Source organism: Falco peregrinus, chromosome 11 (genome assembly GCF_023634155.1).
Source record: "Falco peregrinus isolate bFalPer1 chromosome 11, bFalPer1.pri, whole genome shotgun sequence".
Classification (NCBI taxonomy): domain Eukaryota; kingdom Metazoa; phylum Chordata; class Aves; order Falconiformes; family Falconidae; genus Falco; species Falco peregrinus.
In genome coordinates this window covers 950,301-1,021,458 of record NC_073731.1, presented here as the reverse complement: position 1 = coordinate 1,021,458, position 71,158 = coordinate 950,301, and the positions used below count along the sequence as shown (strand labels likewise).

The 71,158-nt window shown below is 51.0% G+C and overlaps 1 protein-coding gene across 1 annotated transcript; it reads right to left on the bottom strand.

Annotated features, from left to right (window-relative positions):
- Positions 1–39,395: 39,395 nt before the first annotated feature.
- On the bottom strand, positions 39,396–46,992 carry PAX1 (paired box 1). The gene is given in 8 exon segments (XM_055816450.1): positions 39,396–40,050; positions 42,556–42,724; positions 42,726–42,783; positions 43,067–43,202; positions 44,237–44,360; positions 44,363–44,521; positions 44,523–44,917; positions 46,989–46,992. Coding segments are annotated over 8 exon segments (1,137 nt in total). The 3' UTR covers positions 39,396–39,958.
- Between the last annotated feature and the right edge of the window lie 24,166 nt (positions 46,993–71,158).

The window sequence follows — 71,158 nt, the reverse complement described above, 5'->3', positions numbered from 1 at the left end:
CCATAGCAGAGGAGCTGGAACTAGATGACCTTTATGGTCCCTTCCAACCCAAACCATGCTATGATGACGTGTACTCTACAAGCGAGCTCAGCGCAATTTGCTTGGCTCAGGAATTCATTTGCTCACTTGGATGTCATCGATACAATCAGCTCCACCTGCCAGCTCTGCTGGTTTTATGCCGTATTGCCGTCGGTGGGGGGTTATCGTGACGGCTGGTGGGGTGCAGTCACGGAGGTGAGACGGGGAAACGTTGCAACCCCCGAAGGACAGGTTGACAATGTTTATTTCACTTGAGTCAGGATGGCCTTTCTCTGTTTTTAAGGCAATAACAACAGGAGCGAAAGGGCCTACCAGGTCATGGTATGTTCATGAAAGCTCAATTTCCTGGAAGCGTGGGGCCTTGTGAGACACTTGGTTTTCATTTTTAAAAACATCGTGTTGCTAGCCTGTGTGACTGCCGAGAAAAACTTGACAATATCATCTCTGTGGGTTGGTGAGGCTTGAAAGGCATTGGAGAGTGGAAAGAGGAGCTTTTCAAGTGCCTTCACTCTGCAGCTGATTCCGCGGATGTTTGGGTCCTGACTCACCATTTTGACCGTGTTTAGACTTGGCAGTGCGTGTCTAGTAAAGGTTTTGTGGGATCCAGTTCTTTCGGAGACGGTTTAGATTTTGCTGGTGTTTTGCTTGGGTTTGGGATTTTGTCGGTTGAATTTCTTTCCTTTTTTTTTCTTTTTTAATTTAAATGATCCTTGAAGACTTCATGCTGCTGTCAGCTGAACGGTGTCTTGGTTACCGACATGCACTAGCAGAATAGCTAAGGGAATATCAAAACCGATGGGCGCCTTTTGCAAGCTAGAGTGAGTAGTAGTAACCTGTTGTTGACAGTTGAAGAGTTTATTGCAAATGGTTCATTTGTCTTGCCTCTTTCACACTGAATGCTATGCGGGAAAAGAATTTAATTAGCGTATAACTACTTGCATTTAACAGAAGACGTACCTGAAAAACAATGTGCCATTTAAAGGTACAGTTCCCCTTACCTTCTCTGCCTTGACCCATCCTGGGATGGGAGAAGAGAGGTGTTAATTAATCCTGTGCTATTAATAGCACTGATTCTGTGTCCCCTTCGCTATCCCACATGTCTGTGTCAGGGAGAGAGATGGGGCAGGACACAGCCAAGCGGTTCTCCGAGCAGCGTGTGGAGTCCAGTTTCATCCATCATGTTCTGGGCAGTGCTAAGTGGAAGCACATTGTAGGACCTCGAGGCTCCCCGCCTGTGCCAGGGTGCTGCAGCCGCACAAACTCAGAGCTGCTTGCTATACAGGGAATTGTTTAAACAAACAAACAAACAAAAAAAAGATCCACACAACTTCCCGGCCTTTTTGTCACAGTCTCGCCAATTCTGGTACGATCCGAATGGTAACTTAGTTTTGCTGTATGCTAGTTATTTGGAACAGTTCTCTTTTTTAATAATTAGCTTTTTTGAATGTGAGGGGTTTAGCTTTTCTTTAACTTTTCCATTAACTTGAAGAGAAATTGTGAACTACCAATTCTGTAAATATTTTTAAATTTACACCCATGTGTCATATATGGTCTATGCAGTCTTTAAAATTTGTACCTTATCCCAGCTCTTAAAATCAATTTTAGTTTAGTTTCCAGAAGGAAACAAATGCAACCATGCTAACACTGTATCAATCCATAATATAAACTATTGCACACCAATTACATGCGTGTGATGTAGCGTGCATACATGTACATGTGTGACTGTTTAGATTCTATCTCAGGAGTACAATATGGTGTAGGAACAGCCCGCGCGAGCAGCACGGCCCCTTGCCCAGTGCAGCAGAGCCGAGCAGCAGCAGCGTGTAGCCTGCAGCATCACCAGCAGCGAGGTGGGAGAGTCACAGCCCAGGGGCTTTCCCTACCTCGGCAGATGTCTCAGTCATCGTCCTTCTCTGCTCCTCTGACAGAACAAAGTTGATGTGTCAACCACCGCATCTGCCAGAGCTGCCGCTGCTGCAGGCAGCACCCGCTTCTGCCTGGGTCTCCTCATCTGTGGCTAAACCTTGCAATCCCTGCCTGCGTGGATGCCAGCCCTTCTTGCTCAGCCAGGGGATTAATCCTCCCACCCAGGCTATCCCCATCATACATTCCAGCAATGTATCTGGTCTCTGATGATACCAGCTTCTCTGCCTGCATCCCTTTCCCAGCCCCATCACTCTGCTGTCTCACTCACATCCAAGATCCTGGGGGTGATGAGGTACTCTTCCTGCCCTTTCCCTACCCGCCGCCTCAGCTCCTGTTCAGAGCCGGGTCAATGCATGCACCATCACTTCCCAGGCACCTTTTGTGCTTCCTCCTCACCCTCGGAGGGGTTCCTCCTTCTAAACGTGCACTAGGCCACCCTGCTGTGACCTTTTGAGACCCTGCTTAAAACACACCGTGATACCTGCTGGAGACTTAGCCTGTAGCTTTTTAAAATGCAATTAGAGGTGCTCTCAGATGCTCCTTTATTGCTTTTTATGTTATTTAAGGAGAGAGGAAAAAAAAAGGGGGAAACAAAGACCTAGCTGTGTAGATTCTTATTTCACTTACAGTGCAGCTTTCGAGCTGGGGATTTGGTCTGCTGAGTCCAAAAGGTTAAATACCACACAGAAATAGTTTATACCCATGTCAATGTATCTAATATTTAATTATGGAGTAGTTATGTTTGCTAAAAGCTCAAACCATGCATCAGACAAGACCGCAGAGGCTGAGAAACGGAAAGGTGTGCTGTCTGGTGATAAATCCACTGAAGAGGCAGCGTCTGCATGCCCATCTGTGGTGGGAACCGCCATGGGAAGAGGTTGCCAGTGCCATGGCCCCCATCACTGGCCGGGGAGGACAGATGCTGCTCCAGTTCAGCACCACAACCACTGTTTGCAGAGATTTGGAAGTGGATTAGCTCGACAGCTCCAGGCTGCCATAAGACCTCTGCGGGTTACGCCTTCACCAACAAGATCTGCATGGAGTGACCAGAAGGAGCTATGGTGGGGGACCTTGGGGGCAGCAGCTCAGTTAGCCATAGATTAGCTTTGGGAAAACCACCACAGCCCCTGTGAAATCAGCCAACCTAACTTTGCCCTTGTAGGGACACCCCATCTCCAGCAAGCACTCCCCAAATATACGAAATGTCACTCTATGCAAGGAATTTACGCCCCGTTTGCCCCTTGTAGCAGAGGTACCAGCTGCGAGTGTTCGCAGTGCTCCTTACCCAGAGTCCTCCCTCAAACCAAACACACTTGGTCCAGCGGGAAGCGCTTGCCTCTTCTGTGCATGCCTGCTGACCGGTACTGCTGCCAGCCCCTGTTACTGGAAAGGCCCGTACCTCTCCAGAAGCAGCTAATTTAGCTCAAATGTCTCATCTCAGAGCTAGCTGTAAAGGAGCAGAGGGGTTTTAGTATGGCTATTCCCCATGAACACTGCAGCTTCTTTTTCTGTAGCCTCCCAAGCCTCCGTGAATCAGCATCTTCACAATGCAAAAGGCAAATAATTGTGAAGGAAGCGCATTGCTTCTATACACACATCGCAGCACATGCTGAGCTGAGTTTTTAAGGCGAGCAGTGTAGGTGCGGCTGTCTCGTTAACAATGAGTAGCTTGATTCTGCCAGAGTTAGAAGAAATACCCAGATTTTCTGCATTCCGCTCCTTCAACTTGATTTCAGCCTGTCTGGTTGCCTAGTCATGGATGTGTTTCAAACTTTTGATTGAAATATGGACAGTATGCGATTTAATCGGTACTTGTTTTATCTGCAATGCTCCGTTTGAACTCTTTGTAGCATGCTGTATCTTGGCATGTTCAGACACGCTTCAAATTTGCCATCTGGTTTTGGAACCAAGTACCTGTTTCTTTTACGGCTGCACTCCATATCCCTCGGGGGAGGTGTCTGTTTGTTTGCTTTACTGTTTTTTGATTTGCGATTCCGCTAAGGACAGAGCCCTCCTCTATCGCACCCAGGGAAGCAGCACAAGGGCAGCAAAGAGCTGCATGCAGTCTGACGGGCAAACCTCAAAACCTTTTTGAAGCATGGTTCGGATCTGTGTCCAGAAGTTGGGATGCTTTTCTGAAACTCATCCAAACATATCTGAGACTCTTTGGGTTAGAAATTGGGTTAAAACCCAGGAGAATAGTCACTTTTTATTTTTTAATCCCCTCTCCAGTGTTTTTGTACTTACTGGTTCTTGCAAAGCCCGGACTCCAGTGAAAAATCATAATTCACGGGGAGCTCAATAATTCTCTTTCTCCTTTTGAAAGAAGTTAAGATGACCAGATGTGTGCAGTCATTGTGGGTGGAAAAACAGGATGAAGTTAGCCCAACAGTTTCCCACTGCCGAGTGGGCTGTAGTTGGGACCTAACCCACAGCTGTAGGATGCAGGGATGTCCCCAACATAAGCTGTCATCTCCTCTTTCTCTGCAAGCTGTGTGCTTCCTTTGGGTGTTTTACCACCAATCAATCACTCTCCTCTAGTTACTTCATCTACACACATGTGCATGGCCCCTAGATCTGCCCTGGCACCTGCAGAGCATCCAGCCTGGTGATGTGGGGGTCCTTCACCCCCGGGCTTTCTCCACCAGACCTTGTTGGAGGAACACATTTATTGGACACAAAGCGGTGTGATGCTACGTGGAGGAAACTCACTGGCCTTCCCCAAGGTTCCCAGTGCCACCAGTGGCCTCAGAGCTCAGCAGGGCCTGCACCATCTGATGTGCAAACCTCAAAACCTTTGCCTGCCCTGGCTAAAAACAATAAATCTTGGAGCTGAACCATGGAGTCAAACCCAGAAATTAAACCAGGTAGAAAAAAACGCCATCATTTTCTCTAAGACCATGGCCCAAAGAGCATCTGTGCGATGCTAAAATTCTGTACTAAATCCTATGGCACTGATATATTAGCCTACGGGACTGAAACATTAGCTTCAGGCAGTGTAAATCAGAGCTGCGCTGCCGAAGCTCGCAAAGCCCCGCTGATTTACCCCGTTACTGCCCGATGCACTGACCTGCCCAAGGGTTTTAATCAGGTCTGAAGCAACTGCAGTATATAGCCAATAAATTACTGTGTGCTCTTGATAGCACAGCAAAGGTTTCCTGGTTGAAGAGGTAGAATATCTGAAATCAAACCATCAAAATACGGCCTCACCAGTATTTTACCCCTTCAGCCTCAGTTCATCAAAAAGCCAGTAAACGCTTCTGCGGATACCGCCTGGCTGCTACTTATTCTCCTCCTAATGAATGTGGAAATATCCATGGCAAGTGGAATTTATGGATGAAGGAATTCCAGTTACCATCATTTCATCTCCGCTGTAATAAGGCGGGCTGTGGCTGACAGCCTTGTAAAATACTGCCAGCTCACCAAAAAAACCCTGAAAAAGGGTCGTCGGAGCCTGTCCAGCCTGCATCCACAGGGGGAAAACCACCCTGAAACCCCCAGAAGATGTTTATAACATAGTGCAGCTCCTGTTCCTTCACAGGCCTCTTCTCAAAGCCAAATGAAGGTGAACCAAATACTTTATTGAGTGGGCTCTGATGACCTTCACTTATTTATTTTTTTTTTTAAATGAGCAGATCTGTTTTAGGAAAAAAAAGAAAAAAAAGTATATGAAAAACACAAACTAACTTCAGATGGTGAGTTTAACCTCCAGTGGTCTCGTAGATTAAAAAACATTAAATCTTTTTATCTAAATTCTAATAAAAATCATGTCTCCCATGGTTTTAGTGACTGCTTCCAACTACACTTAAAAGCTTATTATTTTCACGTCAGGTAGTGTGTGCTGCAAAACTTTTTGTATTTTTATATATATAAATACATATATATAATTTTAAAAAAAAACCATTAAATTAAGGTTTGCTGTTAATATGAGAAAATACTTTCTCAAATACTCTCGTCTGCCATGATTTCACCCAGGAAAAGTTCCATGCTTAAAATGAAGCAACTTCAAGTTTTAACTAATAAAGGAGAGAAATTTAATGGCAAACCAAATCCATTGCGTATTTACTTACCGTCTTTTGTACAGAGTTATAAATATACCATATTGTAATGCATTAGCTGAGAAATATATATAGAGATATATATTTTAAATCTTTTAAAATTAATAAAGTATGGGAAGGGTCGAGGCAGCTTGACTTCATCCTCAGGTAGAAGCATCCCCAGGGGTGATGCTGAGTTGTTGATTTCACTGGCTGGAAAAGCAAAAGCCTCTGGAGCCGAAGGAAAAAAACACACATTCTGCAATAAAGGGAAATTCTGAAGGTTTTAGGGTAATTAACTGCAGATCCTGGCAAAGCTGAGATGGGCACAACTTACTGAGTAGACCATTTGTTGAAAAAACGGAAAGTTTCGGGTGACCACAGCTATTCGTTAATTTGGCCTTGATTCAGCACAGCCTGTTGGCAAGGGGTTAAAATGAGGAAGGCAGATTCAAATTGTCAGCTTGGGGTGGGGTTTTTTGCAATTTATTTTTTTATATATATTTTGAAATACATGTTGGTATCTTTAATTGTAATTCCAAAGTGATGTTTTGAGTGAAAATGTAGTTAAAATGAATGTTTTTGTTTGCTCACTTGTTTGCTTTTAGCATGCAAAATGGGGAAAACCAACCCCCAAGACAAAATGAGCTTGTTTCATTTGGGGTGAAATAAGGCATTTAATTCAATCCAAACTTGGGCATTGCTTTTCTCCCCTCCCCCCCCCCCCCCTTTTTTTTTATTGGCAAAAGAAACTCACTGCTTTTTTTTTTCCTTTCACTTCTGGTTGATCCAAAATAATTTGGGATATGCCTGGGGTTTCGTTTGTTATTGTTCTCCTGGTTTACCCACTCAACTGAAAATGAGATTATTCCTGTGGCTTTGCTCGCTGTGGGCAGGAGGGAGCAGAGATGAGCAAGGAGGGAGCAGCATCCCTCGGAAGCCTGCCAGGGGGGAGTTTGCTGGGGGAAAAAGACCCCAATACTGCTGGATGGGGGAGAAAATCAGTCCAGCTCTCTGTGCCAGCAAAACCCACGAACACACCCACCCCAGGCAGGGTCTCTGATGGTGCTGCTCACCCTGTTCACTTTGTCCTTTCCTCCCCTCGGCTCGAAGCAGTGCTCTGGCTCTAGGTGGAAGTCATCATGAGCTGGAGTGGCTCTTCAGCCAGCTCCTTTCAAACCATTGCACCCCAGTTAGCCTACTGGTTGTGCAGCGCTTCAGAGGGGCAGCTCCCGTTCAGCATCCCACTCTGCAATGGAAAGCCTTCCATCGCTGTCACCTGCTCTGACAGTATTTTCTGGCTATTGCCAAAAGGCAAAAAGAAATGTCTCTTCTCAGCCTCTCCCGGTTCTGTGCTATTATTGCCCTTTTGCAACTGAATAGGCTAGCTTAGTTGCTAGAATCAGGCTCATTCCTCACCTACTGAAAAAATGCTTTTTTAATGGCCTTAGCCCTGCCAGACAGGGCATTTTCCTTGTGTCCTTCTGCTTTCCAGGTTGATCTTGTACGGTTTGATTTTTGTGAGGTCTGAGGTAGCTGATGTACCTTGCTTTACACATATGGCTTCTCTTGGGTTTTTTGGTGGTCGCTAAAATCAGAATGCAATGAGGGGCAGCAGCAGTGCGATGCACCACCCTGTCTTTGACTTCCACCCAATACAATCGTGTTGGTCCCGATGTGGTTTATATGGAAAGTAGGGTATCAGATCTGTAATACTAGTGAATATCATACATTCAGTTGGTAAATCTGATGATATCTTAATATCCTCAGTGGCATTAAAGTAAAAATATTGATTTATGCCAATAGAAGAGCAGCCAACTGGCACCGCAGCAGGTTACAGTGACATCTCCCTCCCTTCACAGCAGGATGTCCCCACATCTTTTGAAATATTCTGCTCTGCAGCAAATCCGTAAGACAAGAGCTAAATCGGGCTGTTTGCAGTCTCCTTTTACTCAAAAGGAAGCAAAAGTTAGTAGGAATAATGAAAATCTTTAAATAATGGGGTAAAGCAACCAGGTGGTGTCTGGACCCCCTCCTCAGTGCAACTGCTGACCATTTCAGAAACGAGTATTTCCCTCTTTAAACATCACTATTCCAACAACTAAACAACCCTTGCGCTTGACGGAGGCATTCTGCTGCCAGAAATATTGGGGGAAAAAACCTGACTTTCCATTCATGAGAGCCTTTAAGCGACACTTTACATCAAAGCCCTTTCGTTCCCCGGCCAGAGGAGTTATAAATGGGGCTCGGTGCAATCGGTACGGCTCCTGCCTCGGGACCGAGCACTTCAAATGCCTCATGCTTTCAAATGCCACAACATTAATATCCACCATCCTGGAAGTTAAAAGAATATTTATACACGTACACATCACATTAATAATGCATCGATTGACTGCTCTTATATTTAGAAACTAATATATTAAAACAAATTACCAAGTGACAAAACTTTCTTGACAGGGGATGAAATATGCTGGTCTGCTTTATTGTATGTTAGATATATTATTAGAAATCAAGTAAATTCTTCCCATACTGTGACTTTTTAAAATAAAGTCTTCATGTCTGATTCTCATTTACGCTCCGAGCTCCATATACTCCCCTGCTTGTGTGAAGTGGCAACAGGGCAGATAAGAATGAAGTCTTTCAAAACTGAAGACTTTAAATCTCCTTATTTAGGATGTACTTGATGGGAGAAAATAACCTTCTCCCTGCCCGTATACGGTGGATATCAAACGCTAAGATTTCAGGACCCCAATACTAAAATTTTGAAAGGTCTTTAGCGTAATCCTTTAATCTGTTTACTGTTAGATACAAGAGAAAATGCTTATTTACAAGAGTAAACATCTACTTCCATTTCAAATAGGAGTTTAATCTGTTTAGAGAAAGGCTTGGGAGGAAATAATTCAAACTACTTTAAAGATTAAGGTTATCAACTTTTTTTTTTTTTCCTTCAAAGGAGATAGCAGGCAACCTTCAGAGGAAGCCGTATTCATTACAATTACCCTGAAACTGTTTAAAATACTCAATTATTTGACCTTGTTGCAGTAAACCTAGATAGGAGCCGGGCCAACTGTTGCCGGTACAGGCACGGCAGTGGCGGAGGCTGGACGGACGGCCCTGCGGCGGGCGGCTTTGCCATCCCGCAAACATGTGTGTGGTTCCAGATGCTCAGTTACGCTTCCTGGGTAGCTCTAACGCAGCCTAATTTTCAGGGGACAGCACAATTATGATATTACATTCCATTTTTCCTCCTGTACTTCAGTCATTAGTACGTTCTGAGGCAAACATTAACAACACTTTTGAAAGGGCTTAGTGCTTAAATGCTTGGTTTTCTTTTTGAGCCTTTATTTAAATATACTTTTGATTGAAACCATCCGTCCTACTGGACAGCCCTTCCTTGCACCGTCCATCAATTTCCCTGCAACACCTTCTCCTGAGGACAGGATAAATCAACTCCTGTTTACTGTAAATCTGCTTATCCTGGTGAAAACTGGGTAAAACCTATTTTTAGAAGTGAAGGGTGGGCACTGACCTCCTGGCACCTTGGCAGGGGACCGGGACAGAGCTGCAGTGCTGGCTGGGTGGGAAGGATTGGGGCTTGATGTAGCAGCTTTGCTGCCCAGCTTCCTTCAAGGAGGCAGAGGGAATGAGTCGCCAGCTCCAGAAATGTACCTCCAGCACTCCGGTGGGGCTGGATCTCACCAGATGTGCCAGCACCTCCTGCCCTCGAGCTGCTGGAGCCCTCGAGCAGGTGTTTGATGCTTGACTTTGGTGGGTCTGCTCACGTGCCGGCAGCCAGGCGCCGGCCATCACCACCTCTGCAAGACCAAACCCTTGCAGAGCCAAACTCAGGCATCCAGGTGGGTGCTTTCCCATTTCCATCCCCACCAAAGTGGGTTTTAACTTTTACTGAAAGGTCCTGCAGATATGATCCTTCCAGGGCACCCTCCCTTAGACAGCAGGGCTCATGCTGGGTGGTGAGGGCCGCCTTCTGCCTATGAAGTGGTTTTTCACTGCCCAGGATGGTCTCTGAAGTTTTGCAGTGAGAAGGCTTAGTAGCTCAGCGGGGCTGAAATATAAACCCTGCTCCTCTTCCCCACAATGCCACCTCAGCAACATGAAACATCAATGGTGGGAATGTCACCCCCTTCCACAAGAAAGCAATATAGCATCAAGTGGCAAGGATCGTGACCTATGACAAAGAGTTTAGAGGCTGGTAGGAGTCATCTCCTGTATTGACCTGTGTCATGTACATGTGCTTTAACCCTACATACTCCAGGGGACGCAGAAGCTGCGGATGAGTGCCTGCCCACTGAGGTTCCCCAAGCTTTTATTCCCGACCCTTTTCTCCTGCAGTTCAGACATCCCCAAAATTTTTAACCCTGTTCAGTCAACAGACATCTCAACAGAGCCGAGTTCTTAACAGGATCTCAGCAGAAGTAACCACATTATGAGCTTATGGGCTTCCTTTCGGTGGAAGCCGCCGTGTCCCTTTATGTTATGGCTGAATTTATCCCTCAGGCTGTACTCCTGGAAGCACAAGTAGTGCTCTCCAGTCTCTTGGGCAGCTCCCTGCTCTCCTCGCTCCAGCAAAGTGCCTTGTTCCACAACAGATCTCAGAGAGCTTTAAAGAGGAAATAACTTTTTCCCCCCCACCTCCTTTAGGTCAAAATATTGGTAGATATAAAAACAAACAGGGAGCAATGATGCCAACACGTCCCAGATATATCTGATATCTCTCACCTTGCTCCCCTTAGTAAATCTGAAGGTCAGGGCAGTGTTGCCCAAGAGCCCCAGGAGGAGGACGTCAGCAGCTACGCAGCTGTGCTGCTCATTGTCTGTTCAGAGACTCACCCTGCACCTTGGTTTTCAGGGTTCTGGGGTGGGTGAATACCTGTGTTTTTCTGAGGCAGTTGTAAAGCAAAAAGAACCAAGCCTGATTTCATCTCCATCCTTAAAAAAAATGATTTCCTTTTCTTTTTTATTCAGGGGGGGTAAGATAGGCACAGGGGTGCACCGGGAAATAGACTTAATAAAACATTCAATACAGAATGTTTTGATTTGTTCGATCGAGTCTTTATAGGCATGGGAAGTATCAGCTTTGTTTTATTAGGAGTGTGAAATGCCTTTTGATTTCTGCTCTGAACAGCCTGCCCTCCTTCCCCCACAGCAGAGGCTGTCACGCTGCCAAGGGTTGACGGCAGCCGGGATGGGACCACCAGGCGGGCTCCCCTCCGCCCAGGTAAGCATCACTCTCTTCTCCATGCCCACGTTTCCAGATGTATATGCTGCACCTAAGGATGGCTCGAGGGGTGTTTACTTTCCCATGAACCTTGGATGTGGTGATCCTGTGGTTTTCGTTATTTTAGTCCTCTTGTAGTTACAGTAAGCTCATAAAAAGAGTCAGCACCATGCAGAAACGGGAAACCCCAAGGAAAGGTGGTAAATTCTTGGTAGGGGTCGGACAGTTTTATCTATTCCCACCCTGAAAGCAGCCAACAAAAATAACTGGAGGTAGCAACATCGAACATAAAAAACTAATCAAACTCTGAAAAAGCCTGAGATTGGTTCTACAAGTATGAGATTCAACATATTGCTGTCAATAACACTGGAATGATAAAATCATTGTGAAATGCTTTCCCCCTGGGCTGCGTGGGTGGTGCAGAGGTGTGCAAGGCATGGCAGCCCTGCATCCCCTCAGCCCGGTCCCTGCCCCAGCCCCTCTGCGCCCCGAGCGCTGAGCCTTACAAATGAGGCGAGGAAACACGGTATTTTCAAGCAAGACATTTTCACTTAATTAAGTTGGAACAACAGGTGACCAATGGAGCAACATCTGAAAAATCTGGCTGGAATGTACCGGGGGAGATTTTTCACCACACAAAACTCGGGAAATTCAAACACGGAACAAACTTGCAAGGATTTGATGGCAGCATTTTGCAAAAAGCCTGCAATTTCAGCTTTTCCTTTTTGATGGAAATTTCAATAATTCATGCCCATCGCAAACGAGTACAGTCCTCGCTTTCCAACTGTGGAGAATTCTCCCACTGAAGTGTGATCCAGCTCTTCCAGAATAAGTGATGGAGTCAGCAAGGTGAAAGTTAATTTCTTTGTAACGAGGGTTTAATTTAAAATAATTATTGCTATGTTAAAGAAGCAGTGTCCTCCATTATTTATTTACAACATGCACATTAAAATGTTTAACTAGAGCTCAACACTATTAAACCAATCTGCAACATCAGCATATTATTTAGTAAGTTTTGCAGCCTTCTCAGAGAGGCTGAAATGATCCTGCTTACACTTTTTTAAATGCAGACCCCAAAGTCACACTGATGGCAGTAAGGGGCTTCTCACAAGGCAGTGAGCAAAGCTGTTGTTCACACTTTTATCTGGACCTAAAATCAGAGAAGAGCAGCAACGCACTTTTAAAATGCACAAATAAGGAATATTCACATGTAAGCAAGCACGGTTAGGAGCATGTGCCAGGTTTCATTTTGGTTTTGGAGTCAAATAAGAGCAATTACAGGGTGTGTGGTATTGTGGAACCCGTCCAGCTTTTTTTAAGAGGGACTGTGGATGCTTTTTTAAGACACGATCCTGCCCCATGAAATGCGTACCTTTCCTCAGCACCCCCCAGTAAAGCAAAAGGCTTCGTCTCCAGGTGGTGCCAGCGGCAGAGCAAGGGGGGTCTGGTCTCAGCTCCCTTTATCAGAAGAAATGAAACACCGGTCTTTGTAAGACTTTAAGGTTTGGTGATGGTCTGAACAAAGATTAGATGTTTTAGATGATAAGTTCATGTTGAAGAGCATCCTTGGTTTTATGTAGGAAGGTAAAGCACCCTGGAATAGTCTCAAACCACGGGATCCTGGAAGAGTGTTCAGCATGCTATTTTTGGCTGATTTTTCCTTTCTCCCCATTACAAACCACAGTCCTGAGTATCCATCCTTCCCAGCCTCATGGCAAAAACTGATGAGAGCGTGAAACTCATCCTGTGCCCATCCTTAAGTGAGTTCACGTGGCTCAGGATGGGACAAGCTCCTCTCCATGGGAATCGCTGCAGAAAGCATGCCAGGTTTTGTCTTGGAGCTTGCCTTTAACCTCATCGCTCCAAACACAGGGATTATCTAGGCACTGATTTCCCAGCGTCACAGTGAACACTGCAGGCAAAGCAGGCAGGCACCTTCCTGATCTGCCCGGGGCACGGAGGTGCAGGTTTCTGTCAGCCTTACCCTCCTCTTGCGGTACCTTAATTAACATGCAAGGCAAACCCCTGTTCCTCTGGTCTGCAGAAATGACTTTTCAGTGAGTGTGGCTGGTGACAGCTGCAAGGGACCGGCAGCGCCGCAGCAGCGAGAAGGGGCACCGGCTGGTTTGGGTGTGATGGCGTATGGGCTTAGCGGTATCCCCAACATATGGAATAGTCCATATGGAGCGAGGTCCAGCACTCCTTATTGCAGCTTCTCTGGCAGCTGGGCAGTAGCAGGTAGGAGGTGCTGATGCCCAGCTGAGAAGCCCGATGGCACCCATCCTGCCTCTGGGGACCGGGCTGCCTGGCAGGGGCAGGAATATGTTTTCCATGCTGGACAGAAAGAGGAGAAACCGTCTTAAATTACAGTGAGAACAGTTCCTACTGGAAATAGGTAGCAGCTTGCCAAGAGCAGTGGAGAGGAGTACGTAAGGAAGCAGTGGCAGTTCCAGCTAAACGTGCAGCTAGTCCTTAAGGGCTATTAAGCCCTAATGGGAATAATGAAGGGTAGAGCTGGGGATGCTGAGCGATGAAGCCCCTGATTTCTGGAAGCCAAACCACCCCTCAGCAGGGGCTGCTGCCTCTCAGCATTTCACCGCGGCAGGGAGCGCAGAGCCGTCACTGTCCTCCTGCAGCTCCTTCTTAGGATGCTCCATGATGCCACATAATATAAAGACTCCATAAAATGTCAGATTCTGCAGAGTGCCCACCTGTCCTCATGGAAGCAAAGCGTACTGTAAAATAGCAAAACTTGTTATTTTACTTACTTTACTTGGCTGTCACCCCCGCCAAGGAGTTAATTTTCTTTAGACCTTTGTTCCTCCTGGCCAGGCTCTCCGCCTGCTCACAGAGAGCTGACGCGGAATTTCAGACCTCGCTATCGCAAAAGCGTTTCTTCAGCAGTGGCTGGAGCACAGGAAAGCTGTGCTTGGCCCGCCTGGGCTTTTCCCCAGTGTTTGACAAAGTGCATTTGTGGCCTTGCATTAGTGGCAGAATTAATCACGGCTGACAGCCCAAGTGCAGCCCCGCGCACAAGGGCAGAGCTCCAGCGAGGCCAGCGGCTCCTGCCAGCTCTGCCCCAGCCTTGTCCATCTGAAGCGGCTCTTTGCAAACACTAATTTATTTTCTAGACAAGAAAGGGGGGGGTCATTTTTGATGTGTCCCCTGGGCAGGTTTTCATTTTTTAATGTGACTGGCAGGGTCAAGTGACAGAAATGCTATTCTTTGGTGATGGACAGCAGAGAAAGGAAGCCTTTGTCAGCACGGAGCTGCCACTCTGTTTTGGTGACACCTTTCATCCAGGCCTGCCAGCGAAGGTGAAAATGGCAGTGATTTGTTTGGTAACTCCTTACAGACATGCCTCTACTTCCACCAGGCATGCCTATTTATAACCGGAGTTTATAACCCTAAGTTAGCCCCCCACTGTACATAGCCTACCCACGTCATTAGGCTTGGAGAAGGTTGCAGCTAGAGCTGTTGGGTTATTATTTACTGGGTTTTTAATTTGGCTGAAATTTTAACAGCGTTAAGTGCAATGTTTTCATTCTTCCTCTTGTTATTGGAATTGCATAACTCCCACCCTGTTGCAGCAAGTACCTGTGCTCTCTGCCTGTGTGGACAGGCTTTGCTGCAACAATATCCTGCAGAAAGAGCAACACGGACCATGTTCTTCTTCCTTCCCTGCTCCCTCAAAGGGAGCGGGCTGGTCACCAGAGCCCACATGCTGCAACAACTGCAGCTGCCACGAACCCCAGCATCCGCCGGCTGTGTGCCGTAAGCCCTGTCCTCTTGGCTTGCCTCCCCAGGGAGCCCCTGCATCAAATCTGGGGTCCCCAAGCATCCAAACCCCAAGCTATAAGCATTAGTTCTTCCACAAGCATGGTCTTTGATCAGGGCTGGGACAGCAGGTTGGGATTGCTGAGCAGATGTGGAGGACTTCTGCAGGAGTTGGCTTTGGAGTGGTCTACCAAGCTGGCTTTCCTGGCCACCAGGAATGGCCAGAGGTGTCACACACCTCAAGCATAAAGGCTCAGAGTGTAGGTCTTTTTTTTAATTTAAAATTCCAGGGATTTAACTGTGCGCCCCCAGCAAAGCACATGTTAAGGTTCAGAGAGAAGCATGACACAAGCAATGCCTCAAGTGCATAACCCACTGCTTCAGCTGGATTTTCCCTGAAATGAAACCTTCTTCAAGAAAAAATGGAACCTCTTCCACCTCCTGTGTGACAGGGAGTGGGATCTTCTCATGTGCCAAACGTCAATAAGAATGAGAAGTCCTAGGAAAAATATTCTCCGAGGGCTCTCTCTGCAAATGTCCTCCTTTCAAGCATGCCTTCCTTTTTTAAATGCCTGCTAAACCCACCTCCCTGCTTTTCTTCATCATACTCCCAGTCCCTTTCCTTCTCCAGAAATAAATCTGAGTGTCTCTTGAACTCATTTATACTGCTCGGTTGCCTTCCCCAGCCTAACTCGTTCCATATGGCTATTGCTCTTTGCGTGGAGCAGTTCTGCCTGGGTTCCCTCATTTACTTCCAAGATTCTTAATTTTATGAACAATTTCCTAACAATCAGATCAATTAGAATGTGGAAAAGTCCTCCGAGGGAAGCGGTAGGATCCCTGTCACTGGTATAATGCAAATTTGGGCCAGACAAAGCAATTCCGCCTGTCCTCCGCGGAACAATCCCTTGGACGGGCTGATCTAATAAAGCAGATATTTTCCATTTTTGCATTCCTGGGGCCTGATCCTCCTCCCAGTGACACCAGTGGCCACGCTCTCCCGGCTCTCCAGGGGAGAGGCTGGGTTCCCTCTGCCCGTCACGCCGGGGCTTTGCCTTCTGCGCCCAGCTCTGCCTTTTTCCAGAGGGAGGGCCACGTGACACGGACTCGCTTTGGGTTATTTAGGCTTGCGCTCACAATTATAGCTGCTGCTGCTTTGCTATTCTTCCCACCCCCCTTATTTATTCTGAGTAATGCCTGACACATGCTTCTTTCATGCTTCATACTGATATATTTCAACGAAAGGCAAACATAAAGAATGAAACCAATACAGTTTTAATGGATCAAATACCATCCTACTAAAAACCACAATTTTCAAATCAACGTTTTTATTGAAACAGACTTTCATTCAGAGCAAAGCATCCTACTGAAACCCAACATTTTTTCAAACTCTTGTCCAACAGTCTCTTTTATTTTCCCATCTCAAACAGGTAATTTTCCAATCAGACCTATTATACCAAATCAATTTACATTTACCAAAAATATATAATTACAAGAATTAGCCCAAACCAACGTATTTTTTTAATCCTTCGCCTGTTAACTCAAACCACATATATCTGCAAGTAGGAATTCTTTTGGAGACCAATGGAAACGTATTCCAAACAATGCATTCTTATTCAAATTCTTATACGTTTTAATCAAAAAAATCTTGTATTATCTGCAACCAATATCTTCGAAGTCAGCCCATTTTATTTTGTTTAAGTCAGACCACTTTTACTAACCCCCTGGTTTATATGGAATTAATATTGTATGCGTATTGAATGCGATGCCTAATGACTTTGATATAATAACACAAGCAAGTTATTTTCAGTATATATATAACGAATGGCTATATTGCTGATATTTACCAAACCAAAACATATTTTTATTGGAAACAGGAGGGATACGCAGCCAGGACTAACTTTTCCCCTGGCCTTGCTAAAGGGGTTTGGAGTGGAAGGGTGGAGGACCAAAGGGCAGCGCTCAGGGACAGCATTCCCACTCCCACGGACGGTGGTAGCATCTTTGCATTGGAGGCTGCCACGTGGCATTGTAACCTCCTTAACCTCCGCACGTGGGCTTTTCATGGCCGCAGCTTGTATGGGAAACTTGTTCAGGACCGTCTCCATGGACGGTTGGGAACCTTCCTCCAGCTGTGGGCCAGCAGAGATCCACCTGCCTGGAGCTGGCGCTGGCCTTGCTGGATCTTCTCCAGCCCCAAGACGTGGCTGTTGACAGGAGCCCTATCAGCTCTCGGCTTTCACTTCTCTTGGCTAAAAGACAGGCTTTCCTTTCGCTGGGGTCTCTTGGAGCTCTTCTCTGCTCTGGCTCTAGCTCCAGCTGAGCTTCCTCACACATGGATGACCAAATTCCTGAATTCTCTATTAAAGAAGGTCTCAACAGAGTCTTATAAAACAGCAATAAACTTTTCATGCCCTGTGTAGATTTGGGCCACACAGTACGTCCCCTCAGCTGCCTGCCTTCTCCTGGCTATGGCTAGAATTCCAGCTGTTCATTCCCGTGATCACACTGATCTCACCTGGCTTTGGCAGGCATCTCAAAGTGAATTAATAGGTCTGATCTAGCATGGGAAAGAAAGGTGCCTCTACAGGGCAGGTCCTCCGAGCTCCCCGTAGCATGAGTCACCCTTGGGAGATGCTGCTCTTCCTCCAGGACTGCGAGAGGAGGGAGCAGGCAGCAGGAGATGCCCACAGCTGGGTGGATGGCCACGGACCACAGCATCTGGGTGTGTGCTAGCCCCCAGTTAGCTGGCACAGAGACGGTCCCATGGACACAGTGCCTGGGAAGGGGGAGAGGGGCAGGTGGGCTTCGCAGTGCCAGCAGGCCCTGGTCTCCATCCCTGCCACAGCTTTTCCCAGCAGGGCCGGGTCTAGTGTTTCAGTCCCTGCCGGGAGGCTGGCCTAGCTAAATTCATTTACTCCTTGGCTTGTTCCTTTGTTTATTGAGAGGCTGAGCAGGCTTGGCGGTATTCTGGTATTTCAGCAAAATTAGATATTAATTTTCTCCTAAATGCTCTATAATTTTATTTTATTAAAACTTTTACAAGGGGGGAGAGAGGGCTTTCTTGCACCATCCCAAATGGATGCCAATAAAATCTTTATACCCTACCGCAGTCTCAGGTACTCCACATTTGCAAAGAAAAATACATTGTGCAGAGAAATTATTTTTTAGAAAATATATATTAGAGAAAGGATGTAAAACTTTATTGGTGCTGTATTTCCTACCCCTCTACTTCAGAAAGCCAATTTTCTCAAGTATTATATACTGAGCGCACAGACCTGAAAGGCAGGAAAGAGGCAAATAAACCTTTAGGCAAATGCAGGGATCTCTGAGAGCACTTCCAATAATTTTTACTGTGAAAGTAATACCCTGATTTTAAGGTCTGGTGCCTTAGGAGCTGAGGCAGGTTTAGAGGAGAGCAGCCCTGGCATCTGCCCCTGGTTCGAGGGGCTGGGAGGACCGTGCTGGGAAGGCAGCATCCCTTGGAAGGTGGCAGGGCTTACCAAAGTGCCCGTGAGCAGAGGGGCTTTCCTCCTCCGTTTTAATCCCAGAGCTTTTACCACTCCTTAGGGCAAACCGTCCCTTTACCGTCACCTCTTTCAGACCACAGGGGTTTTGCACAGAAAACCAATCCGCAGCTTGGATAAACCGGGGTAGCCCTGCTAGAGCCACGCGATCGCTCTTCATTGAAAGTAGCCAAGAATCTGGTCCATCTTTCTAGCCTTTATTGGGAAAATTTGTTTACAGCTATATACCAGGCAAAGGAAGCTCGTGCAGCCCTTCTGCAGCACTTATTCACACAAAGCTTTAATATTTGATAATGTTATTTAATAAAATCTGTTACAAGGTTCTTAAATAACTCTTTATGACCCTGTTATGATTTATGTCATGACATATAACCTCGGGTGTATATATTTTATGTTATTACAGATGTGTAAACTGATATTAATTGTACACATTTTCCCCTGAAGTATAAGAACTTTTTTTTTTTTCTCTTTTTCCCTTGGCTATATAACTAGACATATAATAATTTCTACAGAAGGTAAAACCAGCACATATAGTAAAAAAATGGATGAAAAATGTTTGTGCAGCTCTGCCTTTCATTTTAAATGAATATAAATGTTTGTATATGTCATAAATTTAAGCTGCAAGTAAATTACTGCCAAGCTCTGAGCCCATCTCATGTTTGAATCCTGGAGTAAAATAGAAAACATTTGTTGAATCAGTCTGCTGAAAGCAGCAAGGAAATGATGTAATGTTTATGAAATATGCAGTTTTGATACAATCCAATTAGCACTCCCGGTCGCTCTCTAGCAGGCTTGCAGCAGGTTTGCTGGGGGGACCATCTGCGGAAGGCAGGGATGTGCCCGCAGCAGCAGGGACGGGGGGCTCCCCGTAGGAGAAGGGTGCCCACGCAGCTCCTCGCAGCCCACAGCACTGCTAGCGATGCCTCCAGTGCGGCTCAGGCCCACCCCTCCAGGACCCAGCGATTCCTGGCAGGTCAGGGCACATGGGTGAGAAACCCCCTGAACAAAGGGGGCCTTTCAGTGAGAACCCCTACATCTTGCCTTTTTCTTGAGTCAAACACCCATCAGCAGCATTCCCGTGCAATAGGGATGGCGCAGCATCCCCTCGCTCCAGGGGCTTGTAGGGAGAGACCCGAGGAAGCTCAGAGCCTGGCACAGCTGTGCCTGGGAAAGCAGGGTCGGACATGCAGTGATGTCCTGAAGTAGAACTTCAGCACCAGGAACCACGTCCCGGCTTTCTGAACCTACAGGATTTTCCACCCCAAAATCCATCTCTGCAAATGATAACTCCAGCTGAGGAAGTCACAGCATCAAAAAGAAGGAAAATAAAGCAAAGATACCTTTCCCTTCAAATGCGATTTACAAAACATTTCAGCATCTGCAACAAGGGACATTAGTTTTGATTATTTCCTTATGATATTTATTCAATTTGTTATACTTAAAACTATTATTGTTTTCTATTCTCTCTCTCCCTCACTCTGTTCTTCTCTTTCATCCCTATATTTCTGTTCATTTGTCAAGCATAGCTAAAGGGAAAAAAATCAGTGGCAGGAAAAAAAAAAATCAAAATATGTCATCAGTGTGGCCTTTTTTGTTTTATGGCATTAAACAAACTGCTTGCCCAGGCAGAAAAAATAAAGCAACTATTTGAAGTTTGACATTATAACAACCAAAAGCAAAGCATGAAAGCCAGCCAGTAATCAAATACTTGGGCAGCGTATTTACCCAAACCTCTGCTAATGATGGTGTAATGCCGCTGATGGATGCTCACGCGTGTCTGCCGTGTCACGGGCTGCAAGCTGACATGAAGTTAACTTGGACTCACGTTAATTATTGAATTAAAGCAGCCACAGTAGGATGGCACAGGGACACAAGCCTCGCTTGAAGCTTTATAAACCAGTCAGATCTGGAGATGCTGGCGCACGTGCCCAGCAGCTGGGACCGGTGGCCACAAGCCTACTTGCTCTCTGCCCTGCATGAGGGCAGCTGTCCTGTCCCATCCACCAAGGGAGCCTCTCTCCCTTCAGCATGCCCATCCCAAGGAAGGAGCAGCAGGCATCTGTCCCACCAGGGAGTCTGTGGGAAAGCTCCTCATCAAACCAGGCCAATAATGGATTTTTTTGCTCCCTGGCCAAACCAGACCAAAAGAAAACCTCAACCAAAAAAACCAAAAACCAAAACACAACAAAACAGCATATGTTGAATCTCAGCTTTTGAGGGGAAAAATATAAAACCCAAAACATGTAATGTTGGGTCCACCTGAAACATCATCTTTGATTCCAATCCGAAGTACTTTTGTTTTGCTTTGCTGAATGATTTAACTCTTTTGTTCTGACTTTTGTTTTTTAATTTAGTTCAGTTTAGAAATAAACAAATGCTGTTTGGAAACAAAAGGCTTAAAGGTTTTGCTTGGGAAATGTCAAATGTTTTAGCAAGTCTGAAGTGAAATGTTTTGACATTTAAAAAAAAAAAAAAAAAAAGAAAAAGAAAAATCTGTGCTTTTTTCTAGCTGAAATCAATAGCTGACTTTGACCTGAAAGTGTGAAGAGTGTCTCTTTTCTTCTAAAGCTCCATTTTTAAATGAAACTACTTTCAGTGTCAAGAAACAACCCCTATGCCCAGGCATAGTTCTTTTCTCCTGCTGCAAGGAAAGCCTCCGGAACCCTGCGCTCTGCTGCCCAGGTGCCCACGCTGGCCGCACGCTTCCAGTGGCACCGGGCACTTGCGGCTCTTCCTTTCCCAACCGACAGCCATTCAGGAGTGATAAAAGCGCATCTGGTAGTAACCACGTGGGAGACGGCTCTTCTTTAGGGTGAGGACGTTGGCCAGTACATCACCTGCAAGTCGCTTCCAATCCCTTCATGTTCCTCCCGTGCACCAGTGTTAAACTCGGCTCGTGTTAGATGGCCAGCTCTTTGTCCAGGGACTAGCTGAGGTCGGTGCTGATTTTGTTGGTGTTTGCTACTTAAATGCATTTCTGTGGTACTCTCTTCACTGTTCTCTCCTCTTTTGTGCCTGCACTTAGTACGAGTTGGCCGGTTGCTCCATCCTGAGCAAGCAGAGTTTATTTAAGTCCGTTTACAGTGGCATGGGATACAGCTGGGTGTTACAGCATACACTTAATAAATTACCAGCTGGTAAGAAATGTGTTTGGACAATAGGGAGAGACAATAGCCAAGATAAAAAAGAGTAAAAGTCATGCCTGCTTTGAGGAAAGCAAACACGATGCTGCTGCCAGCAGCCATCCCCCACGGGTCTGAGCTTGCATTTCCCACATCTCTCATGCCTGGTCCAACTAACCCTTTCTCCGGGCATTACCAGGGCAGATCAGGCTGAAAGCCTGCAAGAAACACCCCCACCCCGGGGTCAGGCCAGGCCCTTTTCCTGCACAAATCCAGAAGAAAAGTGCAGCCATGCTGACATGCCTGGTCACCAACCCACCTGGTCCCACAGGACCACACATCTCCTCTCCAGCCTCCTGGTGCAATCCAGCGAGCTTTGGGTCTATGGCCCTGGGTGGGATTTGTAACGAAGGACCAGCAAAACAGTCCACAAGAGTTCTGCGCTGATGGCAGGTTACCCTTGGCACGCTGACACACCGGCGGTGCACCGGCTTAGCCCAGGCGCTGCGGGGGCTCGGCAGCCCTGTCAGCCACCTGCCAAAGCGGTGCACGAGGCTGCTTCGCTCCCCACCGAGGCAGAAGTGCAATTCCGCAGCTCCCTGCTGCTGGGAAAGTTTACTGTGGAAACTGATACCCTCCTAAAAGTCCTCTTTCACCCCGGTGTCACCGCAGGTAGGGCTGGGTCAGGGATTACTCTAAGTCTGCCTGCCATGCTCATTGTCCTCCCAAGCATGAATGAATGGGGTAATTTAACCCCAAGGAGATAACGAGCTGCCACGTCTGTACCAACAGTTATTAGCATTTCCCATGAAGCTGCCAGGTGTTGGTTTAAAGAGTCTTTTAACAAATTGTCAGGATATCTGGCTCCTTCCAGGTGCTGAGCGTCTCTGTGACAGGCTTCTCTCTGGTCATCAACTCAGAACAGGCAGAAAAGCTTTACTTACCTTCAGTGCTCTTTACATGCCTGTTGGAAATTAGAAGAAGGGCTGGCGGGTCATGGGTGCCATGTCTTACACTCTGACACATACGGTCTGTCCTGCTGGAGAAGTTTTGCTTGTTCCCTTTGCCAACATTTAGGGGTGGATGTCTCCCACAGGCAGCTGGGCACACGAATGCAGGCGGCCTCGCACATGCCGGGAAACTTTCCAGCCGATGGTAAGAGGTGAGCTGGGACCCCTTGACTGGTTAGCTGCAGAGTTCTTTGCTCCTTATGCAAAACGTGATCACTGGCACCGCATCCTCTGCTCATATGCCGCATCTGCCCAATATTCCTTGATTGCCACTGCTCTAGGGTGGAGAAGGTCCAGTCGTGGGTGGGTGGGACGGGGGCTCAGTCCCCGTGAGCTCAGCAGCAGCAGCAGTGATGGGCTTTGGGCCTCGCACTGCCACTGGTTTTGTGGGCACCTTTCTGAGGGTTCAGCTGGGCAGCGGATGAAGCCAGCGGGGCTCTTGCACCGGTATGTGACCCCAGCCCACCTTGCACAGAGCTGCCCTGCAGGCGCCGCAGCATCCACATTGGGTGGGTGTCCCACTGCTGGGGGTCCCATCCCAGCGGCACCCCACCCTGGGGACCCACGTGTTCTTCCCCTCGCTTCAGCAGAGCAGCGACTCCCAGCTTGAGCAGCCGCGGTACAGCAGCCCTTCTGCAGCCTTTCAGGAAGACAGCTACCTTTCTTCCCACAGATGAGGTTCTGTTGTGTGATTTCCCCAGAAATAACAGCTGCTCCTTTGCTGCCTTAATGCTGTGTCATTTTCACATGTGTCCGGGAGAGCCTGAGTGCAGCTGGTGCAGTGAAAACTACAGGCTGTGACTGCTCTATATGGCCCCTTATCCTAAAGGGCAGCATCACCTATAGCCCGGGGCTCCGTGCCCAGCCGAGACACTTGGTAGCAGGCGCAGAACCTTGGTTACTTCATTTATCTGCAGGCAGAGGATTCAGCGTCTCACTACCTATCTTCACGAGTGGCTGCAGACCTTAGATCAAAACTTTAATTTCGCCTCACGTCAGATTTTCCAGCAGATGAAATGCATTCTGCTCTAGGAAGCTATTCTACCATTGCAAATGTCCAGCACAAAACAGTGTATCAGTTTTATTAAGCAGGATGCTCGACAATTTAATAGCCCGGTTTAATTTGGTAGAATTCATCCAGCTTAAGTATTTTTCCATCTTCTCCTCAACCTGTTTTATGATTTATCAATTACCTATTTCACATATATCATGGGCTTAACTTTTTCACTCTGTAAATCATATTCCTGGCTGAAGAAATGGGGCTTTTTTTTTACAATGGAAAAAAACAACAGTTCACCTCTCTATATAAGAGGCCTAATACTTTCTGTGAAATATTTAAAACATCATTTACAGTAGATGCAGTTCAGCGATGAGTCAGAAGATTTGCAGGATGTTCGTGAGGTTATAGTGACCTTTTGAGGATAAACTGTATTAAGTATTAATCTTTCCTACAAATAAACCTGATTTCCATCAATAGGCAGGTTTTTTGTGGGTTTTTTTCCCTCTGCTAAGCATGCCCCACCTTGTAGAGACAGCCTCTCCCCGCAGCATCACTGGCACCTCCGGTGGTTTGAGAGGAGCTGCTCTCCCATTCAGACACAGAGATGACTTTTCATTGATGATGGGAGGTTTGTGGGTGTCTCTCCCAGAGCCTTGTTTTGTAAAGCACTTACTGAATCGCTGCCTGAAAAAACAAACACGAAGCTTAAATCCCTCACCCGCATCCCAAGGGGACATCCCCATTCACTCCGGCGGGCGCTGGCCCAGACACTGGCTGTGCAAAAGCATGGCAATATCATTGCAATAGGCCCTGCAACGGCACTGCTGAGTTAAAATTAACATTTTGTAATTCTTTTCTTTTAATCGTCCATTGTATCTGATCCTGACCAACTCCCAAAGACTTTAAAAAACCAGACTTCTGGGTAAAATCCTGGCTTCGCAGAGGTCAGCAGCAGGAACTTCCATGGGCTTCATGAGCTCATGGGCTCTCTCCACGTCTGTTACAACTTTAAGTTGTGGTTTAATGAGTGACTGTCTAATGCAGATGCATAAATGACTCCAAATGAGACCAAGATCCCTGCAGTGGTTGGTGCTGTATGAAAATGTGATATTAGGCTGTCTCTGTCCTGAAGACCAGGGGGTTAAGGGAAAACATAGGGAGAAAATAAGACTCACCTCTGAATTTTAAGCCGGGTGGTAAATTTTGCTGTTTTGCAGTACCGCTCCTCCGGCTAGAACCTACGGCATCAGCAGACAGAAGGGAATTATTGCTTTGCAAAAAATACCTCCAAAAAGCAATAAAGTCACACAAGAAACCTGTGCCAGAAGGGAGGAAAGGCTGAAGCCCACCACAGACCCCCCTCTGCTTGGTGATTACAGCTCCTTTTTACAGTCAGTACTACTATCGACCCATCAGCATCCAATCAATAGGGATCAATTTAATGAACCGATGTGATAATTAAGTGAGGTTTTATGGATTTGGTCTGGAACATGACCGCTGGCAAAAATGGGTTTAATTCAAGGTTTTAACATGGAAAATAAACCTTTCACAAAAACAGAATCGCCCATTAAAGTTGATGATGTTGTGAAAACCTTTCCCCTCGTCCTCAGAAGTGTATGTCCTTTCAGTTTTAAAGAAGTATAACAGAAAACATTATCAAGAGCATTAGAGGGGTTTTTCTCTGCCAGGAACCAGCCGGTTGCAAAGGCTTTCAAATGGAAACAACTCAGAAATTTCAAAAATGTTTGCAAAAAAAGACATTTTCACTTTTCAACCAACTCTGTTATTGATTTTCCAGGCTGAATAAGGAATGCTTGTTGAATTTTATGGAAACTGATAGTGGGACTATATGAAACTGGCCATAAAAGATAACAGATTTTGTTTTAAAGTCAGATAAAAGTTATAGTCCCATGTTATTTGGCATATGAATTTCCTATGATACCAATAAAAATGTTAGTTATAAAGCATTTCCTGAGGAATGGTTGTAACCCCAAATGATCATGGTTATTTGCTGAGGAAAATAGGTTTTATTCTGAACAATAAACCTATGCAGATTTATTAACCTGGGAAACGCACAGCCATTTCATGTACCAATCCGGTTTGAGCTGATGGAATTAATAACACTGATATAATGAAAAATATCTTTTACACTCCAAAACCATTGCCTGCATAATGTCACACATAAAAGAGTTTACTTAGCAGCCCTTTAGCTCTATTTTCCCATTCTTCGCAGAAGTCTTCATTCACAGTGGATTGGTTCTGTTTAAATGGTGATATTTGCGATGTATCACATTACTGCGGCGCTATTCCCCGTAGATGAATGAAAGCCGAGCATGAACTAACAAGAAAAATACTCGGAAGATGAAAACTCGAAACAACCAAAAATGCCTTTCATGCTTTCAGGGTGATGGCAAGCAAGCCTGACGGGCACCCACGGCACCCCCAGACCCCCAGACCCTCCCCAGGCATGCTCTGCAGCAAGAGAGAGCCCCGGCTCACCCTCGCTGCAAGCGTGAGGAGCCTGAGCCCCCCCCCCCTCCCTGAATGCAACCATGGAAAATCAGCGGGGAGAAGATTAAATGGAGGGCTAAGCAGCACTTGTTCCACAGCCGCTGAGCTCACCTGGGAACCCTTGGGCTGACTCTGCAGAGGGCTGGATTAGGGCTGCGGTGACTGTATAGAGGCTCAGCCCTGATGGTAGGTGTCAGGAGCAGCGCAGCAGGGCTCTCTTGCTGAGATCTGTGTTTTCCCCTCGCCTTTGAGACCGCAGCCCTAACTGCGTAGCATAACTCTATTAATACAGCAGCAGCGGAGGATGCACAGCCGTAAAAACTTCATCCATCAGCCTCCAGCCAGGGGAGCTCAGCATCGCCAGCCCTGGCATGGCCAGCTCCTTGCTCCACAGCAACTTGTAGGTCCCGGGCAGCAGCCAAGCAAACCTCCCGCTACATGGGGTCACAGCTCCCCGAGCTGTCATCCAAAGCTGATAAAGTTTTTCACGTTCGTACCATGCAATTTTACATATTTTTTTTTTTCATGTGGGAATATCTGTCTTAAACTAAGAGACACCGCAGACAGGCTCGCTCACACACCGGCTATCAGCTGGAGGGCGAAAGCTTAAGCTGGGATGAGGACTCACCTCTGGGAAAGAGACAACAGAAGTAAATCCTGAAACGTCCAGCTGAATGTAAGGCTTCCTTTAACTAGGTATGAAAGCCAGTGCAAAGATAAGGTTTGGTTAGAAGAATAAGGCAATTTTTTACCCTAACTTTGCTTCTTTTAATTTTTCTTCATTTTACCCTGAAACCGGTTACCACCATCTAATTCATTCCACATTGCCCAAGGTCGGAGACCGCCATCCTGAGCAGCAGCATGCTCCACAAATGTTATTTCTTTCAGAGCACAGAACAATAAGTGTTTTATCCCATCCACCGCCTTCGCATCCTCGGGATGGTTGGAAGCAGTGGGACAGCAGAGAGCTGTCAGAGGCCATCATGAGCCCCGGCCCACCTCAGCGTGTGGAGCAGAGAGACTGAAAAAGAGCAGGTGACAGTGCTTTGGGGAACGTCTGGCCCCGGCCGTCCTTGTTCTGGGCCAAGGAGATGCCAGTGCGGGTGGAGCAGACCCCCAGAGCTGCAGATGCTCGGTGCTGGACACCCCTCCCCAGCCTCCTGAGGGCCAACAGACTGGGGCAGCCAGGTGCCACCTGCGGGCTCTGCCTTTCCCCGTGCAGGGTTTGCTCCCCTGTGTAAATCTGGCAGTTCAGAATAACCAACCTTAGAAACACCCCTGAAACCATCACTGGAAAATCAGGTGGGAAACTGTTTTACCTGGGTTGGGTCCCTCCTTTCCAAACCCACCAGCTTTATGTATGGCTGCGTTTATCGAGACCTCCACGTGCTCAGCGGAGCAGCCTTCGGAGCAGGGGCGGGCAGGGCGCTGCCACTCACATCCCATCCACCTGGGATGGGCAGGAGGACGTGTGGGGCATGGCTCCGCCTGGCCCCTTTGCCCAGCCCAGCTGAGCTCTGGCTGGATGCAGGGGGCACCTCCACAGCCAGAGAAAGCACACCGTGTCACATAACCCCCCCTCAACCCACCCTCTGCAAAAATATTATAGACTCACCTGAGCCATGATGCCGGCAAACAGGAGCGAAAGGGTTAACAGGGGAATTTGGGTTTTGTACAAATCAGCACATTCTGCTTTTATAAACGTATGTATCTATGGAGAGAGCGACGGGGTGAACATGCTGGCTAAATTTTGCATTTTTATAAAGCAGAACCTAAGTCTACAAGCCACATATTAAGCCAAACAGCATGTTTTCAGGTAATTAGTGTTTATAATCAGTTTGTAAAGCTAAAGTGACTCCAGATCGCAATGCACTCAAGAAAAAAAAAACATGTAGAAAAGATTTTTTTTTACTTTGCGTATGCATGCAAATGCCAAATTAACATCTGCATACAATATATGCTCTGGTCAGACCCAAAATATTGTTGTGGTTATGGCCAATTCACTTAAAAGCCTATATGTTTGAAACCTCACATTAGTATGGATGAAATGTTTTCTGTTCCTTTAACTTTTTTTAGGGTTGGGGGTTTTTTTAAGTTAAAGTTTCACATTAATGGTACTTATAAACCACAGCTGTTTCACTGTACTATATAACAATAGTGTTTTGTATCTGAGCAAGTTTGGAAATCTTCATGCTTACTCAATTCTTCCGAAACCAAAAGCAACCCCACTTGTTCCTTGAAATGGAAGAGGTATCCATAGTGTTTGCAAAACAATTAGATTCTTGACAACTTTTCATAAAGATGATGTTTTGTTATTGCTTCGGAGATGAGATGAAATTCAATCTCTGAGTCAGATGAAATGTGACAATTTTGGCTCTGGGACCTTTTTCTGTTATTGCTGCAGAGAAGGGAGGGCCGAGCGGGCTACTTCACTTGCAGCGGCGGGTCCCCCTGGGGATGGAGGCACACCTCGGTGCTGCGGGAAGGCGAGCGGTGCCCCCTTCCCCCGCCGGGCAGTGCAGCCAAGCCACAGCCCGTTGGCTCGTTATGTATCGATTATTGCACCTAGGCATGCTTTCACAGTGAAAACATGAATCCTAGGAGCTCAAGGCAGTTGTGCAGCCTCTGGGTGGAGCCATCAGGTGAAAAGCCTTGCACATCCCCTCCGAGGACCTTCAGCAGCAGGAACCAAAGGTCTGCAGGCACACGGTGACTAATGGCATCGTCATGCAAGGCTTTTTCCCACACGGTCCCCTCCTGAACGTGGTTTTCAATTGAGGCTTGGAAGAGCGCTTTGCCCTCCCAGGCTGTTCCCATTACATCGTGTTTGCTTCTCCCTGTCCTCTTCTGTCCCTGGCTGGCCTGATAGCATTGCCCGAGCTGGCATGGCAGGGTCTACACTGGGTCAGCCCACATCCCGTCAGGCTGCTGTCCTGCTGCCCACCTCTGGTGACTGGGGATCCGCACGCACACCCGTGTGCGACCCTGACATGGCCACCTACTGCACTGATTCTGCAGGTAACCTCCAGCTTGGCTAGTCGCTGTGGGTAGCCCTCAGTAGAGCCAGGTGGCCCAGTGAAGGTGGCTCGTGCCTTCCTTGCAGTGGCACAGTCACGCTAGGAGCAGAGAAGGGTCGTTAGTGAGGTGGGGAAGTTGCTGGTGGTGCAAAACCAAATGTCTGGGCAAAGCACCGCAGAAGGACCTTGTGAACAGCCCAGCAGGAAAACAGCAGGTGAAATTCAGCAAACCGCTGTTAAGACCATCCTTTAGTGGACACGCAGGTGCTACCGTTGGGGTTCCTTACCATCGTGTTCAGACTCGCTGGGCACCTCTAGGCCACCCTGTAAGACCCACGCAGGACCCAGGCTGGGAAGACCTCGTGTACATGTTGCAAAACCCTACAGGCCTTTGCAAGCCCACACAGCCACGAGAGCATTTGCTAAAGACTCCGGGTGTGAAGCTTAGCTTTGAGAGACCTGACTTTGTGCTCCATGGCTCTGGAGGTCACTGGTTGACTCCACTGGTGACCGTGGATGTGTGGGTGTGAGGGTGCACACAGGCAGGATATGTGCCGCTCTCCCACCAAAAGCCAGGAGAGGATCAAGTTGCTGACAGAGGGAATTTTAGTCTCACTTTCAAGCAGATTATGAAGCAGTTTGTTGGGTGTTTTTTGTTGTTTTTTTCTCAGCACTTTCATTCCTTTCTTCAAACCTCCAGTCTTCCGGGAGAGGTTTTGAAGTGGCCTCATTTGTAATCTGACCTCGCTTCTTGTCATATTTGCGTCATCGGCTCTGGGGGCCGTGCTAGGATGCTGACAAGTATTTCTAACTTTAAAATACGACTTCTTTGGCAACCCAAAGAAGAAAAAAGACAAATACCCTGCTGCCTTCAGAGTGTTTCTGCAAAAAAAGGGATGAGGGTTCATGGCATAACACAACTGTGACCAAGGTTGTCCAAAGTTGCCCAGATCCCACCCTGGTTTACTCTCGCTGGTTGTTGTGAGCCCGGTTATTTTCTTCCATGGGCGAGTGGGCAACTGCAGCCCAAGAAACGTAAGGCACTGGGGTTGCTGCTTGCTGCACAGGGAGCAGTGGATCCAAACCCTGCATATCTCCACAAGCCTCCTGCCTTCTTTTGGGGGTCAAGTGGGATCAGAAAAAGTCTACTGCAAAGTGGCCCTCAGGTCTTGCACATCCCAGGAGCAGCCCCGGGGCTTTATGTAAATGCATGGGGTTTGGCAGGTCCAGCCAAGGCCACCACAGCTGGGATCAGCTGGCCAGACCTTCTTTTTGGCAAAGGGAGGTCTTCTCTGTGGGAAGGGGCACAGAAACAGGCCTGGGTCAGAGCAGAGGCAATTACAGCTTCTAAGAAACAAGCAGGAGCTATTTTAAGGCCACTTCCCAAGGCTGACAAATCCAACCCTGCCCACCACTCTGTCCCACCTCCTCTTCCTTGTGCAAAAGCCTTCTGGCCATGGTAGCTCCACGTGCCACAGGTCTCGAAGAGGTCTCTGTTTCTACATCTGTCAGGAAAACCAGCTGCCCGACGGGACTGCTGAGAGCAGCCCAAATTAGCATGGCTGAGGACCAGGCAGGCAGGGCTCGGCCGCAGCATGCTGCGCTTGGCAATAGCACGTAGCCATGTAGCCCTGCCTTGGCACGACGGGGGAAGCGCGGGCAGGGAGTGGCACAGCTCTTACAGGCATTGCATAGCAATCTGAGGTATGGGGTGCTCCTTCAACCTTCTGGGGCACTTGCCTGCAAGAGCTGCTCAGGGGGACCCAACAAAGCCACCCTTGGGCTCGTAGCAGACCTGCCTTGTAGCTTACAGCAGCTGCAGAGCCTTACCTTTATCTTCCCCTCAAGACTACATGAACTTTTACTTGGTAAGTAACACTTCCTTGCTGTTTCCCCAAGACCTGGCTTCTACCAGCTGTGAAGGGAAATCTCTTAGACCTTTGTCAGAAATGTTCTTTACCCTAGAGTTAAAGTACCTGACGTTAGATTGTGTGCTCATGAGAAGAGATGCATCCTCACTGACCCAGTGGAGCTACGTGGATTTCTGTAATCTTGACATTTAAAAACAAAAAAGTAGGCCTACGTAGATTTAGAAACTCTATTAATCCCTCAGTTCTTTAAGAAACTCCTCAAGAGTTTAGGGCTTTACATGCATGTAAGCATCTGCAAGGTTGAGACCAAAAGACGTTTCAGCCAGCCCCGAAATGAAAAACGTAAATATTGAAATATTAAAACCAGATCTGCTTTAGAGAAGAACTTTGACATTGCCACAAATCTGAAGAAGAAAGGGGAAACTCTGGCATATAAATTCAGGATGACATCACTTTCTGAGAACCTGATGCCAAAACAGTGCTATCTCGGGGAGAGCTTCAGTGAAAGCTTTTGTCATCTTTGCCAGGTTAATATAGCGTTGAGATAAAAAGTACTTTCACATTTATGCTGCAGGATGGGGGGCAGGAGGGAGGGGGTATTCTTTCCCCAAGGGAGATATTACATTTGTATCTGTAGTACCAAGTTAAGCAACAGGCGGCTTGTCATCCCTGTGCAAGCCACTGATCTCCCCTTCCCCAGCTTACTCCAAAATCCATCGGTACATGATGCTTCTGAAAGGAGACCGAAAACCACAGTGCTCCTCAGTGGCTGAGTAACGCTATACTTTGTGTTCAGGAATTTTTTTCCTTCAATTTATCGTCGCCAGATTTCTACAAATTATTGAGGGGAGCCTTTGTCAAAGCTCTAACACTGCTGCTCTCCTTTAGTTCCTCCATCGATCTATTTGGGGAGAGGGGTTCGAGGAGATGGAATGAAATGCAAACTTGTAATCTAACACTTTTCTGGAAAATACCTTCTCATTGAGTGCAATCGTTGTATTTCACTCCCTGCAGGAATCCTGCCTCAGCCCCGAAGCTGTTCCCATGCAGCTCTTTCCATCCTCAGGAAAGTTGCACTCAGGAAAGACACTGCAGTTGTTTCCAGTGCTGGTGGGAGAGCTGGCAGGGCAAGGCAGCCCTGGGTCACCTCTGTGAGCACCTCACAGCTGCAGCAAGGTCTGAGGCTTATACGCTGAGGGAGTCATGGAAAAAAAAAAAAAAAAAAAAAAAAAGTAAAAAAAGAGAGAGAGAGAGAAAATAAAAAAAAAGGCAATTCACATCTTCACCCTGAAATCCAGGGAGGAAATGGGGTTTTCTTTAGCTGTCTGCAGTGGACAGAGCTCGCACATGTGCATGGTCTGTACAGAGCCCCAGAGAACCTGCAGCAAAGGAAAGAGAAACTTCTAAAAGCTTTCGGCTCCCATAACCGCAGCATTCAGTTAAAGGCTAATGCACGTGGTAGATTTGCAGCCAGCTCGGTCCAAGCCCAGGTGACTGCTGACCTCCACACACCACAGACCCACTCTTGATGCTAGTAGCTGCTTTCCCTCTAAAGCTTCAGATTATAAACATCTCTCAGCACCTCCAGGAAATAAAAGCCTGTTCTCCAGCCTCTCACTGTTGGAGCAGACGTCTTGGATACCAAGAAAGCAACATAAATATTGCAGCTGTACTAGGTGCCGATGTTAGTCGGGGCTTACACAAGCAGAATTACAACTGTGGAGATTATCGCAGTCACCTTTGGGACTCTCTGGGTAACACATCTGGTCCGGCAACGCGCTGCATCTCTCCATATAGGGGCTGTACCAGCAGGGCTGCAGGCTCCAAGGACTTCTGCCCTAGGCTGTCCGCAGGGAAGGGCAGAGCTCAGTAAGCAGGCACCAGGCTCTTGTGGGCTGATGTGCAGCACCACGGTATCTATTTCTTGGGAAAACTGATTTTGCTCAAGCTAATGCCAGTATCCCCATTGGCACCCCAAGCAACTGGGTTCTCACACAGAGGCCTCTTCTCTCACTCAGGAGAGGTGAGTAGGCTGGATTTTGGCTACTCCAAGGAGCAGAGGTGATAAGGTGCTGCTGTGCAAAGCTCCGAAGGACAGCCCTGTCCTACTGCCGAGACGTGGGTCCAGTCCAGTCCCTCACCTAAACCAAGCAAGCTGAGTGCCCAAAAGGCTATTTATTAAGAGGAAGTGTTATCAAGTGCCTGAGTGATTTGGGAATCAAATTCCCATTTTCAAAAGTGACTTAAGCAGTTGTGGGAAGGTTTATGAATTCACAAATGATGGTTTGGTTTGCAGCTTCTGGTGAGAACTAGTGAGAGCTGGGCACGTATTCTTGTGTGCTTGCCTGCAAATGCTCCTCTAGGAGGACAAGGATTTAGTTACAAAGAACCCAAAGCATTAGAACCAAGCCGATTTTGTACCTGTAGGCTGTTTTCAAATCTAACTAGCATTTACTGAACACTGACCCCTGTCTTCAGCCAGCGCGATCTCCAACGAAGCTGCTCAGCCAGGTGTGCATGGCCAGCTGGGGTGAGTGATTAACAGCCAGACAAAAAAACAGGCTGCTGCAGGGAAGGTGCCTAACAGAACCCCTCCTAAGGTGAAAAGGTTACAGCCTAGAAAATAACAGTTCTAGCAAATACACATCACCACTCTAAAGTTTCTCTTCTTTGGTTAGTTTTCCAATTTTTCCTGCTGGTGCAATAGGAAGACCCTAAGTGCATGGACTCAAATGCAGGGATTGTCACAAGCTAGCACAGGCAAGGACTAGATCTGTGTGCATCTGCATATATGCACACACACATATATGTACGCATATGTATGTATATATGTGTATCTGTAGGTATATAAATATATATACACACACACATATATAAGCACTGGAACAGGCTGCCCAGGGAGGTGGTGGAATCACCAACCGTGGAAGCGTTATAAAAAACATGTAGATGTGATGCACCACTTTAGTGGTGGCCTTGGCAGTGCTGGGCTAATGGTTGGAACTGGGGATCTTAAAGGTCCTTTCCAACCCCAACGGTTCTACGATTAAGTATATGTATACAGATATATACGTATCTAGATACATATGTAAATATCAATGTGTATGTATATGTGTATAAATACACTTTACGCACTTACCCTAAGCACCTGCCACTGCCACGGTTGGAGCCAGAGCAGGGAGGCAGCCGGATCTTTGAGGACATCGATTCCTGGCTCTCAACAACAAGCAGCAATCTGCCTGTCACTGCTGCTGGTGGCCAGGCTCACCAGCCCAGACCCGGGACGCCCAGCGTTACGTGGGACGAAGGGGCTGTATTCTTCCCCGGGCTGACATCAGCATCCCTTGATCTCCGAGGGCACCACCTCTCCCCCAGCCAGCTCCTGTTGCGAGCTGCCCCACACACCGACAAACGAACCCCAGCAAGCGGCTCAGAGCACCGGGTGACAGGGAGGCAGCCCTTGCAAGAGCAGCCATAGTCTGTACTTATGCCAAACACCAGCAAGGCCCTCTTCTGCAGCACGGCTTGTTTCTAACCAGAGTGATGTTTTTAAATCTTTATGATTCTTAACATGCTACAAAGAAAATAAATATGTGGCCCACCAGTGAGCCTCCAGTAACAAAGTGCAGGTCTTTGAATGAGGTCTGTAACGTTCTCCGTCCTGCTCCGCACTCTCAAAAGAAATGGTGCTAAAGATATATGGGGCAGGTAGAGCTGATGGAAGCAGTTTCAACCTCTTTTTTATCTGCCAGAAAATGCCATTTCATCAAAATTGACATGTTCCAAGGAGTGGTATCGATTTTGACAGAGCCATCACTGAAGGAGTGTCAGAGCAGACTGTTTCCACCCTTTCGCTTTGTCCAATAAATTCAAAAAGTTCTGCTCTGATCAAGTCCAGTTTTCTCTGGATTACATCAGCCTGCCTGCGCAGAGAGGCATTTGCTGTGGGTCCGGGTGGCGGAGAGGCAGAGTAGCACTTCATGTCACCCTGCTTAAGAGACTGGCCTTACTTCAGGAATTTGTTTGGGGTCTTTGGTCCCAGCATTTTCCTGTGATTAGGGAATGAATTAGCTGGGGTGCGAGGGGCAGATGCTGAGCTCACCCAGTCACCCTGGGAATTCTCCAGGTGGCCGCTGGCCTCAAGGCAGGGCTCTCTCAAAAGGCAGAACGATGCCTTGCTGTCGGCCGTCTCATGGCCAGACTCTGCTAGTTCGCCCTAGTTTGAGCGATGGCCCTTCTTTGCTGGCTCGGGGAGCCAGGCAGCAGCTAGCCAGTGGCAAGCTGTGTGTATGGTCTGTATGCAACCAGTCCAGCACGTCTACCATGCATTAGGCACTTGGGAGGTTGCTCTTTCACTGGAGAACTGACCTGCGTGTGCGCAGAGGCTGGTGTCCAGGCAGAGCTGCTGCGGGCAAGTGGCCACAGCCCGCCTTTGCCATTCAAAATCGCTGTCATATTCCCTTCTGGTTTTATGGAGCCAGCAAGGCAACACACCAGCCTCTCACCTTCAGCAGATCTTAGTCCTTGCAAGAGGCAAGAAAATTCTGTGTTAGCCTTGGGGAGGCGTCAAGGTGTGAATTATCCACCTCCCAGCAGCTTCCAGTCCCTCTGACCCTCAGCTGCCCTGTAAATTCGCTGTCCCTCGCCCCAGCCTTTCTAAGTTCCCCTTTGCATTTGGATCAGCCGGATTTCCCTCTGCACACCAGAAGGAAAGCCTGAGCACTGGGCAGGGATGGCTTTCCCCTCCTCAGTTCGGGTGTACAGACCAAGGTCTGAACCTCAAACATCCTGGACTTCCACATGGAGAGAGCCATGCCCATTTCCAACTGGAAACATCTAAATTTCTAACTGGGAGTGCCTGGTAATGTCTTAGTAGCTCCTCCTGCTGCCTGACCATTGGCCCTAAAGCCCTGCGACCAGCACCAGGACCCCTATTTTTGCTCTCATAAATGCATCGGTCACTCAGAGACCTCAGCTTAGACCAAGTCCAGTGGTCCCGCCTCGGCTGGGCTGAGCTGGGTGCCGCTGTTTATACAGCCAACAAGAGCAGCCTGTGCCCAAGGCTCCCATTCCTGCGGCAGCACGAGGAGGGAGTGTGGGGCTTGCTCCCAGTGGGACACAGGTACCAAGAACATTTGCCCATCCAGCAAAGTTTCTGCTTAACCCTCCTCGCTGGGGACACCAAGACGTGGTGGCCTCAGCCTGCCTCAACAGGCGACAGCAGATCTGCTCGGGACAGGCTGCTGGATTTTGCTCTTCAGTGTCTCTGCTTGCACCAGCAATGCTGCCGAGCAGGAAAACAGGGGCACAGGCTTCCAGGTGAGCAGCTGCCGGCACATGTGTCTGTGCATGCACACAGGCAGCTGCTTCCAAACAGAGCCCATCCAGCAATGGCTCTGTGGTAGCATCAGTCAGGACGGGGCACTGACCCATAGCTTCCTTGTGAAAGCTCCTCTCTCACAGCAAAGCATGGGGGGAAAGGCAGGCAGCTACCAGCTTTCAAAGACCCAAGTTAAACCCAGTGGCTGAAACAACCCTCAGAAAAGTTTTCTTTTTAAATAAGAAAGTCCCTTCTCCAATCTTAATTGTTAAAATTGCATTTTTAATAAAGGCTGCCGACAGTCAAACAGTCCAGAAAAGAGCAGAAACCAGAAGCTTGATTGCACAAAAGCCACTCTACTGTTACTCAGTGTGGTTCACCCTTCTCGCGCCTGCCTGCCTTTGAGCAGCATCCCATGGGCTGGCCCGGCAGCTCTTAGGGACACCTCAGCCCTAAATAACCTGCAGAAGAGCAGGTTTCTGCTGTGGCTGGGAATATGCTCTTCGGACCTGTCTGTTCCCAGCTGGGAAAGGCGGGCTGCAGCGGGCTGCTGTTATGTCTTTGTGGAACAATAGGGTCTCCCTCTGGTGGCAAATTCCACCCGAGGTGTGCTGACATCGCAGGCAGGGATGGGGCTGCAGGGCTGCAGAGCTGGCTCCCAGCTGGCTGTGTGGGGATCACAGCTGCACAGCCCCAGGTGTCTGGCTGCGGGGATGAAGGGGCTCATGGCCCCACCGAAACCAGCCTCTGCTGTGGCGGGGGGGGGGGGGGGGGGGGGGGGGGGGCGGGGTGTCCCAGGATGTCCCAGCAGCACCACTGGCACAAGCTTCCCACAAAAGCCTCTGGAGGACCAGGCACACGATGCCTCCCATCACACAATGCATCCCATCACACAGCGCATCCCATCACATGATGTGTCCCATCACACAGTGCACCCCACCACACTATGCACCCCACCACATGATGCATCACCCCACGACCAGAGCCCAAATGGTCTCAGCTGCGGCCAGGTCCCTGGGCTCGGGACACGGCGCCTTGCCCACATGCAGCGCTCCTCCAGCTGCCTGCACCCGCGAAGGGATGTCTTTGCCTTGGGGCTGTGGCAGATGCTAAACATCGAGTTGTTGTTTGGGGTTTTGGCAGGTTTGCAACAGTCTTGGAAGGGAATGACTCAGGCACTCGCACACCACCCCAGCAGGACACTGATTAAAAGGATCAGGCTCTGCGCTATGTCTCTGTCCAGCCCTAGCACTGTTGTCTCACTCATCCCAGACATCCATCAGAGCCCCTGGTCCCGTCTCCACAGGGCAGGAGCACTGCCCCATGCTGCATGGGATGGGGGAGATGAGGAGCCACTGCTGGCTGCCCACACAGCAGGGTGCTGTGAGCCCAGCTGACAGCAAGTACTGGTGTGAGCACAGGGCGCTGGGGGGCAGGGGGGGGGGGGGGGTGCGGAATTAGGGTGCCTCCAGCCTTGAAGCATCCCAAGGGCCTGGGCTTTAGGAACTAGAAGGTGGTGCAGAGCTAGATGTGGCTGGCAGCACCAGACAGCTGGCTACGGGACACAGCACAGCATTTTCAGGCTATTTCTGCCTTTTTACGATGGGCTGCCACCACAGTGGTGGGCATTGCCACTTACCCAGCCCCCTCTGCAGCGCAGGACCTCAGCACCAATAACCAGCATCTCCCAGCTCCCCAGCAGGAGGGCTTTTTGGCAGTCCTATACAAAGGATAGACTAGTTTCTTCAGGCTTTCGAGCAGTGAGGTTTCTGCGTTGAGGATGTGAAGGGCTCCTCTCACCTCCCAGCTCAGCAGAGTCACAAGAGAGGCAGGGCTTGGGCTGTGCCTACGTTCCCCTCTTTCCTGGGAGGGGTTGTATTTCCCCAGCTGCTGCAGCCCCAGGGGTAGACAGAAAGGCCATCCATGCTGTGTTCTAGCTTTAAGGGTGTTGCTGTCAGTCACCTTTTGCAAAGCTCCTCTGCCGTATACTTGATTGTAGCTTTAAATGGATAAACCTGGCAGGGGACTAGCCAACAGCTGTTAGTCATCCCTCTCAGGTGACCTGTCCATCCTCACATCCTTTAAAAGGTAGCCAGTGACAGTTTAGTGGCAGATCTTGCTCTGGGGCAGCAGTACTCCTGCCTACTTAAAATTCTCTCCTTTCCCTACTGTGCTCTGTAGACAGTTGCAAAGACCAGCTCCAGCTGGTGGCTTGAAGCAGCAGAGGCAAAACTGAATTTTGCCACCCTGAGGTTGAAGGTAAAATAATTTCCTTGAGGTGGGATGTCAAAGGTGGCATCCACCTCGCTCCTTCCCTCCCTCCCACAAAGACACACTCTGCAAAAAGCCAGGCGTGTATTCTCCTGCCAGGATATTTTCTCCCTGCCCTGCTGTAGGACCTTCCCCTGCTCCAGACAATGAAGGGACCGAAGCCAATGGCAGTGGCTGGTGAGCCAGGGAATGCAAAAGCCCAGTGGAGCCCATCCTCAATGTGCCCCAGCTGGCTGGACAGGAGGGGGATAATGAACCCTGGTGGGTGGGCTATGAGGGGCAGCCCTGCTGCCAGTCCCCCCGCTCACCTGTGGCCAGGTAAGGCAGGTGGGTACCAGCCCCCAGGGCTGGGGGACAGCCACCCATCTCCCTGCTTGTGCCCAGAGCTGGCCTCTAGCCCCACAGCATCAGGAGTCATCCATCCAGCAGGGCCACCGCTCCGCCAGTGCAGAACCCCAAACCTGCACGTGCAGTTAGGCACGGGGAGCAGGGCTGCAATACACTCACAGCAACGCAGGGCCCTCGGCTGGGCGGGTGCATGAATCCAGAGCCGACATGGAGCGATTCCTCCCAGCCAAGGGCTCCGAGATCCCGCCGGGTCTCTGCCACTCACTGGCAACCTGCAGATGCTGTCTGAGGCTGGGGGGCACCGGGAGAAGTGATGGTGCTCAGCCAGACCCCAGGCGAAGGAGGTCAGTGGCATGTGCCCACGGTAGTCATTTTTTATTAAGGTTTGTTATTATAAAAATATATCGTAAAATGTGGCACGTTTGTCCATTTCTACTCCGGGGCAGAGGCACCGGAAGGCTGGGACGGAGAGGGCTCCATCGCATAGCGGAGCTGCTCCCTGGAGGAAACGTGCTCCCTTGGGCTGGGACAGAGCTGGGGATGCTCTGAGCAATGTCTGGGGATGGAGGCATTCACTGCCCTGCATCCAACAGTCTCCAGGGACACGGGAAAGAGAAAGAAAAACTGAAAACAGTGGGAGGGGGAAAAAAAAGACAAAATAAAGAAGAAAAACTGAGTCTCTTCTGTCATCCCTTTCTGATCCGATGGAGGTAAAGCATCCCTCTGGGCAGCACGAGTGAATGTCCCGTCCTGGCCGTGCTCCCCTGCACGGGATTTGCCGTGGGAAGATGCCACCTCTCACTGCCCAGGCTGTCTCCTCATCCCCACAGGCAACTGGCAGAGGTGGTGGCACTTTGGGTACAGTTTGGTGGCACTTCAGGCTTCAGGTACAGTTTGCCGGTGCTTATTCCAAGCGTTGCTGTCTCTAGACTGCTGCTCCACAGCTCTAGGAAGAGGAGGCTGGGATAGAGAGTCCATGGATGGTATTTAGAGGGTCTGGAGATTTCCCCACAGGGCTGGCAGGTTTTCTGTCCACGACTGCAAGAAGGGTAGAAGGGGAAAAAATAAAAACGACAGCAGCATGGCTTGATGGACTCCGAGCTCATCACTGCAGCTGGGCATGTCCTATGCTTACATGCACATGGACCCCCTCCGACAGCCCCCCAGGAGCAGCTCTGGGCCCCCCCACCTGCCTGCCCCCAGGAAAGCCACCCCTTCCAAAAGGGGCTGCCAGGCTCCATGTATCAGACCTCTCCAAGGGAGTTGGAGAGGAAAGGGGGGATGGATGCATCCTCCAAGCACTACAGATGGTGACAGACGCCCTCTGCCATCACTGGGGGTCCGGATCTGCTGGGGGAGGTGACCCAGACCCATCCTAGCCACACAGAGAACACATCCGATGCACTTTCTCAAAGTCTGTGGCCAGGGTGCCCTGGGAGGGGACTGTGCCACCAGGAGAAGGATCTGCACACCATGCCTGCTGCGGCTCAGCTCCTCCTGGGCTTCCCCCCAGCCCCAGCTCACCCCAGGCACAGCACAGCCCCGGGAGGCATCGCGGTGCAGGGCCCAAGGTGCCATCTGTCCCTCCTCACCAGCCCTCGGGGAGGGGGACGCAAAATATCCCAGGGCTGCTGAGGGCACCGAGCAAGCAGGGAGGTTTTTCTGGGGAAATAACGGCTGTGAAATCAGAAAAGGTCTGAACCAGAGGGGGAAATCGCCTGGCTGAGTTTACCTTTAGCTTCTCTTTCTTTCTTTCTTTCTCTCTTTCTTTCTTTCTCTCTTTCTTTCTTTCTCTCTTTCTTTCTTTCCTTCTCTCCTTCTTTCTTGTCTTCTCTCTCTCTGCCCCCTTCCTCTCGCACTGCCCGTCTCCCCCTCTGCCCTCCCGGTGCGGGAGCAGGTGTGGAAAGTGGGAGCCTGGCCAGCCACCCCCGGAGCGGAGCAGGGCTACCCACGCTCCCTGCACCCACGCAGCCCTTCGTCCACCATCCCCGCTCGGGGCCAGGGGCCACGCTGTGCCTAATAATCCGGGATTTGGTTTGCCCCAGATACGGAGCACAACCAGAAAACCAATCCGAAAAAAATTAAAAAGAAAAAAAGCTTTTAAAGGGGAAGAAAAAAGAAAAAAAGAAAAAAAAAAAGAGCAACAAAAAGACTGCAACAAAACACAAAACCAAAAAACACAAATGTTTAAAGAAAGTCTGTGGGCCTTTCGGCAGAGGCAGCTTGAAAATTAGCAAGTCAGAAAACTCAGCCTCCAAGTCACTTAAAATACCTCAAAAAATAGACTAAATGCACGCAGGTAATCTCTCCTCCTCCTTCATTCATTTCTTTCCTTCCTTCTTTCTTTCTTTCTCACTTTCCTTTTCTCTCTTTCCTTGTCATCCTCTCCCTCACTTTCTCGCAATTTGTTTCTCTATTTTTTCCCCAAATAACTGATTTACAATTATCTATTTTCACCATTGATAACTCGTCCCTGTTAGCTGAGAGCTGATGGTATAACATGCAGCAGTTAGCTGTAGTTAGAAGTGGTAAAGGGTTGTGTATATATATATATATATATAAAAAAGAAAAAAAAAGCCAACAAAACAAAAACCCAAACCAAAAAACCCAAACACACACTACCAACAACAAATTAAAAACACAGAAAACCAGCAATAAACAAGTGGAATAGTAAGTGGGAAATGAATTGCAAATGTGAAAAAGAATAGAAAGGTTAATACCACGAAAAAGGAGAAAGACACCAACAGGGACTTCATACGCAGAACAGAGGGGCTGGGATTTTTAAAACGAAACCGCCAATGGAGGAAATAAAGCTTCCGTCAATGAAGCGAAATAATTAGCAGGAGGTGAGAGAAACGTCCCCTGCTATCTGCCTCCGGGTCGGACCCCCATCCAGGGGAGCCTCGGGGGACACCCCCCCACGCACCGCCCGAGGCGGGGCGGCTGCGCCGGTAGAGCCCGGGCCAGGCTGCGGCGGGGTTGCCCGGTGCCGCATTGCACCGGCCGCAACCAGGCGGGGGTCCGGGGGGAGCAGCGGGTCCTGCCCGACCCCGCCGGGACGACGACCCCCGGCCGGGGGGTGACAAGCACAGGATGCGCCCGAATCCCACCCCCCGGCGCTGCCCAGCGCGCACCAGTGGGCACGGAGAGGAAGCGGGGGACCCCCGTCCACACCGGCGCTGCGCGGCCGGAGCCCGGACGGGAAGGGGGCTGCCCGGGGGACACATCGAATGCTGCGCCGGGGGGCGCCGGGGGGCTCCCAGCCGCCGGAGGGGCACGGAGAGGAGCGGGGCCGCCCAAGGCGTGCGCAGCTCCAAGGCAAACGCCGGGGGCCGCGGCCGCCAGCCCAGCTGAACCGCCCGACAGCCCTCACGGCGGAGGCGGGGGGGGAACATTACGGATATTTAAAATATTCCGCGAGGTGACCCCTGCTCGCAGGTCGGGGGGCCGCCCCACGTCCCTCACCCCCCCTCTCCCCGTTCCCCTCCCGCACCTGCGCCGCGCCGGGGGTGCCCCCCGTTGTCCCCGTCCCCCCCCGCTCACCTTCCCTCCCGGGCTGCTTGAACGCCATCGCCGTGGCCAGGTCGCCGCCGTGCACCGCCACGCCGGGCCCGTGGTGGGCCAAGGGGGTCCCCTGCGGCTGCCAGGGGTGGCCTGGGGGGATGTAGCCGCCGGCCGGCCCCCCGTAGACGCCGTGCTGGTTGGAGGGGGGGGTAGGCGCAGGCTGGGAGGAAGCCGCCCACCGAGGAGAGCCCCGGGGCGGGCTGGGGACAGGCACAAAGAGAGAGGTAGGGTACACGAGGGGCGGGGGGGGGGGGGGGGGGGGGGGGGGGGGGGCGCACCGCGGAATTACAGCGGGGGCTCGGAACAACCCGCCCGGGGCTGGCTGTCGGGGGGTGCCCCCTCGGGGAGGGGGTGGCCGGCGGGCCGCGGCGGTGCTGAGCTCGGGCGGAGGGGGGAGTGGGAATGACGGGAAATCGCCCCCCCACCTTGCCCCTTCCTGCTCCCACCCCGCCTTGCCCCCTTCTGCCCCCCATAGCCGTTACCTGCGGGGTACTTGATGTCTCCTTCCACGGCAGCCTTGTCGATGCCGTTGACTGCCTGGGCCGGGGGGAAGGCCGTCCTGTTCACGCTGGGCCAGTCTTCCATTTTGGGGGGGTAGGCAGACCCCTCCGTGCCAGCCAGAGCCCCTGGGGAGGACAGGGCGTTAGCCGTCGCACCCCTCCCCCGGCGTTCGTCCCTCCGGAGCAGGGGTTGGGGCGAAACGGGGGGAAGACCCGGGTGCTTAAGTGCCCGTTGGTATGAAGCCGATGGGGGGCACACAGCCCCGCCTGGCCTCCCAGTCCCCCCAGCATCCCGCGGGCACAGCCCGCTCCCCCCGCCAGCAGGGCCGGGGTGGCCCGGGGAAGGCTCGGTCCCGACGGCCGAGATCGGTACCTTCTTTGGTACCACCCCGGGGGGAGAGGCTGCCGTACCCCCCAGATCCCGTCCCTCCGCCCAGTTCTCCGCGCCTCCCCATCACTTCCATGCTCCCAATAATTTAGGAGGCCCAATTTCTTTTCTGACGATTGTGATTTATAAAAGTGACATCGGAATTTTAAAGATAAACGATTTCACGGAGGGAAACGCATGCGGTTGATTTACTCGGGCTTTTGCAAGGATAAAAGGACTCGCACCCCCACACACACACCCGGCCACGTCCCGTGTCCGCCCCCCCCGCCCCGGGCCGGCGCTCGGGGCTGCTGGCGCTCCCCTCCCTCCCGCGGCTGCCCAGCGCCGGCCGCGCCGGCCCCGCCGCTCCCCCATCCTCCTCCCGGCTTTTAGGAAAACCGGGGCAATTTCTCGGCGGAATCCCGGGCAGCGCCGGGCCTGTTTTCCGAGGGGGCTTTCCGCCTTCTTTCTCCCTCTTTTTCCTCTCCCCTGGTTTGTTTTCTCCCCCTTTTTACCTCCTTTCCGTATTTCTATATACTATTACTTTTTTCCCCCTTCGCAAAGGGAAATTCAGGGCTCCGAATTTGCGGTCGGCAATCTATCATCCCTACGAAAATATTTTCCACATTTTCATAAAAAGTTCAAGATGTCTGAGCCTCGACGCATCTGGCCCTGCCGCCCCGTCCTGCCGGAGCGGCGTGCGGCGATCAAAAAAAGCCAACAAAACCCCCAGAAAGAAACGGGGGGGGTGGGGGGTGGTGGGGGGGGTGGGTGTCGCGAAAGACCCGCTCACCCGACTGCTCCACGAAGGTGCGGATGCCCAGGATGTTGGTGACGGAGTGGGCCGAGGGCCACGAGCGCGGCAGGCTGACGTGGGCCGCCCCCACGGGCGCCCCGGGGTGCCCCCCCCATCTTGGCAGCCGGCGAGGCCATGGGGCTGGGGTAGGGGGTACTGGTAGATGTGGTTGTAGGGCAGGGCGGGCTGGGGCGGCGGCTGCTTGCCGCCGTCGTAGGGGCCGGGCTGGGAGAGGCTGCCGATCTTATTCCGCAGGATCCTGCTGATGGAGCTGACCGAGGGGGACGTTGTACTTGTCGCAGACGCCGTCGGCCAGCAGCCGGTCGCGGATCTCCCAGGCGAAGATGCCGGGGTCGCCCTGCTTGTAGTCTCGGATGTGCTTGACCACGTTGGGGGTGGTGACCCGCGGCTTGCTGCCGCCGATGGCCCCGGGCAGGATGGAGCCGGTCTCGTTGTACCGGGCCAGGATCTTGCTGACGCAGCCGTGCGAGACGCGGAGCTGGCGGCTGATGTCGCAGGGCCGGATGCCGAGCTGCGCCAGCTCCACGATGCGCAGCCGGATGGCGTTGGGCAGCGGCCGCCCGTTCACGAAGACGCCGCCCAGCTGGTTCACCTCCCCGTACGTGTGCTCTGCGGCGGGCGGGCCCCGGCCCCGACGGGCCCGTTACCGGCGGGCCCCTCACCGGCGGGCGGCCCGCGACGCCGGCGCGGAGGGAGGGAGGGGGACCGAGACGGGGACCAGCACCGGCACCGGGGCGCGCCGCCGCGCAAGGCCGGGCCCCGCCGGCGCACGTCTAGAGTGGGACGGGGACGGGGCTGCGACGGGGATGGGGGGGGGAAGGAAAAGGGGGGGAGGAAAGGAGTGGGGGAGGAAAGGAAAAGGAAAACGTAGAGGAAAGAAGAGGAAAAGAGCGGGGAAGGAAAGAAGGAAGGAAGGAAGGAAGGAAGCAAGCAAGCAAGCAAGCAAGCAAGCAAGCAAGCAAGGAAGGAAGGAAGGAAGGAAGGAAGGAAGGAAGGAAGGAAGGACGAGGAAAAGAGCCGGGGAAGGAGAAGGACAGGGAAAAGGGGGGGGAAGGGAAAAGGGGGGGAAAAGGGAAAAGGGGGGGAAAAGGGAAAAGGGGGGGGAAAAGGGAAAAGGGGGGGAAAGGGAAAAAGGGGGGGGGAAAGGGAAAAAGGGGGGGGGAAAGGGAAAAAGGGGGGGGAAAGGGAAAAGGGGGGGAAGGGAAAAGGGGGGGAATAAGGGAAAGGGGGGGAATAAGGGAAAGGGGGGGAATAAGGGAAAAGGGGGGGAATGAGGGAAAAGGGGGGGAATGAGGGGAAAAGGGGGGGGGAATGAGGGAAAAGGGGGGGGAATGAGGGAAAAGGGGGGGGAATGAGGGAAAAGGGGGGGGGGAATGAGGGAAAAGGGGGGAAAAGGGAAAAGGGGGGGAAAGGGAAAAGGGAAAAGGGAAAAAGGGGGGGGAAAAGGGAAAAAGGGGGGAAAGGGAAAAAGGGGGGAAAGGGAAAAAGGGGGGGAAAGGGAAAAAGGGGGGAAAGGGAAAAGGGGGGGAAAGGGAAAAGGGGGGGAAAGGGAAAAAAGGGGGAAAAGGGAAAGGGGGGGAATAAGGGAAAGGGGGGGAATAAGGGAAAAGGGGGGGAATGAGGGAAAAGGGGGGGGGGAATGAGGGAAAAGGGGGGGGGAATGAGGGAAAAGGGGGGGGAATGAGGGAAAAGGGGGGGGAATGAGGGAAAAGGGGGGGGGAATGAGGGAAAAGGGGGGAAAAGGGAAAAGGGGGGGAAAGGGAAAAGGGAAAAGGGAAAAAGGGGGGGAAAAGGGAAAAAGGGGGGAAAGGGAAAAAGGGGGGAAAGGGAAAAAGGGGGGGAAAGGGAAAAAGGGGGGAAAGGGAAAAGGGGGGGAAAGGGAAAAGGGGGGGAAAGGGAAAAAAGGGGGAAAAGGGAAAAAGGGGGGGAAAGGGAAAAAGGGGGGGAAAGGGAAAAGGGGGGGGAAAGGGAAAAGGGGGGGGAAAGGGAAAAGGGGGGGGAAAGGGAAAAGGGGGGGAAAGGGAAAAGGGGGGAAAAAAGGGGAAAGGGGGGAAAAAAAGGGGAAAGGGGGAAAAAAAGGGGAAAGGGGGAAAAAAAGGGGAAAGGGGGGAAAAAAAGGGGAAAGGGGGAAAAAAGGGGAAAGGGGGAAAAAAAAGGGGAAAGGGGGGGAAAAGGGAAAAGGGGGGGGGAAGGGAAAGGAAAAGGAGGGAAAGATAAGAAGAGGAAAGAAAACCGAGAACGAGACAGAAAGGGAGAAAGAAAGGAAGGGAGAAAGGAAAAGACAACAAAGAAGAAAGAAATAGAGAAAAAGGAGAAATAAAGACAGGAAAACAAAAGAAGAAATAAAAAAGATAGAGAAAAGGAGGGAGGGGATGGAGAAAAGGAGGGGGGGAAAGACAGAAAAAAGAAACAACGAGAACGGGCAAAAGAACCGAAAGAAGCGAGCGGTGTGAGAGGGCCGGAAGGCAGCGGCGAGGAAGGGGGGAGCCGAGAGCCTTCCCAGCCGGGCACGTCGTGCCGGACCCCCGCCCGCCGCCACGACGACCCGGAGAGCCCCGCTGCAGCCAGGCCCCTCGGCCGAGCCGCAGCTACGGGGCTGGGGCCGGCGGGCGGGGGGGCCGGCCCGGGGCCCTCATCCTCTCCGCTCCCGGGTTCCCCCCCACCCCCACCATCCATCCCCGCGAAGGGACACCGTCCCGGAGCCCTCCCCGCGGCCGCCCGCGCTTACCCATCGCCCGGCGCCGGGGGAGCGCCGCGCCGCCCGGGGGGGGGAGCACCGCCTGCCTGCCGCACCGCAGCCCCGGCCCCGGCCCCGGCCGCCCGCCGGCCCGGCATAGAGCACCCGGGGAGCGGCGGAGGGCGGGCCGGCGGGGCGGCAGCCGGCGGCGGGGCGCGGGGGTGTCCTGGCGGCGCCGGGCCGGTTCCCCACTCGCGGGGAGCCCCCGCCGCTACTCGGATCAATTTGACGTGGGAAGCACGTCAATCCCGGCCGTCACGGTGCAGGCCCCGCCGCGGGCCCGCCCATTGGCTCCCGCGCCGCTCCTAAATGGCCGCGGCCGCCGCTCCCCGCCGCCGAGCGGGGGCACGGGGGGGCCGGCACCCTCCGTCCGCCCCCGCGGGACCAGCGCCCCCCGCGGGACGCCCCCCCCGCTCAGCCCACCACCCGTTTTTAGGGCTGGGGTCCGCCGTGGGCGTCCCCACGCACCCCACACCCCCCCCCCCCGTGAGGCGGCAAGGTCCTCCCCGGCGCCTTCCCCACGCTCGTTCCCACGCGGGACGCGTTCCCACCCGAGGGCAGCACCTGCCCCGCCTCTAGCTCCGACGGCCGCCGCGGGAACGGAACCCACGGGCGGGGACATCGCCAAGGGGCTCCGTGGCGGGAGGGGAACGGTGCTTCGGGGGTGGGGGGGAGGTTACCGGCTACCGGTGCGGTCCGGAGGCGGGGGGACTTCGCTCGGCAGCGGGGGGCTGCTGCGGACCGGGGGCCGGACACCTCCCCGCCCGGCTTCCCCTGGAAAGCTGCTGCCGCCCCACCCGGCATCCACACCCCCGCTTTCCTACCCGAGTAATAACGCCTGAAAGCAGCCTGGTAAAACGTGGATGGGGAGAGTGTTTGGGGGATCTCTGTGGACGACACTCCCCCGCCTCCCCGAAAGGTCGATGGGACGATCGTGAGTGTTTCCCCTCATGCAATTGCGGGGGGGTGGGGGGGGGAGAACCGCCTTGCAACCAGGCGCGAGCATATCTTTGCGGCCGCATCGAAAACGCGCCTCTCCTCCGGTTTTGGGCTGGGGGTGGCGGGGGGGCGCGGCGGGCGGCGGCGGCGGGCATCAGTGGGCAGGCATCCCCTCCGCCCCGGGCTCCGGCCTCCCCCGCGGCAGCGCGAGCAGCGGCGGGCAGCAGAGACAAACGGCATCTGGGGCGGGGGGCATGGCACCCGTGGGGGGGGCACGGGGAGAAACCCCCACGCGGTGCCCACCCAGCCGCCCCCCTCCCCCCCACTTGAAATGTGGCATTAAACCCTCGCGCGGGGTCGGGGCAGACGGTGCCGCCTGAGCGTTGGAAATTGGTCGTCGGGAAAAGAGAGCGGATCGATTAAAAAGCAACGGAGAATGGCAAAGGCGTGGGGGCCCCGTGTCTGCCCCCCCCCCGCGGCCCCCCTCCCCGGCTATAGCCCCCGCGGCGGTGAATTGGCCGTTCTCGGCCGCCGGGGCGGGGGCGGCCGCCGGCAGCCTGCGGGGAGGAGGCAATCGAAAGGCGGCCGAGCAAACCAGGTGTCCTTCGCCCTGCCCCGGTAATCCAACGGGACGATTTCTGAGGGGCAGTGGGGGTCCCCTCCCACCCACGGAAAAGCCTTTTCCCCCGGGGATCGCGCCTAGCCCGCGGCCGGGCTCGCCCGCTGCCGCCGCCCGCCCGGGGCCGGGGAGAGCTGCCCCGAGCGAGGCCGAAGCCCCCCCAACTCCCGGCCCTCCCCTTGCCTCTCGGAGGGGCCCCGGCGCGGGAGCATCCCCCGGGCGCGGCCCGACGGGGCCGGCGGGCAGCGCGGCCGCAGCAGCAGCCCGGGGTCGGCGCGGCTGCCGGGGAGCCCCCGGCCCGGCCTCGGCCGAGCCCACCCGCCCCTCCTCGGCCGCGCCGATCTCCTGTCTCCCTCTGTTGGGAAGCGCGGAGAAATCCGCCGGCTGTGGGGGGAACGGAAGGGGCCGGGGCCGCCGGGCAGGCACCGCTCGGGGGAAGCCGCGGGGCACAGCCCCAGGCCGGGCGGCCGCCGGCATTAATTAACGTGCCCGCGGTCGTTAACGCGCCCGCGGTGCACGAGCGGGCCGGCGGTCTGTGCACGCTCCTTCGCCTCCCGAGGGGGCTCTCACCGTGATGCGCACACGCGCGCCCGCAGCCAGCTCGCAGCCCTGCTCCGTGGGACGGGGTGCGGGGAAGGCTTCCCCGTGGGGTTCAAAGAAAAAAACCACCCACCCACCGAGCAGGAGAGGCACTCCGCGGACAGCCCCTCCACCGGGCACCTGCTGCGCTGCGCAGCCCCCCGTCTCCCAGCCACGGCCCCACGGGCTCTTCCCTGCTCCCCCCGCGGGCCTGGCCGGGCCGGGGGCTGCCCCGGGGGCCTCTGGCTCCGCAGGCCTCGGGCCAGAAAGGACAGGGAGTGGCGCCCGAGAAAGGCCGGGGGTTGTGGCCGCGGGAGGGGCCGCCCGGCTGCAGGCGGCTGTGCGTGGGGGTAAAGGGGAAGGGAAGGAAGAAGAAAAGGAGAAGATAATGAAGAGCGAAAAGGAGAAAACGAAGAAGGAAAAGAGTAATAAAAAAAACCAAAGAAAGAAAAGGAGGAGGAAAATAAGAATAAAAAGGAAACCAGAAGGAAAAGAACAGGTAAAGGAAAAAAAAAGTAAAAATAAAGAAAAAGAAAAAAGGTAAAACAGACAAAAGGTAAAAAAAGACAAAAGGAAAAGGACAAAAGGGAAAAAAAGGAAAAAAAAGGAAAAAAGAAAATAAAGAAAAAAGCCAAAAGAAAAAAACAGGGAAAAGGCAGAAAGGAAGAGACGAGGGGCGGCAGGGCAGAGGCTGCGGGGAGCGGGCAGGGCGGGGGGCAGCCGGCGGGCTGGCGCAGGTAGGGCTGCGGGCAGGGGGTTCCTCCTCTCCCCCGGCAGAGCCCCCGGGAGGGACGGGGCAGGAGCCCCAGGGCCGGGCGCCCCCCATCGGGAAGCCCACCACCACCACCACCCGCCGACGGCACCGTCCGACTCACCCGCCGCGCCAGGGACTCATTAACGCGGCGCTGCGAACCCTCCGCCCTGCTCAGCTCCCACGGGCGGCCGGGGTCTGCCCGGCACCCTCAGACCCGCTGCCGAGCCCCCCCGCCCTCCCCCAGGACGGTGTTCGTTTGCTCCGGCTCATCGCCCCCTTCCAGGCCCTTTCTCCGCTCCCCTCCCGGCCCTACCGCCGCTGCCGCCCGGCCCCGCTTGGGCTTGGCCGCCGCCAGCCCATGGTCCGGCGTGGAAAACAGCAGGCTGGGGCTAAAGCTGCGGGTGGGGGAGCCCCGGCCGCCCCGGGGACCCCCCCGGAGCGGAGACCGCCGCCCTGCGCGGGAAGATGCGCTGCCGCCGCGCCTCCGAAACAGCGAAATACATTTTTTTCCCCCTCATTTTCTTTTCTTGCCGGAGCTGTGACAGAAAGCTGAGAAAAGGGAAAAAAACCGAAACCCAACACCCTTATTTTAACTATATTTGCAGAAGCTCTTGGGCATTCGTGTGCGTTTTTACACTGGGCTTCATGTGCCAGACGCACCATTTTGCATTGTTAGTTTTGCTGAATAAAAATGTGTATTAACAGGTAGCTCCCTTTTAAACAGAGATATCGGGAGTAGTGCTCTACTGCAGCAGCTGACAATTAATCTAATAAAAAGTAGGGGTTCCCGTGTGTTTCTGCATTATTTATGCCATATTCGTTAATGAATCAGAAACGCTGTGGCTCCTCGCAGGGGTATTTAGCTCGGTCGTGGTTACGGAGCTCGTTTTCCGCCACGATCAGTCGCAGCTGGCAAACCCCGTTGCAGCGAGTTCAGCCCGGGTGCCCGCTCACAGGAGGCACGGTGCGACGCCTGGCAGTGCTCCCTGGCGAAGGGCACTGCAGTGTCATCTGGGTGCCCGCGCGTGTGCTTTTTGTGTCAGTAGGATCACGAAATTATTTCTGACATTTTTTTTTTTGCTTGAGAGTTTAGACGCTGGCTAAATATGGGGAGTTGAGCAATCCTGCTGTCATGACAAAAAATGCTTTCTGTTTTCTAAAGAAAAGACTTTGCGAGCTTAAAAAGAAAATAATTCTTCAAAGCTTAATGTGCTGTCTGAGCCATTTCGTTTAATCATACATTTCAGTCTGGTAGAGGCCACAGGTTGAGTAATTAACAATAACTTGGTTTCATTTGTCAAAAGCAATTTAGTTGTATAAAATATACTCCACTGCAAGCCAGAAGGCTCCTCAATTCCACATGGAGAGAAAAAAAACCCCCAAAAACCAAAAACAATTCCACCCCGCTCACCGCCGATTTTTAGATTTGGATTTTTTTTCCCTACATTTTTGATCACAGATTCTTAATGTGAAAATGATAGTGGGATCCTGGATCCTTGATAAACACCATCTAGTTCTTGTGTAAAACACCGCTGGCCTGAGGACAGTGCAGATCTGAAATGATTGCCATTGCTTAAATACAGAGCAGCGGATAGATACACCCTTTCTTTTTACTGGCAGTATCGTTATTTTCTTCTCCTTTTCTGCCCGCAAACCATTTCAGATCACTTGTAAGTCACTGCCTGTGGATTTGAAATCTCTTGTAACGCCCTGAGAAGCACATAGGCAGTGGAAGGGTGTTTTAGCTACCGTCGGAATCCGCCTGCCTCCCATCAGCTACAGAGGTGCACGGCTGCAGGCCATCACCTTAGCTTATCAGGTACTGAAATTTTAAAAATACAAAGCAGTTTGAGAACAACATTAAACAGGTCTGACAGCTAACGGCAGGCGGAGGTCCTGCTGGAGGGGGCTGTGCGGACTGCCTGTAGCAGGATGGGGGCTGCCTGCTCCGGCTGGCCGTGCCTCGAAGGAGGGGGCGAGCCAAAGCCTTTTCCTTGCAAGGGCTTGGTACTGCTAAAAGACATCTGTCAGGCGTATGCGAGGGTGGCCGGCTCGCAGGAACGGCTGCATTAAACGGCAGGGTTGGTATTGAAATTCAGTTCGGCTGCCTGGGGATGGACGGGGCTGCAGTGCCCCAGCTCCTCACTGCAGGCACGGGGGCTGCAGCCGTGGGGGTCTCCGAGGAGAGGAGCCTTGGGGAAATGCCACTGCATCGCAGCATTGCGTCGGAGGAGTTTGGGGAGGATGGAAGCAAGCAAGCATCCTTTAAAAAGCAGGTATGAAACCCTACTTCTGCACAGAACAGCACTGCTCTCCCCACGCTCACGCAGCACCTCACACGGCTGCCCACAGGGGCAAAAAAAACCCCGAGACCAGCAGCCAAGCATCTCTTTTCCTGGCTTTGTTCGGGCTGAGATTCAAATCGCTGTGGAAGCCGTGGTCCGGCGTGCAGCATCATCGCAGGGGCTCTTGCAGGTGCTACACCATTGGCAGGCAGTGCGTTCGGGTCCCTGGGGTACATGGCAGCGCTTGTGCTGCTGCCATGCGTAAGGAAACAAAGTCTTGCACCACAGCCACGCTGGCTGCAGGCCAAGGGGCAGACAGCCACGTCCTTTGGTGTTATTACAGCCTTCACGGGGGAACCAAGAGCAAAGGTGTCACTGAGCTTTTCAGTTTCCTCAGTTTTCCAAGCCCATTGCAAAAAAGGCACCTCTCAGCTTCTGCATTCAGGTCTGTTCCTTCCATCCTATCTTTATGGTGCTGAAGGCATAGCCCGCGCAGCCCCCTGCACTCTTCCCAGGGCGAGAACCAACAGCCATCCCTCACCTGCAGGTGCTCATCCCAGCCCCAGCTCCACGCGCTGCAGAGCACCAACAGTCCTTGTGACTTTGGTGGGAGCCGTAGGTGCTGAGAGACAGACGGTGCCTTCTCAGATGACATCCTTGCCTCCTGCCTGGCCAGCTGCCCTTGAGACCACTGCAGTCAGCAACTGTCTCTGTTCACATTGGTATTTCATTGGTCCTACAGTGTGCTGAAAGAGAAACAACAACAAAAAAAACCTCAAACCAAACCCCAGCCTCCAAATATTTTCCTTTAGATTAAGGTCTTGCTTAATGTTAAGCCCATATGGAAGTCTTTGCCTGAGTGTAAATCTTTGCAAGATCAGCTTATTAGCTTATGCCCAACTTCGCAAACAAATGCCGCACGTGCTTGCCGACAGAAGGGATGAAGGGCTGCTAAACCTATTCCTTTGTTTTCTTATTGAAATGGTTTTCTCATGACCATAATGAAGTGGGAAGGCCGCACATTTGGCAGAGAAACGGATGTTAAGTTGTGCTGGTGGAAAAACACATTGCATAGGCTGAAATAGCATCGGGTCAGCTTGTTGCATTTGGCATCGCGCATACGGAGAACGGCTGCAAGCTGAACGGCGTGCATGCGGCCCCAAGGGAAGAATGGGGAATCTCCTCCTCCTGGAAAATATTTCAGATGAGGTTCGAATGTCTTTACGCTTAAGCCAGCCAGGCATGGACTTGATGGCATGGATCCATCTGGCACATCACTCCCCGGCTCTCAGAGATGGTCCTGCATCCATTGCGTGTGGGATCTTCTCATCCCTAGGGAGTCCTGGAGAAGGACGATGGGGGATAAAGGAGGGGACATATATCGGGGTGACCTAAGCCAAGTGATCTGGGAGAAAGGAATAACCTGCCCTGCCTTTCAGACAGCCGCGGGCTCCATGAGCCTGAAGACGAGACCTCACCTGAGGCCAGGCTCTCCCCCTAGTGCAAGGGTCTGTTGCCAGCTGAGGGGCAGCTGATGCCAATGCCATCTGGGACAGCCTCAAGGGGCAAACCTGGCCCCTGCCTGGTGTCTCACCCACTGCGAAGACGTGCCTGCCAGGCCATGGCTGGCAGCTGTGGTGAAAGAAGGGACCTTCCCCATCAGTTTGCCTCATGCATTTTGCTCAGGGTCTGCCTTGGCCTTAAGGGTGGTGAAGGATGCAACAGGTTAAATTTTATGGTGCTGGGCTATGATTATAATGTATCTTCTGCAGCTCTTTACAAGCTAGTGCCACACTTCATAGATCTTCACAAGGGCACTGTAAGAGGTACGTGCCCAGTGTGTTGTTCCAGCCAGCCAAGAGCTGTGCTTCACAGCATTGCACCAAAGCGTTTCACAGAGTTCAGAGCCATTTAGTGGCAGGTAAACTCTTTTCAGGGATCATTTCACAGCAGAAACTTGTATCAATATGAAAATGCACTGAAGTAGCAAGGCAAGAGTGAGGTGAGCAGCAGAGAACATTATAGCCATCATAAAGACTCTGAATAATCATCGCAAAACTCTATTTATTTCTCCCTGTATGTGGCACGGGAGATATAAAATGGGATTTACAGCACGTAGGGCTGTAAAGAGCTGCTTTGTCTGTTCTAGCTGGCTCCTTCGGCCCCAAAGCACCTCTCTGGGGACCGCTCCGCTGATGCTCCCTTTGCCTCTCATTCCTGCCTGCATGTACTGGCAGCATGCTCCTCGCACAAGGCCCTTAAGATTAAAGATGCGGGGGAAGAAAAACGCACCTTACCTTCATTGTCCTGGAAACCGAGCAAGGATGAAGAATGGGTGTTGCATTCAGCCTGCCTTGCATGAAGGCATAACCTTTCTTCTTCCTCCTCCTCCTCTTGTGGGCAGAGCAACTAAACCCTGCAGTTCACCCCACAGAGCTGCAGGGCTGATGCATTCACAGCCCTGTAGTATTTGCTTCACACATCCCTAATTAAATATTGCCAGCTCCTGGAGCTGATTTTCCACATTCTCCCTCCTGGCTGCCTGGCCACAGCGATGCACCACGACCTGGGCACAAAGCTCTCCAGGGCAGCAGGATTTTCCTCAAGGCTTCATCTCAGCCAGGAGCTCTCCATGGGGCCCCTTGGTGCAGCTCCAACACCAAAACCATGGCACAGCCAGAGGGGTGAGCTGCAGGTGGTGGGAGGGAAACCCAGACCCTCTGGCAGGAGGAAGGACCATCCCCTTTGCTCCGAGGGACACGCTGCACATCACAGGTCCTGCCCAGGCAAAGGTGGGGCTGGGGGTGCAGCCGCGGTGCTTTTCCCCTGCCATAGAAAAGAGGGGAGGCCTGTGATGCAGGTGGAAATGCTGCTGTGGGGGAACTACTTCAAACGCCACTGGCAACAGCTGGAGCCCAGTATTAGAAGACGATCCTGTGTCAGACACTTTCCCACCCCTCCTGCTGAAGCTAGTGTTTGCCCTGGGTTGCTATCAGCTTTACGCCCTGCTCTCTTAATAAAGGCACCCACAGACAGCGATGGGTGCTGCTCAGCATTGGTACCAAATGGGGTCATGCTTGGATGTGAATTCTTTTGCAATGGAAGAGATTGCTCAGTTCCCCTTGTCTCCCCGAATCTACAGGGCTGGCAAGAGATGATGAAAATAAGACCCATTTTGCTCAAAGGACAAAACACTTTAGAAATAAATAAATATTTTTGGGGGTTTTTTGTTGGTTTTTTTTTTCCAGGGGTGTAGATGTTGAATAGAAATGTTTTGAGATGCAAAAGATGGTTTTCTGACTGTGTTGTCTTGACAGAGGAGATAAGAGAAAATGACCAGTCCTTTATGGCTGGAAAAGTTTTCTTTTCATTTCAGGGAAAAGACAAAATATTTCATTTGATCTCTCTGGTTTGGGTTTGATGGGAGGTGCTCTGATAATTTGCTTTCAAAGAGGGGAAAAAACCTCCTAGCATATTTCATTTCATATTTTTCCTTGAAAACAGGCACAACACTCTGCAGTAAGCTCTTGTAAAAAATACATTCATGGCACAGTCTGCAGCTGTGAGGGCATATGGAGTGGGAGAAGAGCTGCTGAATAGCGTGACAGTGTTTTCACAGCCACTTCTTCAACTCAGGACCTCACTTTCAATCGTGCCCTGAGACATTCTGTCTCCTCCCGGCCCATCTTCAGCTCAGCCTCCGTGTTCGTCCCTGCCAGGCAGAACCCAGGCCAGACCTGGTTTCATGGGGCATGTTGGGGTATAGTTAATACAGATGCCATTTGAAAGCAGAAGCTGTGTGAGACTGGTTGCGGCAAGATAAAAGATGCATAGCCCCCTGCCCCCAAAACAGGCATAAAAAGATACTTTCTTGTTCTACAGCAAGCTCTGGGACAGAGAGACTTGCTGATTTTTTTTTTTTGCATAACACACCAATGGGTTTAAACTATGTAGATTTGTCTAATCCTATGAGCATTGGTGGGCAGTGGGGAGCTGGGAGGTGGAAGCAAACCTGACCAGGAGCTGGTTGGGACTCCCAGTAATGTCATCGTGCAGGAAGGCAGGCACCTACCAGGGAGCCTGAGCAGACCTGGCAGCTCCTTCTTTCGGTTGAACCCGCTCCCATTGTATCAGCTCCCAAAGACGTTAGATAACAAATGAAACATGTTGTACGGTATGCGGCTGCTGCTGCTGCTTCCTGGTAGTTTTCCTGGAGCAGTGGCGAGGGCTGGAACAAGAACATCTGCACCGCTGGCTACCATTGTCAGGATGGGGACCACTGACTGCAAACAACCAGTGGCTCCTTTCTGGAATTCCCCCTCTAAATCAAACGCTGCTCTGGTAGGGAAAGCGTACAGATTATTTGAGTTATCGTGTGTGATCGGACATATGCAATGCCAGAAGCAACAGCAGTATAGCCGTTTGCTGTTGTGAATCTAACCTGAGCAGCTCTGCTCTCAATGTCACGTTTATTTGTGCAGTACGTACAGTCCTGTCTTCTGGTACAAACTTTATTTCCCTCCACCTCTGTCTGTTCCTCCTTCTCCAGAAAGGATTTAGTGGGGGTTGGCAGTGCCCCAGTCTCACCGCCCCCATCGCCATCAGGACCAACAGCCACTGTCTCGGAGGGGCAAAGCCAGCCCCAGCCCCCACGACGTCCACCAAGTGCCAAATCCTGCCCTCTCCTCTGCACCCTGGGGAAATACAGCACTGTCATCGCAGAGTGGGACTCTCCCTCAGCCCAGGACTGGGGAAGCAAGATCCTCGTGGACAGCTGGGCTAGTAATTTGGATAAAATGTGAATGAAACAATGTAAGAGGAAAATGGAAGTACAATTTGTAAAGGCTGCACACAAACAATGCTTCCTGCTATTAATTCAAAGGCATCAATAGCTGAGTGCTTTCAGGGCACAGTATCTATTCTGTTTTCCATTTATATGCTAGAATTGTGGTAGATGTCAGGAGAATTTAATACACATGATGTAGGCATATGAATAAGCTGGATCCTTTTCTGGGAACAAGTATTCATAAGTCTCCATGTGGTTCCACATCTACAAAGACATGGGTATTTATTTCATGAGATCTGGGCTCCATTTCAGGCAAGAAAAATCCCACTAAAGCCAATGGGGAATCTTTCTGTTCACGTCAATGGATCTCAGAGCCCCGATCCAGGAATGCACTTAAAACACATGCTTAACTTTAAAGCCAGGCTTAAGTCTCACTAAAGTCCATTAGATGTAAGCGTATGCTTTTGCTGAAAGATGAGGAATTTAAACAAGCATTTATGTGCTTACCTGAATCAGAGCTTGGCTCACGCTCAGAGCAGAGCGAAGCTGAGGCTCGTAAAAGAAGTGCTACAGAAATAGCACACATTTGAAGTTTTACGGGTCCAGGTTGTCGGTCTGCGTTATCCGGCCGGCATGAGGGAACGGCTTTCTCGCAGACGAAGGCAGGGCTCCGGTCCCAGCACCGTCTGGGGTAGCGCTGCCGATTTGCACGCCAGCAGCAAGCCCCTGGGCACACGGCCTCGGCTTGTGGGGATGCTGCCCTCTCCTCTCCACCATCACTGCCCCCCCCCCCGGGGGGAGCTCAGTGGGTGATTTTCAGCACTCCCACCACAGCCCTGCTCTCTTGCTTTCGGGGTTTGTTTGTGTCTTTTTCATCAGAAAAAGGCTATTTGTCCACATAGGTGCACTTTCCCCTGCAAAATGATGGGGGGTGGGGGTGTGGGGGAAAAAGCCCTGCTGAGCCACAGCTGGGTGTGGGCTCATGCCTTCCCACTGCTTCAGGGATAAAGCACCTCTGTCCTCCCCCAGCAAACACCCGGGTGTCCCAGCTTCGCTCCTTGCTGGCATAAAAGCATCACTTCCCCCACAACAATCCTTCCTCCAAAGCAGACGAGTGGGCTAGGAAGCCCTAGCAGGTGCCTCAGCCCCACCCCAGGGAAACCTGGACCAGGTTATTGCTCCCCCCTCCACGCACATGATTTATTTCTGCGTGAGCAAATGCAAGTGCTACAGGCATCCCTCCCCTAGGTACAAGCCGCTGCCAACCGGGTTGCAGGGAACGGGTGCATTATTGCTTACAAATAACACTGGCAGGTTAAAAACTTAGTCTCCAGCTCAGGTAGGGAGAGGGGATGATTCCCTGGGGTGGCTACAAGGTGGGACAGCAGGACTGAGAGAACACAGAGCAGGAAATCCTCTGGAGAGACGGACATCACCTCTTCCACTTCTGCCATGTATTTATTTTCCCTCTCCCAAGCCCTCACTCTGGATTTTAGCAACCCGCAGCTGAATGAGTGACCTCCACCGGGCTCTAAGATTCAACATCTGCAGTGATTAATCTCCCCAGGATTAAGTTCCTCTGATTTAAAACAACAGATAATGGCTAATAAGGGGAAACTTCCCTATCATAAACACTGCTTTGGCATTTACCATTTGAAATAATTTATATTCTCTGGTCTAGTGGGTTTGTATCACCAGACTTAATGACTGTTTCTGTTTAATTTTCAGATGCTTAATTGCAGTAGAACACTTCAACACCATTAAATTAAAACAAGCTACCAGCTTTTCCTTGCCTATGCTGCTGGCCTGGCTCCAAGTGACATTTAAAGCGATCTCAGATGTTTTATTCCTGCCACACAGGCTGCTTGCTTATGAACAAAAAGTGCGTGTGCACGTCAGGGTGGGGGTACCTAAAGCCACTAACACAGCAGCATTAAAACCAGCTCCCAGGCAGGAGGGCACTGGGATGGGGCTTGGGAGCCACAACCACTCTCTCTCCCCTGAAGCAGACCTGGCCATGCCAAGGGCTGTACCGCTGCCAGGTGATGGGTTTGGGGGTACAGGATGACCCCAAAATGGGAGCAGACCCCAGAGGAGAGCCGCCAGCCCCCAGCTTCAGCAGACCCCCCTCTCGGGCCTAGCACAAGCTCTGCTGGGGCTTCACTGGAAAAAGGTTCCACTCATGGGCTTTATCTTGGGCAATTTCACGTCTTTGAGCAAATTTTCCAATGTGGAAGTACTTTGGGTATCAGGTACCTATTAAAAAGAAGTAAGAGGGAAATGGAGTTCCTCTATAAGTTAATATTCTTCGGTAATGGATGTTTAGAGTTAGTATGTGTCTTTACAACATCATTCATAGGGGTATTGTTTGCTTCTGACAGTTTTTCTTTTAAGATTAATGTGCTTATGAAAACCTTGTGCACCGCTCTATGAGGCAAGCTTGAAATCCATCAGCAATACCATCGCCATGACACAATGCTGGGAGAGCAAAGCAAATGACAAACAGAATCTGGTTTTTCAGAGACCAGTGTGTGTTGAAGAGAAATGATCTGAAGCGAAATTTGGCCTCTCTCCAGCCACCCTTCCTGTTCTGCTGTTGGCACTACCAGAGAAGAGGGAGAGAGTAAAAATACATGTGAGGGAGTGGAAGAAAACAAAACTAATTAGGGGAAAAAAAATAACTCAAACCTGCTAGTGTTTGGTCTCTTTTTAGCAAACAAGCATATGGAAAATTCATATAAAGTTTAAAGACTATTTCAGCCAAACATGCTTGTTATACATATAAATAATTTCATCAGAGATCAGCGGAAACAATGCAATTAGAGGAGAGTTGCATTTAGCATGTTGGGATTGCATCCAGTTGACGTGCATCCTTGTGAAAATTCAAACATCATGGACCAGACCCTGAGCTACTCCCAACTGCCAAAGCTGTGTTGATTTTTTTTTTTTTACTGTTTCCTCACCCGACCCTGATTAGATGAGACAAGGGCCTGGCCTCCCTGCCGCAGGAGACAAACCAGCATGCAGCACTAACACACTGGGTTAAGCAGTACATGCTGTGGTTGGATGAAGGGGAGCCCAGAGCCTGCCAGGAGGTGTGAAACCATCACTGGGAGGTGATGGTGGGACTCAGCCTGCCTTGACAAGGAACCGCAGGAAGAGGGGATGCTCATGTGCTGCCCTCCCCGTGCCCTTCCCTCCTCTGTGGGTCCCCCCCAGACCAGTAAGAGGCTTTGCAGAAAATAGGGTAAAAATGCATGATGCCAGAGGAAAAAAGAAAGTTAAGTGTTGCTCTTACTTACACAAAGGTGGCTTTGTATTCACACCTGTGTCCTGGTCATCTGTAAGAAGGAGAAAACTGTTCCAGACAGCCCCTCCACTCACCCCACCCAAGGGTGGGAGAGACCAAAAAAAGCCTGAAAACAGCATTTGTGCCAGGTTATCTGACTCCAGTGCGGGGATGAAAGCAGGAACAGCCTGGATTCAGTTTCTCACACTCCTGTTTTGATCATCATCTCAAGAGGAGACACCATGCCCCATTTTTCTTTCTATTACAGCTATCTGAAAAATATCTCTTAAAATTAATTTCAGTCTCCCAAGTTCTTTAGCAGAGCAATGAGCAAACACAGGAGGCACAGACCTGGTCCTTTGCATCTCCTTGCAGTGAATCTGCTTTCCTGATGAAGACTGGTGATGCCGTCTTTAATGCAGCCTCTAATAAACCTTGAAGAGATTCATTTTCCTCAGAAAACCCAGTGGTTGAAATCACCTCCCCACCTCCTCTGGGAACCTGAGCCACACTTTTAGCTTTCCAAAGAAAAGAGAACAGGACATCCATCATCTTTTTGACCCACATTGCTCAGTGCCCCCTCCCCCCCCCGCCCTTTGCCATTTGCTGACAAACATCAACAGCAGCCTCAAAAATATTATTTTTCTACCAACAAGATGCAGGGACCAGGGGAGACCCCAAGCTGTGCCCCTGTCCCAAGGAAGGGACTCCCCTGAGCAGCCACAAGCACACAGAAAAAGGCCCCAGAACTGCTTATCACACTGTCTGCAGCGATTTTCATCAGACCTGGCTCAGACAGCATCCTGAGGTGGGTGCTTTCTGCAGCCCCACCGAGGAGGCAGCTCCATGCCAAAGAGCGTTGCCAGCAAGCTGGCCAGCAAAAGAGAGGAAACGGGCAGAGAACCAGAAGCCCTGAATCATGAGTGAGTGTCTCAGGATAATTTCAAAGGGGGGGGAGACCAAAAAAACCGAACCAAACAAACAACCAGCCAGAAAGAACAGAAGTCTCCTGACAGGAAAAACTCCCTTTCTGCCAGCCCATTTCATTTCTCCATGGTCAGCTGCTGCCACCTTACACAGCACAAACACCACTGTCTCTTATTTAGGATGCTTGAGTCCTGAAATACAGTTTGGTGAAGCCACAATGCCCTTTTTCCTGGAACGGTTTCCAAGGTGGATCAGTTGCATGAGGGCTTTGGCTTCTGTTCTTCACCAGCTGCTCCATCACCATCATCACTCCTGGGGTGGATGTTTGCAAAGCTGGGCTGGTGCAGGCAGCAGCAGTACGATGAGACGAGAGCCACCACGTCCACACCTCCAGTTTCTCCTGGAAAATAACAGCAAGCAAATACCTGTTTGGTAGGAAAGGGACTCCTGAAGTGGATATCTTTCACCTCTTTGTGACTTCTTCCACAAATACGTTGTCCTTCAACACCTTTTTGTTGACAAAATTTCTGTCAATATAGCCTGAACTTCAAACTTGATACCATCTCCATATCAAGAGGAACCGGTTGCACCAGAAATGCTGTTGTAAGAGAAGTCTGTCTGGAAATCCAGCCTCCTGCCCCCAGCCCCATACTGGGGGCTGGCATGTGGTTTGCTTTGTGGACAGGCATTTGTCACTGCATACATGCTCAGATTCACCCAGCCTAGGTGCAGGGTGGCCAAGGCTCTCAGAAGCAGCGGGTGGTGTTGGGCTGCTCCGTGAGGGTATTTCTAACATGAAATGCCTTTAAAGCACCCTTTTGCTTCGATAGAGCAGAGCACAGAACAAGCCCATGGCTTTGAAAATCCTGCTGCCCCGGAGGTGCTTTGCAGGATCCTCCATGCTCAACCCACTGACAGCCCCCATAGCCTTCATTTCAAAAAGCAAAAGCCAGCAGCAAGTTCAAGAGTGTTTATGTGAAGGAGGCAGCAGAAAGCTTATCCAGGGAAGAGCAGCCTTCAGTACACCGAACATGGCAGTACACTAAAAAACAAGCTCTAATGTGCTACTTGAGAGTATTCTGGCACAAAAATACCAGTACACTGCAGCGCCTTCGTTCCTTGGACAGACCTGGGTAGTTTTAAGGGAGCCACAACCCCGACAGAAGCTTGGGAAAGCCATGGCTGACAGCAGTTACATGCTGCACGTCTGAAGTCTTGCACAGCCAGTGCACATCGCGGCCACACACCCACAGGGAAAGGCTTTTGTCCAGCAAAGTGTGTGTCTCTGCTGGACCCCAGCCTATTTAGTCCAGGGGAAACCTTGCAGACCTCCTAATGGCAAGCTCAGAGTGAACTAGCCATAAATTGGTGCCCAGAGCCAAGAAAGAATTTTATGAACTGGCAGACCCCAGTTTTCCCATCAAGATTGCCCAGGAACCATCTCCAAGGAGCCACAGGTGCTGCTTTCATCCCACCTGAATTTTGGCACAGTAATCTCAGAGGCAGAGCACGCACCGATCACAGTGGCTGAGCACCACGTGAGCCCTTGAGGGATGGGAGCAATGCCGACGGAAAAGCCCACATGGGCAGAAAAAACATTCATTTCTTTAAACCCTCACTCACTCAAAAAGTTGCTATATATATAATTTACATTAAAGGTTTTTTCTTTTTGGCAATGTTATTGGATTTAAGGGGAAATGGAAAAGCAGAGATGAAGGAGGTACCTTTATCTTATCAGCCATCGTTTTTAGAAACTTCAAGGTCTGAAATTTGAAAATGGAGATAAAGTTCAGCAGGGTTTCTTTGGTAAAAACTAGAAACATTTACAGATTGTCAGCACTACCCCCAGCATGTGCATTTTCAGCAAAGCTTTACATTTTTAAAATATACAGGAAAAAGTAACTTTTCTCAAAAAATAATTTCTCATATGGAAAAGAGCTTGGGCACCTTTTTTTTGTTTGGGGGAGGGTCCTTGGGAAGGTTACCAGCTCTGCAAGCCGGGTCACCTCTGAGCACATTCCCCCGGAACAGGTCAGGGAGCACCAGCCGGTTGTCAGACGCCCCCGGGAAGCTGCTGAGGGGGGAAGGAGCCCGGAGAGCCGAGGCGGGGGAAGCGGTGGGCACCCGACCCGGCTCCCTCTAGTGCCGCGCCCCAGGCGGTGCCGGCCGGGCGCTGGGTATCAGGGATGCTCTGGTCTGGTATCTTGGACCAGGAAAAAACTTCTTTCGGGTGGAGAATAAGCAGAGCTCACCCAAGGCATGTGCAGGCGCAATTGCTATCCCTGGCTGGTGACCTGCTCCATCCCTCAAAACACCGTTTCATTAATCTGCTTGCAAGAAGATCAGATGTCCCATGCTGTGGTTTAACCTGGCAACCCCGAGAAGCGACCGGCAGCTTGCCTCTTGTCCATCACATAGTCCCTGCTGTGATCTTTCTGTGGCGGTTCCAAGAAAGCGTTAAAATCCATAGGAAATCAGAGGTTCAAGCCCCGGGATACATACCTTATTATATACCTGTGTACTTGACAACACACACAGAAGTACTACGTATCAAATATTTGCCCAGGTAATTTGATTCAGTTCATTTGCAAAGAGGAACTGAAATAAGAAGGGTTCATGTGCACAGTCAAAATGAACTGCAACCAGCATCTGCACCGGAAAAAAAGCAGCTCTGCTGATTTACAAGACACAAACCAAATCAAAACAAGTGGCTTTGATCTGCTCTGCACGCAACATCTTTGGTCCCATCAATGTACCCTGCAAGGGAGAATTTTACCGCCACCAAGGCTATCGTTTTGGAGGAGGGGATGGTGTCAGATACTAAAGCATGAGCCCTTGAGACCAGGGTAGAGTGTTTGTACAGCACAACAGACTCCCCCAGACCCTAAATCCCCTTCCCAGCAAGAGGCAGCCTCAGCCCACTGTGCCCCAGCTGATGCTCACGCATCGAGGGCTGCCCAAAGCCCAGAGCTCCTGGAACACACAGAGCTGTCTGTTACTGGGTCAGGCTCCCTGCACAGCACCATCCCTGCCCTCTTCCTGCACATCACTGCTTTCCAGAACGGGAGCCGGTCACAGGTTGAAGCGAGGGATGCCACACTGAAATGGAGAGGTTGCCATCACCCACTCTGAAAAGTGCTCCTGATCTCTCTCACTGAGCCTGGGTGCCTTCTGCACACAGGGGCAGAAAAGCTCGTGGGCAGAAGGCAAAGCCACCACGAGGAATGATGCGCATCAGCAGAGCTCCTCGCATGACAGAGCGGAGCAGAGATAAACACAGCTACGTGTGATCGGGGCGGGGGAAGATGGCACAGAGACACACAAGAGGGGGATACCGAAGTCTCCCCAGAGCATGTGAGGGTGGGGAATGTGGGTGCACCTGTGGGTCCTGGGCCCTGCGATGGCGCTTTGCTGCTGGCGATGCCCAGCAGCGCCGTGCAGCGTCGCCGCGCGCCGGGAGATGGCAACCTTCATCTTCCTCTCCCTCGCCGGGCCTGCTACCCAGGCAAGCAGGGAATAAAGCTGTTACACTCAACAGCCTCGCAGATAAGTCCTGCGTAGGGAAACACCTCTTAAACATTTTTAAATGAATGGGGATTTATTTTTGTATTTAAAGCAATAACATGTATTTGCCCTGCAGTGCATTATCTCCCTCTATATTCTCAAATAAACTACAGAAATTTAGAGTGTCTCTGTTATCTGTTTGCTATCTGTGGTAGGATTAGGGGCGTCATGAACTAAGCTTTGAATCAACATTGTTTTATTGGTTCATGTCACTGAAGGCTGGTTACGACCGAGCTAAATAAGACATCAAGCCTCCCCCCCTCCCTCCTGCAGCCTGGGCTGAAGCACCAAGGATGCTTGCACAGGCAGCCACAGCTCCTCTTTTTGGAGAGGAGAAGAAAGGGGATTGCACCGCAGTTTCCAGCATTGCCTCTCTTCCCTGGGGGCCAAAAAAGCAGATGCTGTTTCCCCTCCCAGGAAAGGAGAAGGGGATGGCCACAGTGCGCTTGCAACTGCCATGGCCAGGCTCAAAAAGCTTTAGTTTAGTCACTGCTTCTCTATCACATTTCTAGAAATAGACTTAAATTAAAAATTTAAAGAAAAAACCCAACAACCTGGGAATCTGCACCCTGCCTTTCAGGTCCCCCATCACACTGGGTCCTGCTCCTCTGGAAGATGGACAGGGATGCATTGCAGACATAACTACTCTGCAAGTAAATGCTCAAACCACAGCAAAACAGGAGGGCCTAGGGATGGCGGGCTGTGACCTCTGGAGATCTCTCTGACCTTTGGCAGCCATCAGGACCAGCAGGCGTGGGTCTGCCAAAGCCCAGGGCCACATGGCAAGCTGGTCTCCTCAACCCCACTCAGGTTTATGATGGTGAAAGGCTCATCCCTGGGGAGGCACCAGCCCTGACCTACCTTCAGCAAGCACAACTCATAGGCAGGTTCCTTTTCTCCAGGTAACAAAGTCATGTTTTGTTTTAAGTAACTGTTTCTAACCGCCCAGAAATGGGGAGATGGCCCAAAAAGGGCAGCCAGGTCTGAGGCCAGGATGAACATCTCTGGCATCGCACCTCTGCTGGTGCCACACAGACCTCACGGTCTGGCAGCATGGAGAGGATAAAGCAGTGTGGTTGCTTTATTCAGCCCTGTTAGAGCAGCAGGGAGGCTTGGCTGCCTCTCCCAGCTCTCTGAGGAGGAAAGAAATACGGAGATTTGACCTTCCATAATTATAAAGCAAAAGCACAAGTTTCTAAAAGAAAGAAACAGCATCTCTATCAGGGACCCCCAAACTCCCCCCTCAACAGCCCTCAGCTGGACTGCCAGCCAGTGCCACTTCCTATGATGCTCTAAAAGAAATCTGATTTACAGCTCTGGTGGACACAACCCACCTTTGCACATGAGAAAACCTGGTGGTGTGCTTGGCACCATTTTTTACTTTTCAGTTCCATTTTTCCTAGTTACTGCCAGAGCTGATGGCTGGAGTGCAGTGGGAATAGGAACCAAGGACATCTGAGGAAGGAAAATGAGTGGATCAAGAATGGAAAGAGGGAAAAAGAAGAACATGGAAGGAGACATGCCCATCTCCCCCAGTAACCTGGCAGAGTAGCTGTTGTTTTGGTGCAGATTCCAGCTGGAGGTGCCCTTCCTCCCTCCTGTGCCACACTGGTCCAATGTTCAGGTCCAAAGAGGACAACTGATGCTTCGCTCACAGCACAGCACCCACCTTGGTGAGACCCCAGCTCCCCCCTGCCTGTCCCCATGACCAGATGGGTCAGCCCCTCACCTTCCCCATGCTCAAGCCCCAGGAGGAGTTCAGTAACCCATTGCCTTGCAGCCAGAGCATCTCCTTTCCAGCAGAACAAGACTTGTGGTGGTTGCAAGCATAAGTTGCGCCTTCCTTACCTGGCTGGGAAAAGGGGACACATTCCCAAAAACCCAGTTCCAAACATGTTGGTGTAATTCACTGATTCTCCTTCCTACTTTTTTTTTTAATCATTATTACTATTGTATGAATGCCATTTGTCACCCCATAAGCCACCTGCAGAACAAAGTCAATTGAGGGGCGACAAGCACGCAGGAGCCCAGCAGCATTACTGGTTGGGTATTTGTGCTCAGCACGCCACGCTGGATAGAGCAGCGGGTTCTGCTTCGTGCTAAATAACCTTTGGTTCTGTGCATATAAGAAAGGCAGCTGGGCCGTTTCCTCAATAAGATGTCCTTACTTAGTTTTTCTATTACTGTTATCAGAGAGGATCAAAACAGACAGATGCATTTACTGTTTTCCATCAAAAGATAATAAAAAGAAACAGTTTATAAAATCAGATTATATGAAAAATTGCCTAATGAATATAATTTCTAAACCCATTGCTGAATAATGATGTATTCAAGAGTTGTCATCGAATGATGAAAGAAACCTAATATGAAAGATTTTCTCTATGAAGAATGACTACAGATGAATTGCACAGAGATACAATCCTCTGATAAAGGACAATAAGAGCCTCTAGAACACTTAATAATAGACTACTCAGGATGAATTGAGTATTGCAATAAAAGCCCATAAATTAAAAAGTTTCAAAATGATTTCTGATAAAAGACATGCCAAGGTGAAATAAAAAAAATCCTTGAAATCAACAGATATACTGGCTACAGCACATTAGGTAATATAAAATGCACCCTATAAACTCAAAATAATTGATTTTTAAGGAGAATGCTATCTCACCTTATACACAGCAAGCTTTTCCTTGGAAAATCTTTTATGTAAATCACATCAGGGTACGGATGTGTGCGTGTCACCTGCCCGGGGGGGTTCAGCCGGTCCCACGGGTGGGAGTGGGTGCATGTCTGCTGTGTTGCTGAGCCCCCAGCCTGTGCTGGCACCGAGCTGGGAGCACTGGGGCTGGGCGAAGAAGAGCCCAAGGGTGAAGGTTAGATCTGCAGGCAAGGAGAACATGGTTTAGGCATCCACCAGCCCCTTCTCAGCCCAGCTCCCAGCTCCCCCCCGCCACCCCCCCCAGCTCTAACCTGCCCTCAGACCACTCAAACCCATTAGGCTTGATAAGCTTTTAGCGTTAAAGAGCTTCCCTAAAGCTTTCCAGGACCACCTCAGGCATCAGCTGGGCAGGTGGGCATGGCAGGGCTCCCTCAGCAGTGCTGCGATGCTCCCAGATCACGGTGTGCCCCAGCACCGGGGAAAAGCCAAATGCAACCACATCCGTGTCCCCTCCACCAGTGATGGACCCTCCTGGTTGTGACAGCCAGTGCCAGGCAAGGAGGCAAAGCCAGGCGCCCACACTCTTCAGTCTCGAAGGCAAAGAAAAGCCAGAGAACCCTTCCCCTGGCTATCTCCTGCTGGGCTGGTGGGCTGACCCCTGCCCAACAGTCTGGAGGCACCCAGCTGCAGCCTGATTCACACCACATGTCCAGAGCCAGTGGGCCTGTCTGGGGGAAGGTAGAAAATGGTTTTATGATCTTGACCATGGTTGGTAACGCAGATGGCTGTACTTAAAATAGCCCTGCTCACTCACTGTTGCGCAGGGAACCAAGATGATTTATTATAAGCTGTGCCAGCATATATTATTCATGTTGGAAGCAAGGAAAGGTCTTTGATATGTATCTGAAAAAGCTTCAAATCCATAAAAGAGATAAACTTGCATGAATAGTGTCACCCAGAGTAGAGATGAAACTCTCAGACACATCTTCATATCACATAATGTGGTGTAGGACTACTATACTTATACAATCTGTGCATTAATTTCACTTAGAAGAGAAGTTTCATTACCATATCTCTACACAGGGAGAGCTGACCCAGCCGGGGCTTTTCAGGTGCATTATTAAGGCTTTGTTTGCTTTTGATGCACGCCACAGCTCGTGTCAGTGTGCACACCCTGGGAGCCTCGCTTAGTGCAAACTTCCCTGTCAAACCCACTGGTCTGGGCTCAAAATGACATCAATCCACCCCAAACCCCACATCACTTAGGCAGTGAGTGAGGGAATGACAGAATCTGTTAAGGACCTCCTTGCTCCAGACTCAGTCGTTACGTCCCCGCAGGTCTCCTGCCAGCGCTGGGATTAGGCTGTGACTAATTACGGCTTTATTTCCTTTAATAGAGAGACACCCAAGTGTTCAGCACAATTGTGGCAGAAAACAATAATCATAAAGTCTCCCTCTAAATGTCTGCAATTAGAGCATTCACTATTAATAGCGCTAATTAACCTCGCACACAGAGCAGCTGCCAGAGCGGGTGCAGGGAGAGGTGACTCTGGGGTGTTCGCCTGTCAGCGGCAGCACCCAGCAGAGCTGCCCAAAGCACCCTGCTGCCGGGCAGGATCAGCCCTGCCACAGGGGCAATGGCAGCGCCCACCCCAGGCTGCACCGACAATAAAGCTGGGGAGACAGAGAAGGTGGATTTTGGTGCTGATTATGGCTGGGTGATTTTGCCATCACTGGTTGCACAGGGAAAATGATCTTTTGCTCATGACCATTTGATTAAAAGCAATTATTTGTGGAACCAAGCTCAGGCCTGCAATACCTGAAAAACGGGCTGGAGTCCTTACGGAAACCAAGCCCCAAAGGGAGCAGAGCAGACCAGTGCATCTCCCTCCAGCACACACCCCCATCAGACACCCGACATCTTCGACTCTCCCTTCCTAGCTTTGCTCTTGTTCAATTTTGGTTTGCTTGGTTGTTGATTTGATGTTTGTTGGGGTTTTATTTCTCTCAAATTATTTCTATTTTTAACTTTCTAAACTCCAGGAAAATCCTTTAACTTTCCTGTAGGCTCTCCAATTCTCACAGCTCGTTCCCAGAGTATACAACACAATAAAAAGACGACAAACAAAAGTCAGGGAGACCAAGAGCCCAAGCATCACCCTCAGTAAAGCAGCCATTGTGCTTCGAACCAGAGCACAGCCCCGTTTCATCTGGCAGCCAGGGTCGGAATTAGAGGAGAAGGAAACGTTTTCTAGTTTTTCCTGTCTCCAGAAGAACCTATTTTTATGTCACCTCGTTACTGCTCCTGCACAAAACTGCTACCAAACCCCACCACGCTGAGTTGTAGGCAGGCAGCACAACAACACTGAAAGGAAATGAGAGCCTGTAATGGTAATGTTTTCATCCCAAACTTTCTGCCCTTGCTTGTGCTACCAGCCTTAATTCACTCGCAGCACACAGCCACAGAATTTGCTCCAGCCAAATGCTCTTAAATCCAGGGGTGCCTGAGACACAGATAGCCCCACGCCCCCAGCCCATGGGGCAAGGCATGCCATTAACAGTGCTGGGCACAGATCTCAGCTTACCAGCCTGCACCAACTACAGCACTACATCCATTCCACCACCACCCCCCACCACCACCCACCACCCCTGATGCACTGGAAGAAGGGCTGCCACGGCCCTCTGCCTTCAGACTAGTCTCGGAGCCATTTCTTGGAGAGTTTCAGTCCCTTTCAGCTTGGCTTTCTTAGCCAGAATATTCATATTTTCCCAGCTGTGCCTTATTTTAAAGCCCTTTCTCTCTTCCTTCCTTTTTGACAGAAAATGTGATGCTTTTGTTCCCATTCTTTCTCTGGCCCTGATCCTGTGAAAAAAAATAAATGCCACAGCATCTGAAGTGGCCGCACAGTGGGTAAAATCCTGGCTCCCTTGAAATGGAGAGTAAAACACCCATTCATTCCCCTCCGCCGTGGCGCTCACCCCGTGACTTCAATGGGACAAACTCACAGGGCATAAAGTTGTTTGTTGTCCCTTAAATGGCTCCATTGTCTATTGTTGGGGCTCTTTCCTGAGCTCTAAATCTTCCTTTAGCTCTGCTTTCTGCCTGTCCGAGGGCCCGAAGAGGAGAAGCATCCTCCATGCACAGCAAGCGCCTTCACAGGGCCCTGCTGCTGCTCCGAGCGGGAGGATATTTGTCCTCCTAAATACATTTTCTGCCCCATCTGTGAGGACTGTATAAAGGTCTCCCACCCTTTATTGATGGGTTTGTCGCAGCAATAATGAGCAACGTCATTTTTAAACTCAGGAAGAATAAGGAGCTGGTTTCAGCTGCAGGCTGGGTGAGCCCCCACCTGCCCGTGGCCCCCCAGCCCCACGCACCCACAGAGCAAGGCTGGAGGCAGCGGGGCATCGCTCTGCTCCTCGGCCCCAAAACGGGCAGCGCTGAGCTTTGCCATGCCAAATCCTTGTGGCTGGAAAGGGGCTAAGGAGAAGGGGCTTTTTCTAAGAATATGTGTAGCTGTACACATTAGGCATGGTTCCTCTCTAGAGCCTTGTACCTGCTGGAGTCAGAGATAAAATGCCCCTGTCCTTCAGAAATCAGCTTGCTTTTGGCACTTTTGAGTACTGCAGGAAGAGGGAAATAAAAGTATCAGCTGCGATGATCCGGGCAGGCCTTTCTGGGAAACGCCTGAATCTGCCTCATTGCGAGGGACCGGGGAGCCTGGGAGAGCTGTTCCCAGGCCAGCTGCTGGGAGCAGGGAGG